Raw genomic sequence first — 72,089 nt, 5'->3', positions numbered from 1 at the left:
GTGTGATTGGGTTAAATTTTTTATAAACCGATTAAATTGGGTTGGGTCGTTTTTTACCTCCAACCCGACCGACCCAACCCGTGTTCACCCCTAATTCTGATATTATCCAAGGAAGAGAAATCTGATAGCACCGGACTTGAGCTCAAAAATCATGTCAGCTGTAATAATAAAGCGACAGCTCAAAAGAACAGTAGAGGCCTATTCTATATTACTGATTAGACACATTGACGCAATAAGTTCTGGGGTAACGTCTTTTCTGATTGAAATCATACGTACATCATCTATCGGATATCATATCACCATCAAACATCAATCTACCCTAATTTGTTAAATCTTTTGACCCTCTTAACTTCTTTCTAATGTCTACAGTCACTTACTGTATCAGCTTCTAGGGTTATTATTGTATTTTTGCGCATTGCTCATTTTTACTGTCGGTTATAATTGAAAGTGACTTGTTTGTGACCGGTGTTTTCTTTGTGCACTGTGTCCATATTTTCACAAGTGAGTTCCTTCTATTTATAATTTACATGGAAAGTCTTTGGAGTGATCTGGGTGAGGCCCGGTCACTGCAATAAAACCGGGTTTTTACGACGGATTTTTCGCACTACATATGTCTGTCAAAAATGGACGCAATTATGACCGGAAATATCCGTCAATTTTAAAGGCATCTTAATTCTTAAGTTCAATTTTGGTCGCCTGTACAATTTTCGTCATAAGTTTAACATTGCATCGTAAATTATTAGATGGTGGGCTCCATGTAAAATATTACGACATAAAAAATGACGTAATATAAAGGTGGGTCCCACTAAGCAATTTTTTTTTTTTTATCAACTTAAAACAGAAGATTTTCGTCATAAAATATGTATCTTGCGACAGAAAAAACGTCGTAATTTCCGGGTGGGTGTCAACTGTAACTTTTTTTGTGTCAACTTATGACAGAACCTTTTCGTCGTAAAATATATATCTTGCGATGGAAAAAACGTCGTAATTTAAGGGAGGGTCAACTTTATTTTTAAAACTTACGACGGAATGTGAACTTCGTAAGTAGTATATTACGACGGATTACATGTTGGATAATTCCGTCGTAAGTTTGGGATCCCTGATTTTTACACATGTTGTTTTTCCTAGTTTACGATCATCGTTTCTCCAAAATTACACACGGATATATACATATATACATATATATAAACATGCCCAGACATGCAATTAAACTTGTGAAATGCCAAAAATGCAAGCATATTCATAAACACGCAACGATATTCATACAGGAAAATGCGGAATAGTAAATTACTCAACTTACGACGAAATTCAAAAACATATCATTTTCATTTATTTTATGCTTTGAAATGCATATATTTATCTAAATTAATCAACTTACGACAAACTACTTACGACAGAAATCAAAAACATATTTTTCTTCATTTATTTTCCGCTCTGAAATACATATATTCAGTTAAAATATTTAACTTACGACGAAATAATTATGACGGAAAAACAAACATATTATTTTTCATTTATTTTCCGCTCGAAAAAGCATATATTTATCTCAATTACTCAACTTACAACGGAATACTTACGACGAAAATTAAAAACATATTATTTTTCATTTATTTTCCGCTCCGAAATGCATATATTAAATTAAAATATTCAACTTACGACGGAAAGCAAAAACAAAAAGAATTTAAGTATTTTTCATTTAATTAATAGCAATGTTGATAAAGTTTTTTAAATCAACGAAGTAATCTAGCGACCCTAAAATTAATGACTAAAACTATGATTAATGACCAGAAAATTAATGACTGATCTAAAACATTCAACTCTTGAAAGAGTTCATACATGGAAAATGCTTTTTACCATTGTCGAAGAATCATCACTCATTTACTGTTGCTGTAATTGTAACATGCATGCATGCCTTACATTTTAGTCTTTACACACCTATCCGGCACTGTTGATTTTTGTCTTATCTTGAAGCTTTTGTTTCTGTGAAAGCATGACAGACACAGACAAGCCCCGCGCGAAACCCGCGAGATCTTGAATTGTTTCTAACGTCCATGCACCATTTTCCTTACCTCATTCTTCGAACAGTACTCTCTGCTTTTCACCAGCGCCATCAAATCTCATTTACGTTACTCCTCTATTATTGTTTCTTCTCTCTTGCTCTCTCTCTCCTCTCAGCCCGTTCACACTCTCATAGTCCCGTTTACTCCTTCCGTCCCATTAGATTCTTTACGTTACTTTCTGACACGTATTTTAAGGCTCATATAAAGTATACTGGCATTATATATATATTTTTAAAAAAATTCCTCAAAAAAAGTTTGAAGTTTAAATTTTTATTCAAAAAAAGAAAAAAGAAAAAATACGTTATAGAACTATACTTTACGAGAGTCTCAAAATACGTGCAAACAGTTTACGTAAACTTCCTAGCGGGACGAAGGGAGTACCTATTCCGGAGTACATGACATTAATTTAAGTATTCCGAGAGAAAAACGAGGAACCGATCGAATCGAAACCGTAAATTTTTCATACTAAATTCTTCCCTAGTAATGAACTTTTAGCACCAGCTATATCCACAAGCAAATATGTCGAAAAAATATTCAGTCTTAAAAGGGATAAATGTTAGAAATGCTCTAGCATCAAGATCACACTCTTTATCCTAAATCTGTTTTTCCAAGAAAAAACATCTCTCTCTCCTAGAAAGAGGAAGGAGAAGTTATCAGGCTGTGCTTAGTGCTTGGTCAGTCTGTCACGCATAGTAACAGAAGCACTGGAAATATAGTAGAACACTGCATGCTTTAAGAAGGCCTGTACACACAAGAGCCTTGACTTTGTCACAGTCTCTAACTATTCACCATTCCTCTTCTGCTAACTGTTACACTCCGTTTGGTTGGGATGAATGAAATTTGCAAGGAATGGAATGAAATTGAGAATGGAATGGTGGGAGAATGGAAACAAGTTTGAATGGAATGATCGATTCAAGGTTCTTGTTTGGTTCATTTTTTTATGGTTGGAATGGAATGAACAATTCCATTCATTTGAGTTGTTTGGTTACTCAAAGGAATGGAATGGTAATTAAATATTTTTTTTAGCAAATATTTCCATGTAAAACTTTAACTTTCAGAATTTATATATTACATACACAAATTAATTAATTTTATATCAATAGCATACTTCCCATTTCATTACACAAATTATTAGCATAAAATCAACTATAATAAATATTACAAATTTACAAATAAAATCCAAACTTTGGCCACTATCAATTCTCCTTCATAACTTACAAATAAAATACAAAATTTGGGAAGTGAATATGAGAACACTGGAGAACCGCAACACGTGCAGGCATTATTCCATAATGTAGAGTTAAACAGACATCATCTTCCAGTGGTGGATGCAGGTCTAGTTATCTCTCTATCTGAGCATACATAAAATGGTAAGGGACAGGTTGAGGTTGAGGATATCCAGATAAAGAGTGACTTGATACATATACATAGCTACCTGGATATGATAGAAGATAGTGACTTGAATGGTGATTCCTCTCACAATGACAATACTAATAGCAGCAAGGGATGTGTTTTTTCCATCGAAATAAAGGTACCTGCACAATTTTATTAAGTAGCAGCAGCTTAGATTAGAATATACATCTACATGGCTTTTCCTGAGAATATGCGACCATAGAATGAGTAACAACCAGAGATATTGTGGCATAAAACTAACTATAGAGCACAAAACTAGCATAATTCTCTCCCTTCGACAAGAATTTCATAAAACTAACTACATGAAATATATGATTAAGAAACATTATTGGAGTTCGCAAAAATGTAAACCAAGTGGTTTAGATTCCAATCTTAAATAACAAGCCAAACAAATTCTAATGTTAAATTAGTGAGCAACAAAACAAAGTGCACAGAAGAGACACTACTGACTCATAATGAAGTGCATGGACCACAGTAGCGCAGGCCTGAAATCATACTATTTAACTTAATTACTGGCAAGATTCTAACAAGAAAAAGCCAGAATTATAATTTTACATCATAATTACAAGAGAAATACTGGCAAGTCTTAATTTTACATCATAATTACAAGAGAAACACAACAAGTCCTGTTTTAGAAGTCCTGTTAAGGCCTATGCTCTTAACCAAATATATCTTTTTAATTCTCAAAGATCCTTGCAATTCACAGCTAACAAAATTCTACATCTCACCTCTCTCCCTCTCTTAGGCCTCAAATTTGGTTCATTCTTGTCTTCATTTTGCTCTGTTCTAGCACTTGCTCTGCAGAATTTTAAGAAACATCAACAAGGGAACTAATAACAATACAAGAATTATGAGCTCCATGTTGCGGAAGGCTGGAACTACTTTCCTGCCTTCATTCTAGCCACCCGAAAATTCTAAAACTTTGACTCCACATCTCCACTTCTTAAACAGGATGAAATCTAACAAACTTTGGTCTGAAAATTCTAAACCTTTGACTCCACATCTCCTCTATTATAGACTTTTATTCATCGAAACGTGTCACAAAACTTGTAACTCAATCAAATTTGTACTCATAAAACCCCAGACACAGCTCAAATCTAAATCTAACATTTCCCCTCACTGCCATGACAAACCAAAATCTCCGATCCCTCGTTTCATTGTTTCTTGTACTCTCCTTAACAGCGTCGACTCATTCAACTTCTGTTACTACCTCTACTACAATTCTACAACAATTCAAACAAGCCCCGGAATTCTACAACTCTCCGGATTGCCCCTCCGTCCTAAAATTTGACGATATCCTGATCCATCATCAATTTATACAAGCAGGTGCTACTACTCCTACTCGTTTACACGACAACACAACACAACTTTTTTAGAGACTTTTTATCGAACACCTAATACACATTATTCGAACACAAACATATGACACGAAATCAAGTGCGAAAACATACTTTCGAAAACGCAACTGCCCGATAAACAGATACATTAACACATAAATCAGCTAGATTAACAAATAATCCATCTAAATCAATCTACAGATTACACAATTTAGCAAGTTTAATGAAACAAATTCAAATGGATCAAGTTCGAACCTGTATGCTTAGATTAATTTAGGTTTGAAAATCATTGCAAATGATAAAAGGAATCGTTGAGATGCGTGGTTTGAAGATTCTAGCTGCTTTCCAGATAAAGGATTAGCTGAAGAGAGGGGGAGAGGCAGAAAAGGAAGAGAGAGATGTGAGGAAGAGAGAGATGAGAGAGAGATGCGAGAAAGAGAGGCGAGAGGCGGAGAGAGAGGCGAGGGAGAGCTGCGTGAGAGAGGCGAGGGAGAGCTGCGTGATAGAGGTGGAGAGCTGCGTGAATGGAATGGGCTTAACCCGCGCTTTCAGAAATGAATCGATTGTCTGATTAGTCGATGGATTGGAATGAATAAAAGAATGGGTTATTCCATTCTTTGGGCCAACCAAACAGAAATTTTTATTTTTGGAATGGAATGGCCCATTCCATTCTGGGCTAAACTGATTCCATTCATGCCAACCAAACAGAGTGTTAATATTATATCTACACACTTTGTCAGAATTCTTGAAATAATAAAAGAAGGAATTGTGGCAGAATTCAATCAGCTACTCTATTCATTTTACTTCATCTGCCATCTCTCATTTTGCTATGCATATTGGAGGAATATATGTTAGCTTTGCAAACAAGAAAGACTGTTTTAGCATTATTTCACTTCTCATTTTGGTTTTCAATGTCATTCCACTGGTCCTAAAACATTTAGTGATTGAAAATGGATTAGTAGTGTATAATCGCATGGACAGGTTCACACTAATCCGTCAATTTGAATCCAATTCGAGGTTTTTCTTAGAAAAGAATAGAAATGAAATAACTTTAATCTGGGAGTACAACGTGGCATCTACAAAGTCCTCGAAAAGACTCTAGGAAACTACACATATTACGTTACGGGCACCGGATCTCGATTTATCTTGTTAGCAACAATTAATGAGAATTAGTAAGATGAAGACATTTAAAACCGGTCACGTGGCATGAAAATAAATGACAAACAAATCCTGATTGATCAATGAGTGATATTTCGGATAAAATATGGAATGACTTTGCTCTAAAGCAAGAGGCCCTGTATCATATATTAACTATTTGCAACATCACTAGAGCAGAATTATTAGAATTTAAGTGATCTATTTGGTTAATGTTTCGAAACCTATAGCATTTTTCCGAAAATGATCATTAGCATTATTTGCAAATATTTACTAAAACTAAAGTTACACTTACAAGCTTTCAAGTCATACATAGACTACAATACAGAGCACCAGAATAATAAACCAACTAATAGACAATACAGAGCATCTACACAAGCAAGAACATAGATAATGGCTTGGCAGTTGGGATTCTGAAGAATTTTCATTTTCAACTACAATCCCCCACTATTTCCTGGACCCCCGAGTGTAAGAACCACGCCTTGTAACTCACTGTTGGCCTCCAAATCTCGACCTAACATTAAAGAGCTTTCGCCAAATGAATTTTGTTTATTTCCATAAGCTTGTTGGAAGTTATAATTTGGTTTTGGTGGTTGTACTGTAGTAGACTGCTCAGAACGCCTAAGAGAACTCGAATTTACGTGACTGGAGTGTGGGTTCGGTTGCAATATATTTTTACCCGGTGTAACATCCCTCGAAGTAACTTGAGGCCCCTGATCGGCGAAAACAGCAATGTAAAAATTAGAATACACCAATGGTTACTGAATTGAGAAGTTTATGACTAAAAGGCTTACTGGTGAAAACAAGACTCCTCTAAATACTCTTCCATTAACAATTGCAGTCATTAATAACCCAGAGTCGAAAACTCCATCAACTTTACCATGAACATCAGTTCCAATCTGCAAGAGAAATGAAATGACTTCTTATATATCAGTAGAACTATAAGTTAATTCAAGCTGCATAACAATATAGTATGTACCTGGCTTTCCAGTTGTCCTGCCTCTGATGGATTTTGATCTGTAGCCGAGAATTGTGCGTCGTGTATAATATTGTGACCTTGATGAAAACTTTCTGGTTTTCTCTTAAATAAATTTTCTCCCAAAAAATGTACATTGTGTGGAGTTCTGTTGATTACATTTCTTTGGTCGAGTTGATTGCAATGAATTTCACTAGATAGGCTATTATTTGAAACTGAAGTATTCCGCTTAACCACAGGAAATAGTTGGGGAGTTTTTGCCAACCAGGTGACTTTGTTCGCAGGAGTTTGATCTTGATCAGAGTAGGAAGGAGATGAGTGTTGTGACAGTGAAAGAGAATGCTCCTCCGGGTCTGATTCTATCTCGTATATCATTGGATTGGATGTTCTTCTACGCTTTGGATGTACTGTATCTTAAAAATCAACAACAAACATAAAATTAGTCCATGTTTTTGCAATCTTGAAAGTTGCTTTTTTCTTTTTCTTGAGAACTAACCTGGACCTAATTGAAAAGCTAGTATTCTTTCTGTTTCATTATCTTCATTTGTTTCCAGCCCTACATTACCATCCATGTTTATAGTTTCCTTCACAAGAGTTGATGGAAAAAGTCATGAAAATGTTGATTACACATTTGAGACAGCAAATTTGAGTGATTTAGACATTAATTACCGGGAATAGACGTGCTTTTTTCGCAAATTCTGTCTTTCCTTGACTACCAAAACGACTGGACATGAGGTTATTCCTGCCATCAGGATGTTCAGCTCCAAGCTGCAAGATAAGTAACTCGTTTAAAGGTCTGTCATCCTCTCCGCACCTGAAAGTTTAAAGGTGTTATGATGAAACGTGGTTAAGTTTTATAATAATGTAAATATCAAATTAATTCCTATATGAATGGAATTCTTGAAGAAAAGAAGAAAACTTCTTCCAAGCATAAACTCGAAAAAACAAGAATGCTTCTTGCACTACACTTTGTTCTGCAGAGTATGACGACTCACCCTCCGTAGATGGCTATGTCTGTATCCGTAGCAACAGCTGTATGAGAAAACCTTCCTTGTGGTTTTTGGCCGCAAATCTCAAGCCTAGACCACAAACAAGTACTTGTATCAAGCAACCAAACATCATTGTAATATTTCTTGTCTCCAACCCCACCAATCACATAAACCTGCAAATCATTGCACAACTTATTTTCCTTTAAGAAAATGCATATTTCAAGTCCTAAAACTACTTTATGAACCTTTTGACTTGCCTTTGTATGATAACTCACTGCCACGTGACCTGCTCGAACACCAGGTGAAGGTCCATGAACGGCCATCTGTTAGTGATGATAATTCATGGTAGACCCAAGACATTGCAACAAAATAGAACTTGTTAGAGATATAAATTGATGTTTGATTAAACTTGATACTAATCTAAAATGTGCAATCAAACGAAGGTCATTAGGTCCGAATCTGATAACGACATTAATTATAGACTCCTAGTTGGGTGAAGATCATACCCTCGACCAAGTCATAGTATCCATATCAAGCACATCAACATCTCCTTGGTAACGAACTCCACAATCACCACCATATACAATGAGCTTATTCTCTACTGCAACCGCGCTATGACTGTCCCTCGGGACAGGTATATCCCCCTTAACTTGAGGCGAACTCCACGACATTGACTTCAGGTCCAAAACATGTACATCATTCAAATAGTTTGCACCACCTTCTCCGCTGCCACCAAACACCACTAATTTGCAGTTACCAAAGAGCGTAGCAGTGTGACTTTCACGCGGAGAAGGTGCAATCCCTTTACAATGAGGGCGAGACCATTCTCTCGACATAAGATCTAGTACATGAACATCATTAACTTTCTTAGTTCCATCAGTACCCCCAAAAATTATCATCTTTTGCTCAACCAAAACAGCAGTATGGCTATCTCTCGGGCCTGGATCTTGTCCTGTGGTCACCAGTTTGTCCCAAGCCATTGTCTCGAGATTTAGGACTAGCACATCCCTGAAATGCAAACCCCAACAGCAACCCTGAAACCAACACAATTTATATGACACTAGCCATTAGACTCTAACCAAGAGATAACTAAAAACACGAAATTCAACGAAAGCCTAGCACACGAGGAACTACATAAAGAGCCAGATGCAAACTGGTCTTAAAGTTCTGTTAGAGGATAATAACAAGGGGCTTGCATAATGATCTTGTAGACAACATATAAAATCAGACACACCAATACATTAGGTAATTATCAGTACATATGTTCTTGACACAGAAATTGGCTGGGCAGAAATGATGAAACAGAGGCTTACTTAAACAGTTCAAATGAATAGAATAAAATCACAATATCAAATTTCTAGAGATGCTCCATAGAAAACATACCTACTAGTATCAAGACAAACCTCAGAAAGAATAGAGTACATATATTCTCAGCCAAAGATAAGCATGCCACAAGAGAATGAAATAAAGATGTGTTCAAACTTTACCCAAAATAAAAAGTACATGATTATCACCTCACCTTAAGCATATACAAGTGTAGAAAAACATACCCCACAAACATAGAGAAAACCATTAGAATAGCAAGCTGTATGCCCCCATTTTTCAGGAGGATTAAACCCCATAATCTTAGGATAGAGCCACATTGCTTTGTTCATTGCTGCAACTTCACTTCCCACACAACTCATACTTCACAAAATATATGCATGTAAGTACTCTCAAGGTATATTTATACATCTATTCCACAAGATTCAAGCAAAGTGAGTGTGATGGGACACGTGTAGCCGGGGCTTATACTATGTTATCCCTGGGCGTTGACCCTCGTTTTCACTGTATTCATCGTTAATGTCATAAATATCATCAGGATCTGAAAAAATACCCAAAATATCATTTATTAACGCTATATCAGTTGACGTTTTAGATATTCATCAAAATCCTATATCGGCTACAAATTTTTTTCCCAATTGAAAACGTTAGATTATCCAACATTAATAACTGATATTTGAGGTGATTTTTTTTAACTTTATTATTTTGAACATTATTTTCAGATTTTGTGAAATCTGGGATCATCGTCCCCTCGAGATTTATTAGTTTAACAACTTTTTAAGAAACCAAAGCTGTTTGACAAACTATAAAGGGGCGGGCAAATCAACAATCAAGTCGAATTAATAAGACATGAATAGATAGGGGCTTTCATGTCCAAATCACTGTTGCACCTCACCACCAACAGACATTATTATATTTCATAATATCATTCTTAAATGGACAATGGTGTACATATGAATGCTTCGAGATTGACAAGAAAGATGATTGATTTGGAAACGATGTTTAATACTCCTATATCAGTAGTAGTAAAAACGTGACTGTTGCATGGAAGGGGAAGACTTATCTGCTGGGCCCACCTCTTGTGCATCAATAATAGGACCTTCTTTTTCTTACCGCGCACCATATGTTATGTAATTTTTATATGCGTTAAATTTCAAATTGGTCACTAAAATGAAACCCATATCTCACTTTAGTGACTCGACTTATCGGGGACTCACATGCATCACTATAGTAGCGGATTATCACAGAAACGTTAGTTTGATCAGTCACCTGAAACCGTCTTTATTCTAACGTATGTTTCTACTTTAAAATTTTGGCATATCCGTGCAGTCCAACTCAGCCGTTCCCCAGTTTATTACTGTAATACAAGTAATAGAAATGCTGTAATAATAGTAATAGAAACATAAGTTCGTATACGTACAAGTGCGGTCATGGTTAATTAAATCATTGTTAGTTAATTAAATTATTGTTAATTAATTAAATTATTTTTTTAACATTGTTAATGAATTTATAAATCATTGTCAATTAATTAAATAAATTAAATCATTGTTGATTAATTAAATTATTTTTTTACATATGTAAAAGTAATTAAATTATATACTTAATTATTAATATTATTAAACAAAATAACATGATTGTCGATTTCTTAGAAAAGATAAACAACTAATATTTCGAATTAATAAACAAAATATATTGATGCATACTAAATTTCCGAATAGTTACGGAAAATATTTTGATTATCTTGGAGAAAACAAAAATAATATGTTCGTTTAAATCAAAATTTATATTTATCGAACTGTTTCTAATCATTTTTCAATATTATAATTTTAATTTATGCATTTTACGTACTTTTATTTTATGCATGTAATGTACTCTTTTTTTAAAATTCCAATGAAATTTGCTTTCCTACTATTGTAAGTTTTTACTAAAACATTAATTTTATTAATTATTAATTATAAACTATTTTAATCAAATATTAATCATAGATTAATTTTAAGTCCGATAAATGAAAGATATAGAAATAACAAAATCATTATTTTATAATAAAGTAGGTGTCCCAAATTTGGATTTTTGGATCATGCTAAATTTGCCCTTACTGAGTGTGTCTAACTTTAGACCATGCCTACTCAATTTTCAGATCCAAGAATATAGGCAGAAAAATACTGATAAGACAAAATTATATTATGTTAATTGGTGTTTTCGGAAAAATGGTCAGCTGGAAAGAATAATTAAAGTGATTTTAGCGAGTGGTATAATTGGTTCAAAGTTAAAAACCTGGCTGATATATATACACACAGACAAGCTACGATGTTTGTTGCCACGTAAGACAATCAAATAGTCTAATCCTACCTGTACAAGCCATGTATGCCACGTTTTGGTTTCCGTCTGGGCAGTTAAAAAAGTTAATGTTTCTGTAATAATCCATTACTATAGTGGTGCATGTGAGTCCCCGACAAGTCGAGTCACTAAAGTGAGATATGACCTTCATTTTAGTGACCAATTTGACATTTAACCCGTCACATAACTAACAGAGTTAAGTAGTTCAAGTTAAATGGTCTCCGAGGCTAGAATGGAACCGTACATTATTATGTTTGCGCTCCATAAAAGTGTCATTTCTTGTTGATTTTGAGTAACTCTCGTGAGCTATACACATGCTGACATGCATGTATAACAATTAAGCTCTTACATGACTATTAACAACACCATACATGTATATTATATATATCAAGAAAGGCTACTAACCTTTGTACAGTAATTTTGCGATTTGTTATCAAACAAGGTAAAAAAATGGACGCTACAAGATCATATATCCATAATCTTTTCCATCTAAACTATCAAGTATAAGTGATAATAGTATATGAACTAAAAGTTTTGACCGCCTAGCTAAGAGAAATTAACATACCTGACAAAATCTTTTATTTTTTTCTAATTATAATTAGTAATATTAATAGAGTGAAAGAGGATAGAAGTGTAGAGTTGGTTGGAGATTTACCTTTGCGAAATATCGGAAGGATCAACTCAAGTTAATTTTGGTGAAGCTTATCGTATGGACACTCTATTTGAGTTAATCTCCGTAATGTATTTATACATATCCCATACCATTTTATTGGTTAATGTATTGAGTTCTTTTTTGCAGTTCTATTTTTGCATATTTAGTTGCAAAATAGTACTATGTTTTTTTTCTTACAAATAATTGGACGACTTCTGAAAGAATATAAAATTACAAAATTCTGTTTTACTAATGTGAAGAAATATATAATTCATTACAGTAGTTATATAATCTTTATAAAAAAAGTAACTAAGTAACATACATATATTGGGTTCTTAGAGAACCAAGGAGAGATCTCTTGACTTGTTACCTAAACTAACCTTTAACCCGTGCACGAGCCGTTATATAATTTGTAATTTAAATTTTAACATCATTTTATTAATATTTTAATATTAATGAATTGAACTTAATTACATTATATTAACCAACGGATTACATTTTCTCACGAAAATTTAGTTTTTACAATTTATTATCTATTTAAAATTTTTTTTTGTTATTAATATGGAATGCTTTATTATTTAATTATTTTTAAATTATATTTTTCATATTTCGTATATCTACATATGCAAAAAAGGTATTTGTCGTGTAACAGATTAGAGTTAGAAAATATTATGTAATTATTCGTGTTTGTATTGATATAGAACATGTTAGAATTCGAAAGAGTTATATGAAGGTTCTTGTTTAAAATAATATTCAAAATTATATATTTATAATTTTATTTTAATGTCATTATAATTTTTTAATGAAATAATAAGGCAAGCCGAAGGCTCGAAAGTTATATGTGGGTGGTAAGCCGAAGGCTCGAAAGTTATATGCGTGTGGTGTTTCTGATCGGTATAAGACTTGTATTTATTATGAGATAGATAGATTTTTAGTGTTGTAATATATTTAAAACTTGCACTTATAAGAGATAGATTTTTAGTCTTATAATTGTTTAAGACTTGTACCTATTAAGAAATAGATTTCTAGTGTGATTCTTTTTGTTTTTAGCAAAATAATAATAATAATATAAGAATGACTAAAAGAACATGACCTAACCAAAAAACATGAACAAAAAAACCCATGTTGGCTTATTATAGTATAGTAAAGATATCCTTACATTTCCTTTTATCAAATTAAACGATTTACTTGGGCGCTTGTTGGATTGAATTGATATAAATTTTATTTCTCAAAATGTTGCGATACTCGTTAAATGATTTTTGGGTTAAATGGCGTTTTGGTCACTCAACTGATCGGAAACTTGCAATTGGGTCATCCAACTCAAAAAGCTGTCAGTCACATCATTATACTCTTAAAAATTTTCATTCAGGTCACTGACCGTTACACTCCGTTAAATATTTGACGGAAAGCTGACCAAGCGTCATGACTTGGCTTAAAAAAATCCACCGTGGCATGTACAGTCAGCTGAAGTGGCGATTTCGTCACTCAACTGACTATAAACTTGCAATCGGGTCATCAAACTCAAAAAACTTTCATTTAGGTCACTTATCATCATATCCATTAAAAATTGAAAAAAAAATAATTAAAAGCTATCATGCAACACTTTTTTTTCTCTCTTGAAAATTTCGAAACTTATTAACAAATCTTGGTTTATCTCATCATTGTATATATCTTCAGGTCATCTTGAAAAAACTCGTTAAATTTTTTATGGACTTTTTCACGATGACCAAAAAATATTTTAAAGTGACAATAAATTTATAAGTATGAAGTTTTTTAAAAAATGGCCTTAAGATATATAAAACGATAAAACATAAATAAATATTAAGTTTTTGTGGGTGAAACTACTGATTTTATGTTTGTGTATTTGTTTCATTTGTTAATAAGTTTAAAAAATTTTAAGATGGAAAAAAGGTGTTGCATGATAGCTTTTAATTCTTTCTTTTTTCAATTTTTAATGGATATTATGATAAGTGACCTAAATGAAAATTTTTTGAGTTTGATGACCCAATTGCAAGTTTGTAGTCAGTTGAGTGACCAAAATGCCACTTCAGTTGACTGTACATGCCATGGTGGATTTATTTAAGCCCAGTCACGACGCTTAGTCAGCTTTCCGTCAAATATTTAACGGAGTGTAACGGCCAGTGACCTGAATGAAAATTTTTAAGAGTATAATGATGTGACTGACAGCTTTTTGAGTTGGATGACTCAATTGCAAGTTTCCGGTCAGTTGAGTGACCAAAACGCCATTTAACCCAATGATTTTTATATAAAATGATTGAATTCTATTTGCATGTGTTAAATTTTGCAAACAATAATATAAAAATTTCTGTTCAAAATAGACGAGCTCAACGGTGGCGAATCTACCTCCGAAAGTAAGGGAGGTCGTATATAATATTTTGTAACAAAGATTAATTGGAATAAACACATGAAAAAAAAATAATATTCATATTATATAATTTTTTTACCGTTGCACAACATAAATAACTCATGTCCATTTTGATTAAAATGGTGTATACCAAAATGATAACATATAAACAAAAAATTAAATCCATGATCTTTGTCAGTTTGGAGGAATCCACCTTTTTTTTCCATTATCTTCATCAAGTTACTAGGACCATCAAGCAAAAACTGCTTGGAAAGCTGAATAGCTTTGGCCCAGTAATCAACGATGATGATGTTGCCTCCGAACCGTGATCGCTTGATCTCCTCACGAACCCACAGACCGCCATTTATTTTCACTTTGATGGTGTCCTTCCACAAAATTGTCGTTTCCTTTTTCAAACTTTGTGGCAAATTGTCCAGCCTCTACCAACACAAAACGTAGAAAATAATAAATCACGTACATATATATACATGTTAGTTCTAAATCAAAATAATAGTTGTATACTCTAACCTTCTTAGTTTCTTCCATCTTTTCAGCAGTCACCTTGTTATTACTACCTTGAATGTGACAATGTCATCAACATCCATGTTCTTCCACCAACGAGCAGCAACCAAGTAGTAGAGATTGAAACCACTGATCTCTGACGATGCCTGAAAGCCAGAATTATTTCATGCCTCCTGCCTAAAAGAAAAAAGAGAAGAAGTTGTAACGATGATATATGCAAAAAACTATGTAGCAATATACATGCAAGTAAAATACTCACTGTGAGCAACAATAGGTTTGGCCTGAACAGGCCAAACTTTTCTTGCTATCATCATCACTCATGATTCTTGCATGCTATTACCTATCTTTATTTCGGTTTTTCCCAAGTAGTAGTGAATAGTGATAGATGAGTAAGACAAGAAAAGTTTTGCTGGTGTATATATAGGCCTCGTTGCATGCATGGTTGTTACATACATATTTTATTTTATTGGTCTATTTTTAAGTAAAGTTACCAAGGTTGAAAGTTAAATTCAAAATTGATTTTAAAATTTAGGAAAGTAGGGTATCTAAAGTTGAATTGATTTTTGATTCACAATATTGTCATTTAACTTTCTCATACGGTAATTATTCGTGTTAGAATTAACTCATTTTTATATTATACGAAGTTTTATACTTTGGATAGGTTATGTTCTAAAAGTCTGAGAAAAGGTTGGATGTGTCGTAAAATAGTAATCCCTCCGTCCCATGGTTGCCATCCCTGTTTGCATAGTTTCATAACCTTTTTTTAAAATTTTCTTTTTTTAATTAAACTTTAAACATCAAACTTTTATTCAAAAAAAAAAAATTTTAAAAATATATAATGGAACTATACTTTAAATGAGTGTAGAAAAATGTGTCCAAAAGTAACGTAAAGAAATGAGGGGGACATAGGGAGTAATGCCCAAAATAATACAGTTAGAAAAAAATGTTCAAAATATCATTTATTAACGTTAAATAATATAACATTTTGATTTTTAGATGAAAATATTAGATCTTGTTGCATTTTGATCTGAAAAAGTACTACAAAACATAAGATGATCCTGCGTTAGGGGAGTAAACGGGTTTAGGATTCAAAATACTAGATCGTGTAGCGTTAAGAAGGAAAAGAGGAACAAACATTAGAGTATATATAGTGTTTAGACCATATTCTTGGAACGCTAATAATCCGACTAATCTCCAATCAATTTAATTAATCACTGATTAATTTTTGTTCCGTAACTTCATCGATTACTAATAACATTACGAAGTCACTTTGCAACATACGTGTAGCCAGGGCTTATACATGTTCCTAGCAACATGTAATAGACGTTAACAAAAATTTAACGGAAGGACTATGATAGGAAAAATTCAAAAGTTCAATTACTTATCCATTTTTATTTATAGTTCACGGACCTAGAAAAAACAGTGCCAAATGTTCAGGAACGTTAGAATTAATTTTCCCCAAATCGGTATTATTTCAGACTCTTCGTCAAGATTAGAAAAATTTCTATTCTTGAACTACTTTTTTGGCTACATGAATTTTATTCTTAATGATAAGGAACTCTTTTTATAGGATCAGATCCGATAGAAAAATGCCACTCGACTTTCAAATAAGATGTTTGTTCTGTAGAACCGGAAAATGGTATAGGAATATATATAAAATGAACTTGCGTTCTAACTTTGACGATAAGCTTGAAAATATTATCTCCTAACATTTTCATCTATCTCATAAAAGTATGAATGTTAGAATCTTGATCACCAGCGTCCAGAGTCTCAACTATACATCAAAAAGACTAATGTTAAAAGAGTTATCAACGATCATTCTTATTTTAATTTAGTCGTGTTAAGATCATTGTATTATTTTCCTATGGTGTATTAAATTCCTTGAATATTGCCTCGCTTTTTTCTCTCCATTCAGGTGCTTTCTTTTAGATAACACATGCTAGAATAAAACATTAAGTTATTATAAATTTCAACATATATAATTCTCCTTGAAAGAAATTATAATAAAAATATTATTTCGTATTTTATTTTATATTATTATATGATTTGTTATTGATAAATATTTTTTCTTCATTCTAAATTCATTAAATATTAAAAATTGTAAAATAATTAAAAAGATCACGTGCATTGCACGTGTTATAACTTATAATGCACGTGCATTGCATGAGTATTGCACGTGTTATTAGCTGGTAACAATAACACTTAAATACACTTCACAACCTACACTTAAATACAAACTAGATACAGGTAGCCAAACTTATGTTGTATATCAGCAACAGAAGATCCAAACTCGTCATCTGCGACTTCAACAAAATATAGGCCAACAAAGGCCAAATAAAAACATGCTGAGTAAAAACAAAAACTGGCCCTCGACAAGAATTTTATTCTTAGCGACAAGTAAATATTTTTACTGTAACAGATCTGGTAAAAAACTGTCCCTCGACTTTCAAACGATATGTTTGCTCAGTGAAATTAGAAAATGATATAGGAATATGCATAAAATGAATTCTCGTTCTAACTTTGACAGTAAGCCCTAAATAATGCCGGTTAATTGCTTAAAAAATATTCTGCATAACTATCTAATCTAAAATTGGGATTATGGATGAAAAAATTGAAGTCAACAACTTTTTGTTGACGAGGTTGAAGGAACAAATGACGAATACTAGCTGAAAGGTATCCATTAAGACCAAAGTAAAGATCTATTGTCCCATCAAGCACATCCAAATTCAATTTAGAATTTGGATTGCAAAATAAATATGATAAACTCACATTAAGATGTTCACAGCTATCATTAGTTTTAAAACCGATGATATTTGCCGTGAAAGGATGCAAGACGAATTTTTGTAAGAAATATCTCATATAAGTATATGTTGATATGGAAAGAACAAAAAAAATAAGAAGACAAACATAGAAAATAAAAGTATTGACACTGAGATGATGATAATGATTACGAGGAGGAGGGATGATATTTCTCGGTGGGACATTAAATATGAGAGTTCTAATAGATATATCGGATGAAAAAGATGATAGATGTTCCCTAGGCATCTTCGTCTATCTCGTAAATGTACGAGTGTCCATCACATTAAACTCAAACAAAAATTTTAACGAAAAACGCGATCAAATTAAACTCAAACCAAAATTTTGAATTAATCTTGTTTATAATTTAGTTCAATTCAATTTATTGATGAAGAACGATCAAATTAAACTCAAACCAAAATTTTTAGTTATATTAATATAAAATCAACACACATTTAAATTGAAAAAAATCAAAATTTTAGAATATACAATTTTCTTTAATCTATTTTTTCGGTTTTGAGGCCCACACACCTCACCACCAGTATTCTGATTGTTATTATAATAACATCCATAAAATTGACATTTATATCAATCACAAAAAGGTAAAAAAATGAAAAAGTACTTTATTTTTATTTTATGATTTTCTTGACTTATATATCTAGCCCCTAATTTGTAAAGATTATGCGTTTAACTTGAACAAAAGCGAAACAACTATACTATTTGAACTTTATAGTAATTAATATTATTTTTTTCAGATAAAATGATCATAAATTATTTAAGTTAAATTATTTCTTTATTGACATTAATATGTTATTTGTAAATAATTAAAACTTACAGTAATGTGTTGCATTTTTTGTAGAAAAACTTACAGTACATGCGGTGGAAACTGAGTCATCTCAATTTTCTTTTTCGTGACACTCGTGCTAGCTTCATGATCATGATGGTTCATCTTTTTTCCTGTACGAAAACCGTACAAATGTGAATATAGGAGTTTAAAAAACTCATGCAATCAATAAACTCTATCTCTTTATCTGTTGGATGATTATAATTTGGATTTAAATTCAGAGAATTGGAGGACACTAGTCTTATATAGTTAGTGATCGGTGATTATTAACAACTGAATTTTGAGTTGTAATATAACTAACTCCTTCTCTTAAAAGTTTGGTATGTCTCTCTGTAAGTTTCTTGTAACTACACTCACACACTCGCTTATAGTTCTAGAATATGAAATGTGTAAATTGAGAAATATGCAAGGATCATAATCAGCATTGCTTCAACGGAGAAGACAATCAACAAGCTAAGTTAGCTCTTTTAATTTAGAATATCAGGTAGTACTAATCCTTATTCATGTGTCTGTAAAAATTCAACTATGCTAGTATGAATTATTGCTTGATTGATAGTCCCCAAATGCTGTAACCAATCTGGCAAAGTTAGAAATTGGACTTTCTGGTCAAATTTTCCTCCACGGAAAAGAATGATATTTTTTTGTTTCAAGGCATAACTTTCCTCTGACAAGGAATTGTTGGAAATGAAATATTTGAGCACACATGTGGCCATTGCTTCTCAACATTAGTTCTCTCTAAATTTTGTCGACTAGAACACAAAACGTGTACCTCAACTATCCTCATTCTGTAGTACTTTGTGTATCTAAAGTTCAGTAACTAGCAAAATGCATGTTAGACTAATTTGGTGACCTAATTTGTGACTAATTTGATTATTAACCCATTTTATAAATATTTTTGAAAAACAGTAAAATTACAAAAAATATTCAAATAAATAGTATTTTGAATAAGTACCCTTTTATGTATCCACTAATGTATTTTGGTATCCACTATCTTTTCCCAAAATTAATAAAATACGATAATATTCAAATGAGACTTTCATATCGTAAATACATCAAAACATATTATTGTATAGTTAAGATTTATATAGTTATTCTATTTCTTACAGTACTTATATAAAAACATAGTAATTTAAATGATAAATTTTCAAAACTTAAAATCATGGCAAAATTTGTGTTTTATACTTTAATCGACCCCAAACTCGAAACCAATTATATATATTTTGGATTTCGACATTGCTCCACACAATTGCACTGCCATTTGTATAACATACGTGGCTAATGTTGCAAGTCCCGGTCCCACCAAACATAATCCAAAACGTACCGTTATAACCACCTCCCCAGTCCCCGCCACAACCAAACAAACACACAACACACAGCACCCTCCCTCCCTCCTCAATGGCTCTCACACCACCATCTCTCTCTCTCCCTCCCTCGTCTCGTCTCTCTCGCTTCATCTCTCCCTCTCTCTCCAATCTCTCTCGCTTCATCTCTCCCTCTCTCTCCAATCTCTCTCGTCTCTCAACAACCTCGCTTTCCAGAACTCGATTTCGGAAGCGAGGAGCTCAATTAGCAGTAAAAGCGTGCGTTAAAGTCGAGGAAAAGATTGAGAGAGTGAATGAGAAGTGGGGGAAAGTGTCGGCGGTGTTGTTCGATATGGACGGAGTGCTGTGTAATAGCGAAGAGCCGTCGCGGTTGGCTGCTGTTGATCTGTTTGATGAAATGGGCGTGAAAGTTACTGTTGAGGATTTCATTCCGTTTATGGGCACTGGTATGCAAGTTTTGTGCGGTTGATATGTACCGTAAAATCTCGATAAATTAATATTCGATTGGTTAGTGACTTTGATTAAATAATACATTGCTGATCCTGATTATAATTGATACTTGATTGAGTAATGTGTTTGACAAAATTGGTCCTGAATATAATGCATTTATGTGTTTCTTACCTTGATTAATTAAGAAATAATAGTCTCCAGTAAAAGTTATTGGGTCTTTATAGTGTGTGCCCATGGGCACACGGTAACTATTTTTTTTTTTCACTCAGATTGAAGATTTTTATTAATGAAGATCCTTGTGCATGCAGGGGCCATCAATATTAATGAGATTGGAGCCAAAAGAAATTCACCAACTAAAAAATCAGTTTACATGCCGGTACACATATTTTATAATGAAATTAATGTTAAACAATCATATAATTTTAAAGACCTTCAATCTATAATATATTATTAAAACCGAAACATTAAATGTTCTGGTTGGTTGTTCGATATTTGGGCCGGTTTACGGGCCTTTTTAATTTATAACATATTATTATAACAAAAACACATCTAAGCATCCTCATTAAGACATATCTCTCTATGTCCTATTCATTAATAAGTTGGACTTAATTAATGGATTCTTATTTATATTTAAAAATTTAATTTAACTAAAAGACGCATGTATTCTAGCATGAATATATCTCCGAAGCAGAATTTGATACGAAGACATATGCAATAAAAGAACACATATTACAAGTGATTTGTGCATCACACGGGCTATAAGCTAGTATAATTAATATTTTTTGGCTCTAATTGTAATAGTTGTAATCATCATTACACATATTATCAGTAAAAAGGCGTGCTCATACGGGGGTGCTCATATAATTTTGATAAAATTCTAGTTTCCGTTAACTAAATAATGTGCATAACAATGTAAACTGATAAATAAATGATTTAACAGTTAAGTATATAGTCGCGTCACTCTATTATTGCCAACAAATGTTAATAAGATATTTTTCGAATATATATAATCAGTTGCACCTATAGAAAAGAGTTTCTCAATATATTAATAACTTCAATTATATTTTTTGTTGCTAAATTACTTAAATCATTTTTAAGGTCACCATTGAGAAGAATATTATCAGTGATTTTGCTTCAAATTTGTTAAAAAAAAGAAAAATTACAATTACTCAGGGCAGTTTTAATTAATTCCGCACAGCTCATCCAAATTTTCTAGACTGGTTCTGATGATAAGTTAAATAAATTTTAGATGTGTGTCCCTTTATAGTTGAAGGCATGTGGTTCTGTTACAGGTAATTATAATATGACTGTACAGTGATCAGTTGTAGATTTATAATTTTCCTATGCACCAGGTGAAGCTAATTTTCTTGGAGGCGTTGCTTCATTAAAGGGTGTGAAGGATTTTAATACCGAGCAAGCAAAGAAGCGATTTTTCGAGATCTATCTTGCTAAGGTGGTGAAGCGCATTTGTGGTATTGTATTCTATTTTTAAAGGGAATGCTATAAAACCGTTGTTTGTCTTCATGTAGTATGCAAAACCAAATTCTGGATTAGGATTCCCTGGTGCCCTGGAACTCATCACTCAGGTAACTAGGATGATTATGTGAACAAATTAGTATCTTTATTTTGACCAATAAGAGTTGCGATGATGTTTACAGATTTTCTTAAACAGTGTAAAAGCAGTGGTTTGAAAGTTGCCGTTGCATCTAGTGCTGACCGCGTAAAGGTTGAAGCAAATTTAGCAGCTTCTGGTTTGCAATTGTCTATGTAAGCTAGACTGATTGTTTTATGCTCCTTGATTCTTGCGTTATCTTATATATCCTAACTTTACAAGTTGATGCCACTAAACTCTGATATTTCTCTGAGCTTTATATGACATTTTCATGCTGAAACATTCTTGGATTTTCATTAGTTGACCTCTCATTTGATATCTGTAGCCAGGTCTTGATTGAATAATTAAGGTTCCAATTGGTTGTATGTTTGACTACTGCAGAAACAAGCTTTTGTCTACAAAATGGGTGGTTTCTGAACATTAATTTCCTTTGGAAACCAAAAAAACCATGTTGGAGATGGACCATCTGTTCAAATGTTATAAGAAAGTTTTTCAGTTTATAATTTTTGGTTGTTGGAAAAGTAAAATAGGGAAGACAAATTTTATAAGAAAGATAAGAGGGAGACTGTTCCATTAAATATTTGCGGCAGCCTATTACAACCTCAGGTGCAGTAGCCACCACAGAGTTACAAAACTAAGATTATGATTTTCTTCCTCATGCTGGTTGGTAGAGTAAATATAATAAAATAAAAAATTACTACTCAGTTGTATGCCTTTCTTGGCCCTATATTACCTCTATACTGGACGAGTGAAAAAAATATAGTTGTTCTCTAATTGAGTATGTTGTATCCCCATCTATGAACTATCGTGTTTAGACACATGGTCCGTTAAGGTTGGGCCCAGAAAATTGTCCCTTTTTTGCAAAGCATATGTGTTCTAAAAATTTGTTAGAAAACAAATTGTCATGTTGATAGAATTCCCTCATCCAGCATTTTTTGTTTCATTTGTATTAAAAATAGCAGGCAGCCAGTTGAAACACAAAAGAAGAGCACAACTTAATTAGAATTTTCATTTTTAAAATATAACTTAATCAAGTACATCTTTAAGTGTTAAACAGGCCAATATTCTGTCGACTGCTATTCTGAATATTTTAACCCAAATTGTACAAAGATGCCCTTTTCCTACCATTTAAATATATATATATATATATATATATATATATATATATATATTCGTGGATTTTTTAATATCCAGGAATTTTCTGTACTAATTTGAATATCCTTCTAGCACTTAAATATAAGCAGATTAGAGTATGGTAGATTAATCCAAGATATGATCGAAGGAATGGGTCGCTGTTAATATTCAAGTATAATCATATTTACTAGTCTCTTATAGCTGCGTGTAGTGTGACAGATTGCATAGAGAGGATTACATGCCATATCGGGTTTACCGTTTTTAATCTTCCAGCAGGCTAGTTGATGTTCTAGACAAGAATATGAGGTAATCTTTTTAAAACAAAAGTAAAGTTGGCTGGGAGTAGGGGTGTAAACGAGCCGAGCCGAGCCGAATACTATCAGGCTCGGCTCGAGCTCGATTGAAAAGTTCGGGGCTCGAGCTCGAGTTCGAGTTCGACCGAGCCTTTAATTTCAAGTTCGAAGCTCGGCTCGTAAATAGTTCGATAGGCTCGAGTTCGGCTCGAAAGCTCGAATCGAGTCACCAAATATTGACAAAAACTCGAAATATGATCGGTTCGACTCGAGTTCGATTCGATTAAATATATAAATTATAAATAAAATATTAAATATATTTGTAAAAATATATTTATAATAAAAAAATTAAAAAATAATAGAGGCTCGATAAGGCTCGCGAACCTTACGAGCCGAGTAATTTGAAGCTCGAGCTCGGCTCGGTAAAACATTCGAATAGTTCGAGCTCGAGTTCGGCTCGATTATTACCGAATCAAATTCGAATATTTTCCGAGCCGAACTCGAGTAGCTCACGAATAGTTTGGTTTGTTTACACCCCTAGCTGAGAGTCAGGTTTCCAGTATGGGATGGATAGATAATAGGAATCATGTGGGTCTGAAAACTACTCGTTTGGATCAGAAACAAGTTATCTCCTTCACTGGGGCGAACGGATGTGAATTTTTCTCACGTTGCAGCTACATGTTTGTAAGGAGATCATATATTTACAAATAAAAAATTCACTGACAATGGATGAGGTAGGATGCAGGAATTGACAAGTGGTAACAGAGAAGAAGTTTGAGTTGGGGGAAATTCTTACGAGTTTCTTTTGCTAGTCTCATGGTGTTCAATTTTTTGACGTACGGCTTCCACATCCAGTTTTTTGGACACATTATTAACGTGGAATCTAAATTTAATTATGGCTAATTACAATGTTAAGTCATTGCATCTCATATATATTTACCGTCTTCTCAAATTACTATCCGTCTTAAAAAGGTGTTTGGTAGTTAGATTCCTTGTTGATTAATTTCTAAAGTCTATGTTTGACTTTCCACTGGTCATCAACATCCCTTGCCTTTTTCACAAGTACATGGAAAGATAAGTTTAGCTCGAGTAGTGCGCATTCGTATACTATGCTCTGTGGGAAGACTTACCATGAACAAAGTGCACACAAGATTTAGACCAAAACCAAGTGAGTATTTGTGCTTAAGGTAACGTAAAATTTTGTTATAGTCATCAGTATCGACAATTGTTCTACAATAAGGATGTTATAAATCTTCATGTTTGCTTAAAGATGTGATGTGAGGCTTAGCATTTGTTCATGGGTTATATCTAGATGTGGTGATTAATGATGGTTTTAGAGTATAGCTTCTTAGCCCGTGTTCAGGATGCAGACAGTTATTTGTATGTGCAAACTCTTTTTCTATTTTCTGGGCTTCCTGTTAGTTTGCTATATAAACCCAATACTTTGACAATGCATGGTTGTTTTAATCAAATAAATGCTCCTCCTTGCCCACTCTTCTCTCAGTCCATGTGAGAGCCCTAAATGTTTTATTGGTTTTATGTCATTGTAATCCTCTTCCAGGTTTGATGCAATTGTATCAGCTGATGCTTTTGAAAACTTAAAGCCTGCTCCTGATATTTTTTTGGCAGCATCGAAGATTTTGGATGTGCCTACTGATGAGGTGTGCTGTCAGAGATTATTTAAGTTGATTATTAGTTGTATAAGTTTAGGTTTGATTTGCATGAAGGCTTTGAGAAGATTTAGAAGAATTGTCTTTGTATGGAAACCTACCAGTATTGGTTCAGTAGGTGGTGGGCCAAGGTTAAATTAATAGCAGTATCTGGATTCTCAGTCATATTCACATTTTTCTGGGGCATAAAATACGAATGACACCTTTGTTATTCTTCATATTTTTAAAGCTATATTAATACTTCATTTTTCTTTCTAGTGTATTGTCATTGAAGATGCCCTGGCTGGAGTACAAGCTGCTAAAGCAGCAGAAATGAGGTGTGGCTGCCAAACCTGTAATGTTTATGGTGTATATATCTGCATATAATGTTTGTTACCATATGGTTTGACTCAAGCTTTTAGCTGGTTATCTTTATGTGTGATTTTAGTTCTTCAGCTTCCACTTGAGGGTGATTTTGTTTGCTTATTGTTTGAGACATGATTATGGAGACCGCCCTTTTATATTTATTTTAAGGTATTTTGTCATTTGCAGATGCATAGCTGTGACAACAACTTTATCTGAAGATATTCTTAGTAGTGCTGATCCATCACTTGTCAGAGGGAATATAGGAAATATTTCACTTACTGACATCCTCAGTGGTTCCTCTTGTATGTAAATTTTAGATAGTACCAACTATAACTTATGTACGAACAATACAATTAAGTATTTAGCTACATTAGCAATTATTGAAGAAGCGCACGATCTATTTGTATGGTAAACATCAATATGTATATGATTATTTCCCACTCATTATATTTGCGTGCACCAGTAAATTGATTGTGTAAATCCTAGTTATATTTATTTTATTTGATGAAGAGAATAGCTGTTCTGTTGTTTCCCATGCGATGTTCTGCTGGTGTGTTATTATATAACTCTAGCCTCTTTTACTTTCCTTTTCTTTTTTGAGAAATGGGCGCTGATGATGACAAACTATTGCAGATCCAGAGGTGAAGGAACCTCAATCTGATAATACTCCTACAGATCCAGAGGTGAAGGAACCTCAATCTAATAATACTCCTACAGAAACCATACCAGAGCTACTAAATGATATAAGAGGGACTAGTTCTTCCCAGGATGCATATTCCACAAATGATGTAGCTTTGGGGGGGTAAGGATTAAGAAAGCTTCATATATAGATGGTCTCATACAGTTCAGGTTTAACATATTTATCTAATTTACTTTCTATAAGCACCATCCCTTTGTTCAGTTGGTTTCTAATAAAATTTAGTGCACCTTTAAATAAGCGTGATATACATATAACACACTCCTAACAAATTATGCTCCATTTTCTTAGGGATGGAATAAAAAATTGTGACCAATATTCAAAAGTAATCACGCAAGGAAGAGTTATGATATAGAGAGAGCTAAGGCTGCAAATTTCTATTATGAAGCTTGGGAATAAAATTGGAGGATTCGAGCTCTAGTTCAAATTGATAGGAATGGAATAGAGGAAAGAATGAAAATTTATAATAAAATATCCCACAAGGTAAAAATTTCATTCCAATTCGTTCAACCAAATAGAGGTTTATGGTTTCGGGAGAGATACTAATTTTAAAATTTATGTTTCATGATAAATATTTTATACACAGCTCATTTATATATTTAATGCTGTAAAATATATATATATATTTGTGTGTTCATAATAATAAGTCAAACTTAAATCTTATATTGTGAAATAAATTTTGCACAGGTTGCAGGGTACTCGACGCGATATCTTGAGATATGGTAGTTTGGGCATATCGTTAACATGTCTTGTTTTTGCCATTTCAAACTGGAAGGTATAAGTTGGAACATATAGGAAGCAGAGAATCAAAAGGATATATATTGTATAAAGCTGAATGTTTTGTGAATATGTTATCAAATATAAAAAATATGGAGAGGACATTATATTACTTTACCTTCTGTACTATTTGATCTCTGGAAGTTGCTCTACATTTTGCAGTCAATGCAATATGCATCTCCGAAAGCTGTATGGAACCTATTATTTGGAGTTGGTAGTCCTCCTTTCGAACAAAGCGAAGGTCTGATTATATTACTGGACCTTTAGTTATCTGATTAAAAAAGTATGCCTCAACAATCTTGTTCGCCATTTTAATACATATAATTGTTACAATGTACATTCTCTAGTAGGTGAAAAATATATTCGATGCTTTTAACATATAACATTATAGCAATAATGTTTATCAAATACACCTGTACATTGCCTTTCCTTCGTTAAAGACATAGAATATCATATATGTGTGGATTATACTCTTTTATGGATTATAATTTTGCAGAAGGATCTCGCACGAGAATTAAACAGTTTGTGAACTACATATCTGATCTTGAGAACAAGTAAGTGAGAGTTACCATCTATATGCACAAATATTGGGCTTGAGGTTGACCTTGAGAATTTGAAGTCATGTTATTAATACTGTATATTTATGCTTTGAGTCGATTAAATTATGTTGCTCTCCCGTCTTTTCATAATAAAAGGGTTTCCTCTAAACTAAAAAATAATTAAGAATAAGAAGCTCCTCATAAGAGTTCATATTTGAAAATATTTCATGTTTATAATAAAAAACAATAATTAAGAAAAAGAAGAACCATTCGTTGTTTCATTTTTTTCAATTAGCAAATATTTTAGAAGGAGAATAAAGTTTAAAATAAAGGGTTCTTCTTTCTGAATTAGGTCTTTAGTTAGCTGTAATAATTCTTTCAAACAGGATAAAGTTTCCAAAATAGGTTGTTCTCACATGCTTCATGTTTTCATAATATTGCTTTTTATTTATAATTAAGAAAATGTATATGGAATTGATCATAGAAAACTGGAAAAGATGGTAAATATATGTAAAAGGATGTACAAAATTATGGTGGCAGATGACTTGAGTTTAACTCCATTAGTAACTTGGTATAGTATATAAAATCTGACTCAAAAGTTAGGTTCATCTCTTTATGTATATAATGTATCTTAAAGTAGTTTTTGGATGAATAAATCTGCTACGTCACACGTTTGAACCCTTGGAAACAGCTCGTTCATGAACACAAAGAGTAAGACTGCTTACATGGGGACCTTCAGGGCCCAGATTCTGTAGGGGCCTTTAGACTTGTGTAATGTGTGTGTATATGCTTGTATGTATTTCTGTATGTAATATTCAAACATACAGAAGGTGGAAATTAATATGCGTCTGATATTAGTATCTTATCCTGTTGCATCTTCCTTTGCTCAAGGGGAAATGCACCTACTGTACCAGAGTTTCCACCAAAACTTGACTGGCTAAATACTGCTCCTCTTCAGCTGAGCCGGGTATATGATTTTTTAGTTATACATTCCTTGATGCGATGCTTGCCTGTTAAGATAGATTTAATCTTTTTGCTAAAGTTATTGACAATTTATTTGTTACCTTTTCTTACGTGCTACAAAATCTTAGTACATTATTGAATTTAGCATGAAAAATATTTTGTCTGACAATGCTATAAGGTCCCCTGCACTTTGCTTCTTCTCTCCCAATAGTTTACTAGAGCAGGTTTTTTATTTGTACAGGTCGATATTATTCTTGGGAATACTTTCACATTAGATGGTGAACTAGTTATATGGTCATATGTGAAAAAACATTGAATAAATTTTCCTTTGCATATAAATTAGTGTGTGACCCTCTGTTAATGATGCAAATGATTTTTAAACTTTTTTCACATATTAGTCATATTTTTGTAAGAACAATGTCCAGTTGCGGCACCATAACAATTAACGAAGGCATTTACTTCAAATTTGAACTTGTGAACAGGATTTGAAAGGAAAGGTGGTTCTGCTGGACTTTTGGACATATTGCTGTATAAATTGTATGCATGTCTTACCCGATCTAGAGTTTTTAGAGCGAAAGTACAAGGACATGCCAGTAAGATTATTTACAATTTTAGTCTGCTGTTGATTTCTATTATTTTTGTTGAATAATTGTATTATTCTACTCTTCTTATTATTTTCGCATCCAGAGAAATTCTTATTAAGCATTAAAGATCTTGTGTAATGTGGTGTTCCTATTATATATATATATATATATATAAGTCATATTCTTACCTTGCTACAATCATTTAATCCCGTCAGCATTACCAATCAATTTTTTAGATACACATTATACGTTACTGGTGGCTCCAGAGGCGGGCCCCTGTTAGACAACTAGTATTTGGATTGACATAAAGCCTGTGTACTTTTAGTATTTTAGTCCCATAACTATTGCACCCCTAACCACAAATTTTCCAACAATCTCCACAACCGCCACCTCTTGGGGTTTGTGGCCTAATTTTTCTATTCATATTAGTCCAATTTTAGCAGTATAAATTTAATTGATGACATTTTATCCTTGAGTTGATTTGTGAACATGTATTTTGCTAGTTTATTATTAATTTCAAGACAACCATAAGAATCCCTTCTATGGAATTTTTGGTCTGCAGCTGTTTGTTCACTAATTCTTGTATTATATGACTGTAATGTCACTTCTTAATGCTTATGGTATTCATTTTATGAGATAACATGGAATTATTACTTGAATTGCAATCTATATCTGTCTTTCCTTCTTGATTCTGGAATTGCGTATGATTTTGTGTGAAGTTATCATTCTTATTTTGCTAACATATAGCTTATTGAATAAATTATCGTCGAACTTGAACTGACTATATAACGAATACGTAGTATTTAGGAATTGTGGTTGACATAAGACATTGTAGATAACTGAACTTGGATACAGTTTGCTGATAATATATATACAATACCTACGTCAAATGGCACCACAAATAATGTTCAGGGTGGGTTAAAATAAATTAAAGTTGAACCTGTTCTTCAGTTTAGGTGTGATAATTATTTTAAGTCAAATAGAATGTTATCCGAATAACGAATAATACATACATAGTCTCTTTATTTCTAGAACTCAAATACGTGCAACTTTTAACAAGCCACTTGTATGGTTATAAGAAGTAACTTTCTCTACATGTTAGGTGTATGACAGCTTTTTTTGAGCATAATATAACAACCAAAACATAACAGAATTTAATAGAGCTGTTTAACGAACCGAGCTGTTCGCGAACAAGCTCGAGCTCGGCTCGTTAAGAGCTCGTTCGGCTCGGCTCGCTAAGTTAACGAGCTCGAGCTCGAACACAAAAAATTGTTCGTTAAGAAAACGAGCTCGAGCCGAGCTTTTAGTATGTTCGGCTCGAGCTCGGCTCGAACTCGTTCGGCTCGAGCTCGGCTCGTTAAAGCTCGAAAAAAAGCAATATTTTCATAATAATTTCGTAATATATATATGTTATTGAACGCCGAATTCAACATATAATATATCAAATCGATCATGAGAATATCAACTATAATATGGTACCATCAAAACATACTAAAAATTTTATTTGGCTTGCTATTTTAAGAGTAAAGTAGCGGTTTGGCCTTATTTTTCTCTGGCTCGGCTCGGCTCGGCTCGACTCGACTCGGCTCGTATTTGTTCGTGAACAAGCTCGTGTTCGGCTCGTTAGTTATCGAGCTCGAGCTCGAACACACTTTTTTGTTCGATAAAAAAGCTCGGCTCGGCTCGGTTCGATAGAAAAAAATTTAAAGCTCGGCTCGACTCGGTCAAAACTCGGCTCGGCTCGGTTCGTGAACAGCCCTAGAATTTAAACTTAAAGCAACTGTAGTGTAAGAACTACATGGAATGTTGGAGTTTTCCGTGTTTGAATATGTTTTATGTAGTGTTCTTAAAGCAATATTTAAGATAAACTTAACTTATATGGTGAACACGATTAGAATAATATTTATACACTGAGTAATGTAAATATTTTTAAATTTTATGTGATTAGTAGATAATTAAGACATTAAACAAAGACTGTAGTAATATAAAAATTTCTATACTAAGTCAGAGTTGGTCATAAACAAGAAGAATTGAATGCAATAACCCCTTTTCAATTGTAAATTGTTATTACGAAATTATATTATCGTAAGAATGGGTAATAGTTACATAACTGTGAACCACCGGCATAAGGTGACTCTGTCCCTGCCACCATTACCTGAAATGTATCATGCTATTATGTAATTTAAGTTTCTTATAGGATTGATATCTAGACTTCTCAAAAGTAAGTTGAGATAAATTTAGCTGGCTGGTCCATGAACTTATTTTTGACGTGGACTTTAATTGCATGACTTAGTCTAATAGCAATGATGGCTGTGCAGTTTACTGTTGTTGGAGTTCATTCTGCAAAGTTTGACAATGAGAAAGACCTGGAAGCTATTCGCAAGGCAGTACTACGTTATGGAATCACACACCCAGTATGCGAAAGTCCTTATTAACTTCATCTGGATCTCTTTTTTTCTTAATAACCTTATCAATATAGTCGTTAAAGTTATATAACTGTTTAGGAGATATTTAGCATGTGAGAATTTTTGGCTATTGCATAATACTTGAATAAATTAACAAGGCTGGCGACTCTACTCAAGGACGCTATATGCTATATTTTAATATGTGGACAATTGGTTTTTAGATCATATACTGTATTTAACACTCCCTTTCCCTTGTATTTATTCACCTTTATGAGACAAACAAACAAAATAGGCAAACAAACAATGAAAATAATTGGGGGTGGGAAGACCTGAAACCAAGATCCCTTCCGAAACCAACTCTGATACCATATTAAGTAATTAACCGTTTGAATACCCGAATGTTGTTTTTGGTTGCGATGAACGAATTCGGAAGGAATGGAATGACCGAATAAGATTTGGACTAAATCTATGTCAATGTTAAAAGATTTCATTGCTTACTCCATTCCATTCTATTCCATTACATTCCTAAGAGCAAGTACAATGCAATGCTATAGTTGGTGCTATTGTATTATAGCATCAATGCTAAAAGCTAAACTCCGAAGGGGTTCTATATTTGGATGCATCCTTCGTTCTATATTTGAAAACAAGAATGGATCCATCCTTCATTGCCACATCATCAACAATTACAAAATGTGGGTCAAATTTAAACAATTATTGTATGAGTTAAATGCATTGTGTGTACTTGAAGTATGCACTTGTGCATTTTGTGTACTTCATCTATCAATTACACAAATTCTGTACTCATACTATTCACAATGATGCAATATGTGTACTACCATTAGAATGACTTAACTTCCGTCAGTTACTTCGTATTTTAGTTATATAATAATCCTTCGTTTTATATTTTAATTATATAATGATACTTTGTTGGGTTTCTCTCCATAACTCTCTCCTTCTTCCCGCTATGTTCTAAAACGTTGCTCTAAGTATATAATGAAAATATTTTGTCCTTGTGAATTTTCCCATGATCATGGTTTTAATGCTGAGATAAAAAAACTCTTTGGAAGGATTAAACACAGGCACATTGTTAGGTTTTTGCTCAAAAATATGAATGATCTATGGGTGTTTTGAGTAAATGCCAAATAGTAGTCTATGAAAATGATTCATGGCGAGAAAGGAGGGCATTTGCACTATAATAATAGGTGAAAGATGTTTGCAATTGTAGCTAGCTGCAAAGGCCCTCTGCCATCTTTATCAGCTATCTTCATCATGATTATTCATCTCTAATTCTGCATTGTGATGTGAAATTAAACAGCGTCATTGGACTCCAACTTCAAAGCTCATGTAGCTGATTTTTGGCCTCACCATATTCTTGCATAATTTGGGTACCGCATAGTGCATGTCTGGCATTGCTAGTTCATATAAATACATGGTTCTTTCTGGTGTGTGCCCATGAGCACACAATAATCACCACTTTTTACTAGGTGACAGATTTTTATTGGTGGAGGGTCATCATCATTAATGAGATTCGTTGCCAATAAATACCTGACACCTAATTAAAAACTGGTTGTTATTGTGTGCCAACAGCCACACATGAATAGTAGATACGTCTATATTATAAATAAAAAATTGTCATTGCACAAGATTAATTTATAATTTTATATAAAATATTAATATAAGATATTATTAATAAATTTTATTCATTAAATAAATTTTATAATTTTTAGTACCATCCTCTAGTTAAAATATACATCAAACAATGTTGTATAACTTTTCATTTTCCATTATAACTTCGCGTATAATAAATTAAATATTGAGATTTAGGGAACTCATCTTTAATATTTTGAACTGGGCTCCTTAGTATATTAGACGGTTTTGAACTCATCCTAAAATAGATATTTAGATTTAGAGAACTCATCTTAATTATCTATTTATTTGTCATACTAATTGATCTTGATTAACCAGTTCTGGTTCTACTGCTACCAATTGGTTTATATTATAAATAAATAAAACTTTTCTTTAGACAAATTGATGGGTGAAGAGTAGTACTCAATGATCATACCAAAAACATCATTCGTTATTTTAATTGCATTTGATTTTTTATTTTTTTTTGGACTTCATTCACTTACTTTATAATATATCATTGAGACCTTAGAAAGGTCCCAAAGCCACTTAAACCGTTAACTACTAACGGCCGTTAACTCAAATCTGACTAATGACACATCGCACGATTTTGTAAAGCTTAGGTATACAATCTGTTTGATTGAGGTACACATATTGTACAAACTGCATACTTGAAATACACATGATGCACTTAACTCTTATTGTATTGTACATCAGTACATCACCGAATACCAAAAGCATATTGCATGGGCTAAGTGTTAAAAAGGATAGCTAAAATTTGAAACTAGCTAGGAAAGTAAACTAGTACTGAAATGCAACTTTTATTTTACACCAATAAATACTTTTTGATGCTATATTATAGCAATAGCAATAGTTATTTAGCATCTAGAGCTGACCTAGAGCTCAAATCCCCCATTTTGAGAAGGAATGCTCTATTCTCTCTCAATATTAATTTTCTTCCCAAGTCTTATCATAAAACTTTGCACTCAGTTTCTTTAAATCTTTCCTCCTATTGCTCTCCTATATTTTCATCCATTCTATTCCATTCCAATCTTCCCAACCAAACTCAACATAAGGTGTTAGAAGGGGGCCTTGATTGTATAATATACTATATTCAACAGTTCTCATGATAAAAGAATAAATTATAAAATGTTTCTGAAAATAATACAGGCACCCATATACAAAGATCCCAAACAGCAAAACCTTTTTAAGAGTTTATAATATTAAACCAAGCAGTAGTCAAGATTTAAGAAAGTGTAGAACTGAAGTTGCATATACTTACAAGCTTAGATGCTTAAATCTAGATGGCATGAGATGCCATTCGGCCAAAGGGAATATGTCTATGTGGTTGTGATCATAATTATCAGGTGATACAAAATGGACAATTCATATCTTCCATCTCTTAATTTAACAGGTTTTCTAGGGACTGGAATGAAGTATACCTAGTAATAGTATTGCATCTATATTAAGCCTAAAGATGTTTTTCTTTTCTCTTCACCAGAAATTATACTGATATGAACATTTTAGATAATTCGTTGGTATTATGGGTTCCAGAAAGCCTGGTTTTCATAATAACTAATCTTTCCGGCCATTGGTACTTTCTCAGTTCCTCTACTCAAAATTTACCACTATTTATTATTTTAGGTTGTCAATGATGGAGAAATGTACTTGTGGAGAGAATTGGGCATAAGTTCATGGCCCACTTTTGCTATTGTTAGTCCAAATGGTAAGCTCATTGCTCAAATATCAGGAGAAGGTCGTCGGAAGGTACTGATGTATTACCTTAACATGCCAGTTATTACCATTACAAACTGAATAGAAAGTATTGTTTTATTTAAAATATTGTTAATATTGTTTTATATTTTTGGTGACATTCAAATGAGCATCAACAGGAAATCAGTAAAGATTCATGAATCTTATGCAAGGCTGATATGACAAAAATAGAATAGGAGTAATTTTCATGCAGATGGTAGGAACACATATATATATCTTCATAGATAAGCTGAAAATCCTCAAAATATATTCGCACAGCCCTGCACCGGTTTCTTATCAAGCATGTACAACTATTGTGTTTATATAAATAGGCCAATAACTAACCTGCACCCTTTCTTACCCTTCAGCAACCAGTGGTTACACACCCCTTCATTTGAAAACCTGTGTTGTCATCATCCTCTCCCCTCTAAGTATTGCTAATGGTAAAGTGCTATGTCACTGTGTACGGCGACCAAAAAAGCAGATCGGAGTATGAATGATGTAGGTTGAAACATGGAGATCCAACATCTTCCATAGGGTAGAGTTGTGGTTTAAATGGTATCATGCTCTCCTAGTAAGCTACATTTATTTATTAAAGTAGATTGTGAAGTGTCATGTCTTGTTTAGATAGCTGGACCTGGTACTGATGAGTCCTACTAAGTTCCGTACAAATTTATATAGCTCTCACACATTTTTAGGCATCCCCATCTTGTAATTGGCATATACACACAAAAAGAAAATTCATGTTTTCAATATGCTTCAGTAAAGTTTCTTAGTAAAAATAATAGGTAGTAAATATGTTCAAGTGCGTTTCATGATTGCAAATGCCAACCTGAAATCCATGACGTTAATTTTAGGTATTGTTCGAAGATAGTAATTTCTTTCTTTTAGATTGTTGATACGAACTATTTTTTTTCCCGATAATTCTGCTTCTTGCGGTACCATTTAGGATCTCGACAGTTTGGTGGAGGCTGCACTTCTATATTATGGTAGAAAGAATATCTTGAGTAATACACAGATTCCTTTGAGATTGGAGAAGGATAATGATCCTCGCTTGTTGGCATCACCTTTGAAGTTCCCTGGTAAACTGGCAGTTGATGTATATAACAGCCGGCTGTTCATCTCAGACAGTAATCATAACAGAGTTGTGAGTTGTACCCTCTTCTCTCTCTCTCACACACACACACATCACCCTCTCAAGCCTGAATTATGCATTAAATGTGTGCACAACTTTATGGACACTGTTGTGCACACTTCATATATGATTATGCGTTTAAAGTGAACTACCTTAAACTCATGTAGCATGATTAATCCAACAATCACCCGGAATGTAATGTCCAACATTAAAATTTTGAGAAGACAAACATGAAGTGTCAATTACTAAAAACTAAGTCTGCTAATCGGATAGAAGAAATTTGATGTACTCATATCGTACTTCCTACAATTAATGGGAAGTGACTCCAAAAAGTTTTGTGTGTATACCAAATACTTCATGATTTTTACATTTAGAAGGTAATATCAAATATGTGCATTGTCTTCCAAGTACTTCTGACTGGAGATAATTGATGTGAATTAGGTGGTAACTGACCTAGACGGTAATTTTCTAGTCCAAATTGGGAGCACAGGAGAAGAGGGCCTTCGGGACGGCAATTTTAGCGAGGCAGCCTTTAATCGTCCACAGGTGCTGGTCCCTGTAAATTAGATATCTATCTGTGTGGCGTGGGCCTGTGAAATGTATATAGTTTCAGGCTAGTTGTTTTTGATTGCTATAGATGTTAAGTAGATTTCTTAAATTTGATTATTCTTGTTTGTCCAGGGCCTTGCTTACAACCCCAAGAAAAACCTCCTGTATGTTGCTGATACTGAAAACCATGCTTTAAGGTATCAATCTACACTTTGTAATAATTAAAAGTCTTGAGATTTCAAGCTTTCGGTTGCTGGAATTATTGTATTTAACTTGCACATATATATGCATTATCGTTAATTCTACAACATTGAAATGAAATTAAATTTGAACCCGTCTCAAACTTACGCAACACATGTAATTCATGTCTAAAATAGAAGAAATGACTCTAATTGTTGGCTGTTCTAAAATTGTAAATAAGCTAAAATAAAGCCATTTCTAAAACACAGCAGTGCATATATGCATGTTTTAATATGGCTGAGGGCTTTCCTGTATGGTAGAAGTATCTACAGGACTATGTTTCGTGATCACAGTTTTCTACTTGGCATAGATCATAAATTTAGGGAAATACTGACCTTGCATGTCTATCAATGTCAAAAGTAGCTGTTAGTATTAGCTGATCCTATCATATGTAAATATATTAGCTGTTATGAACAGATTCATGTAGGTAAATATTCACATTCGATAGTCGGGGTATAACAGCTGTTGTAAAAGCTGAAAATCTGTATATTAGCTGTATTTCAGGAAAGATTGCAGCTTGATGAAAATCTGTATATTAGCTGTATTTCAGTAAATATTTCTGTTTTTAATATTATTATATAATGAGAACTCTCCAGCAATGGGAGATACACGTTCCCCCACACTTATTCTATTATAATATTTTTGTCAATCAACACTGTGCTACTGCTTATTCCTTCTATCATATGTTGGCATGTATATTTATTGATAGTTAAACACACTCGCATACCCACCTTATCTTTGACAAGGATCGAATCCTCTACAACTTCTAAAGGGAGCCAAAGAGATACCATTGGACCAAGAGGCCGTTGGTGTTAGCATGTATATATGTTGAAGAGATAAGTTGTGATACCTGAGAATTTTCAGAGAAAATAATGATAATTAACAATGAAACCAAGAGGAATTTGTAGAGAATGAAACCTCTTGGTTATCAAGAAAATGTAAGTTGAAAATACATGCAGAGGTAAAGAGGAACTATTGATGTTTGTAAACATCTTATGATAAGTTTCGACATACCTGAAAGCTGATGTCTTTTTGGCTGCGTCCACTCCGCTCTTCCACAACTTCTACCATGTGCTCTATGAGGAATAAATTTTGGCAACCTTTTCACTTCTTCTGAAATTTCACCTCTCAATACCATGCTAGTAGTCCAAGCATCTATCAAATCCCAGGGCTGTGTAGGAAAAGTCACGAAAACAGTGGCTGTCTATGTTACATGTAGCATGCAGTTCATCACATTTGTTTGTTTAAATCACAAAAGATAAGCATGTAAATCAACCTTCTTTAAAGCTAATATCAACCATCCTATCGTGGAGCAGCCAGCTAAAGACAGATGAACACTAATCCTTTGCATACTACTGTAGAGAAGCTGTCGAGATTTTCTTTAATGTTGCAGGATGTTAAAATAGGGAAGTAGAAACTTTCGGGTGTAGTAACACAAAAAGAGGATTACACTCAAGTATTAACTAGCAGTTCCCTATCATATGTATTTTAGTCATAGTGTTCGAAGAGAGCTAATTTTTTAAACCACCCTACTCTACCATTCTAGTATATACTTGTTGACTGCACGAATGTCTGTCTGCTCAGACTTGCAGCTGAAGCCAGTAACTATCAGTTAAAATTGTGTTCTATTAGCTAAGCTTGAGTTCCAGCGGTTAAATATGAATAATATTCTTTGACTAGAGTAGTACCAGGTCATCAGAACTGGGTCCAAACTGATTATGCAATATTTACATGGCTTCCTCATCTGTATATTAATAGAATATATGATGAATAATTTATGTCATTAATGTGTTTAATACATGAGAAAATTAATTCCATAATAGAAATCTATTAAGAGAAGTGAACCTGGGAAATAAATTAAAGAAGATGCGGCAGCTATTAAGTACTTTCACATCAAATTATAGCTAATTTGGTTCCTAATTTCTCAAATCATCGTTATCTTGTTCTTACACTATTTGAAATATGGCGTCTATTTGAAATAGAAGGAGATCTTGTGTATATTCTTGATGATGACATGATTCCGGGTTTTTTATATTATTTAATAATTTATATCAGTTCTAATGTTTATATAAATTGTAATATTTATTTATTGTAATAATTGGATCTGTCCATTTTTTTCCGTTTGGTTCAACCTATAACTCGAAACAGCAATTGATTTGGTTTTTTATTAATGTACATTCTTGTTAAAATTATTTGAAATTATTGTACATCCTTATTAAAATTCAGTCGGTTCTTTTCTTCCCTTCAGGATGTATATTTTCTGTTTCGATTTTCCTAGCATAGAAGTTCTGAATTGAAATTTTATGAGATTAAATATATTTAATTCAGCATTTTATGACTGTAGGGTTATCAACTTTGTTGATGAGATGGTGCAAACTCTGGCTGGGAATGGGATCAAGGGTTCTGACTACAAAGGTGGGCAAAAAGGGAACTCTCAGGTAGGACATATCATCGTGACTTTTGCACAAACATGTTGAACACTTAAAAAGATGAGAATAGGGATATGTTAAAGAATGTCAAAGTGCTAGTGTAGTTTGGTTCATGGTCTGTATTTGCAGCTTTGTGTATGAGTGACTAACTGAACTTAAATTCCTTTTTAATTTGAAAGCTTCTCAACTCTCCTTGGGATGTCTGTTTTGAACCTGAGAATGAAATTGTTTACATCGCAATGGCTGGACAGCATCAGATATGGGAACATAATACGTTAGATGGAGTTACAAGAGCTTTTAGTGGTGATGGTTATGAACGGAACTTGAATGGTTCAAGGTAATAATATATGTAAAAGGGCCAATTATAAGACAGCAGAAAAAAGCATCAGCTAATGTCTTCTCAGTTTCTCTATAGATATGCAAACTAGATGCTTCAACTTACTGTATATAATAGTTCTGCAACATTCAATTTTTGAATTCGACTTTTGCCTGAATTTTTATTGATATTAATTCATCCTACATGCATGCAATTGATAATAATTTATAAAAAATTCATGCAATTGCAATTTAAGTGCACCACAGCTGCAAATATTATATCAGAGGTTGAATGAAGAACAAGTTGGTCAGTGAGTCTTCTCCATGAATAATCGGCACCTCCGTTACTGTAAGGTGCATAACAGAATTCGAATAATAGTAACAGGTGGCATTACTTTTATATCTTTTTATTATATCCTGATTTTTACCAACTTCTCAATTGTGTCGCATGATCTATGCTTGCGTAGCTTGAGTGTATTGTAAACTTGCTACTAAAAAAACAGTTGGTATCTTGCCATGTCTCCCTTCTGGTCAAAGCCTGTAATATTGCAAATGCTGTATTATTCTATTGATGTTACAGCTTGTTCCAGATGTTATGCTTCTGTTTATTTTATATTTAATGCTTTTGCTTACTCGTAGAAGAACTCAGTTGTACAGATATTTTGCTATAGAAAACCTAACAAAATTATATTCAATAATTTTTTACTGATTACATCTGTTTGTAACTGATGTCACATATCCTATGGCATATGTTAAGGACACCCGTCATAACTTTTTTATTTCTTTCTTCTGTTGGGACAGCTCTACAAACACATCATTTGCCCAGCCTTCTGGAATCTCATTGTCACCTGGTACTATATTCAGGATAGTAGTTATATCATATATTCAGCATGGTTTTGAAATTCTGAGAACTTAATCCACACACTGCTTCTATTCTTTGTACTTTTTTAGATTTCAAGGTGGCGTATATTGCTGATAGTGAGAGTAGCTCCATTCGATCAGTTGATCTGAAAACAGGAGGGTCAAAATTATTAGCTGGAGGTGATCCAGTTTTCTCGGATAATCTATTTCGGGTTTGTTTTCCACTCCAAACATCCTTCCGATGTCTGATGTAGTTTTGATTATATTTGTGTTTGATGTATTGTGAAACCATTTTTGTTTAAAATCGGCAGTTTGGGGATCATGACGGAACAGGTTCAGAAGTGCTTCTTCAACATCCACTGGGTGTTGTATGTGGAAAAAATGGTCAAATTTATTTTGCGGACTCTTATAATCACAAGGTACTTCCTGATATTATTTGTATAGATTGTAATGAGAGAGTTGCAGTACCATGCTTTCAAAACTACCTTCAACAATATTTATGTCAAATTTCCCTACACCAAGGCATATACCATCTGTTCTAGCCAACTTTCTGAAGGTTTTTCATCATGTTATCTTCAGTGGTTTTTATTTCTGGGTCGGGCCAAACATATATAATACAAGAATATTTTCTGAAACATAAAGTGCTCTCAAACGTTATCATGGAATTAGCTAAAAATGACAAACTGTGAATCTTGATGTTGCAAGTGGTAGTTTAGAAATTTAGTATGCAAATGGTATGTCGGCCACGTAATGCACCTTCTTCAGCAGTTATTAGCATGTCACTTTTTATTGCATTTCTTGCCGATATCTTCACGATATAAATTGTTAATTTTTTTCAGAGGCCCATATATGCCATATTACAGGCACTACTAACCTTCTTAATAAACATATTACATAACTTGTGAAGCTATGTAAGTAAAAGGAGTAATATTAATCACACCTTTGTGTCAAAGAATTTTATAGTCACATTTGGATTGGAGTTTAGGCTATTTTGATTTGTTCGTTTAGGTTCTACTCTACTATGATCTATTACCAGTTCATGTTATTCTTGAATATTACTAAATTGGGAAACCATCAATCATGATTAAAATATTAGAGCTATATTGATGAACTTTAAAATTTTTAGTATGCTTTATAGCACTTTTTTGCTTCAATTAGTAAAAACTAGTAATTTAATTTTCCAAAATTGCTAGTGTATATGATTCAAGTTCAAGTAGGCTCAGATCAGATATATGATCCTGAATATATAAATTTATATGTATGTATATATTTTATATATTGCATCTAAACATTGAGCGTTTATGTTTTAAGTTTGTAAGTTTTCTGTTCATTGAGAAGCAATGGGGTTGTTTCACATTTAATGGTATAGCCTAAGATGAATTATTTTTTAATCACTTGCATGGCATGGATGTAGGGCAAAGTAGGCTGTGGTTGCAATATGAGTTTCTAACATGCACAAATTTTAGGTAATTTTAGCCTCCAAAGCGCTTAAGCACTCCATGTCCTATAAACCAATGCACAATATGTATCAGATCAAAATTTAAAAAACCGGGGAAGGGAATATAATTTGAAAAGTATCATGAAACTACCCATCATTGTATATGTAGGCTTCACACTTTTTGTTAATGCAAATGAAATCTTTATGTTTGAGCCTTCCACAGATTTGATATAACAAATTAACAATGTATTACGACTGATAAATAATTGTTGAATTGACGTTGATATGCTAAAGTTTTTCCCATATACTCAGATTAAGAAGATAGATCCAGATACTAAAAGAGTAAGTACGTTAGCAGGTCTTGGCAAGGCTGGTTTCAAGGATGGAGCAGCATTAGAAGCTCAGGTAAAATTTATATCAGGTATCTGGTGCAAACAAGGGTCAGTAGAGGATTTGTAAATACTATTTTAAAAAAAATTCATACCAGGTTATGTAAAGTACTTATAATTGTAATTTAAAATTAATAGATAAGTAGTTGAACATGAACTTACTATATTGATTTCATAGTTGTATATCTAAATAATTTTATTATTGTATCGGGAAGTTGTAACGCTTCTACTAGCATTTAGCACATTATTCAGTTCCTCAAGATTGGAATCAATACCAATAGATAAAAAATAAGGAATTAATTTGAAAGGATACATACATACATACATACACATACATATATATATATATATATATATATATATATATATATATATATATATATATATATATGTATGTATGTATCTAAATACATATGTATATGTATGTATGTATGTATGTATGTATATATATGTATGTATGTATGTAAAATATTGATTAACAACTAATAACAATTTCAGAGCAAAACCATATAAAATGCTATAGTGAGATAAAAGGTTGCTTGCCTTATATTGAAGATGGCATATGAAATAAATTAATTTTCATTGTTAGAAATGGAACTTTGAACTATAAAAATTAATGCTATTCGAGTGGTCGTAATTGTCATGAATCAAATTTAAGATCCTCTAAAAGTGAACTTGGAATATAGAGGACAAATGAAAGATTTACATGTCATGCAATATGTTCTGCTAATATTTGCTTATGTTTCACAATATTTTATATGCAAAACATATTGCATGACATATATTTATTCAATTAATACTGCATATAAAATATTTTTATAATATTTTATATGCCGGACATGTTGGAGGACATATAGGCCTCTCATTAGTACTCTCTATAAGGTCCTTCATTGAACTTTTGCCTATATTATTTAATATATAATATTAAAAAGTAGTTGGTTCCCCATGGAGCCTGACCCTATAAAAGTATATACTAAATACATTATGCGAAGATTATTATTTACTAATGTAACTGTACAGAATTTATATTAAAAAGATATATATAGTTTTATATATCTATGGGTGAAGTGGCACTTATATGTAAGGAGTGAGAATAAGGAGTTTTTTGGGAAAGGTGCTTATATCTGTGTTCTAAATTAGAAGGAGCCGGATTTCAATTTAATTATGTTACTAGGACCTGGATGTTTATAGAAAATATTGTATTTAAGGAGGGGCTTAACTCATAAGGATGCCCTAAACACAGATACATATCTGTAGTAGACACTTCAGAACAATCATATATTTCAACTGTTGTAATGGTGGTGACATCCAAATTTGTTTTGCTAGTCTTCCATCATCCTTTGCCATGGGATCGGTTGAAGTACTTGCTTATGTCACTATATGATTAGTGGCCAAAGTGCAGCTACTATGATGCATTCTATATATTTTTCTTACTTCAAAATTTTATCTTTTTGTTCACTGATGTAGCCTGTAAATTAGAAATTGAGATTTCTGGAATTTGGTAGTAACTTTCCTGCTGATTTTCTAAACCTTCAACCAATCACATACACAGTTCTAAGTTGATCCCAAATCTTATGTTCATGAATCATAATTATGTGTAAGAGAAGTTTTAATCTTATATCAGATTATACATTTAAACACGATAATGAGGGACCTACTTATTAAAACTAGTATCAAGTATCACTAATAATCTTTACTCTTGGTATGCTTAATTTAGATGCTATCTCATACTTAAGTTGTCTATGCAGCTTTCAGAGCCATCAGGAATCGCTGAAGCTTCAAATGGTAACAAGCTTCTTTACTACTTTTCGCAAACTTATATTAGCCTGATCTTTTACCGGGCATTATGCAAGAGGCCTTGGTTTCCTAGAGGAATGGGAAGCTCATTAATTTGTAAAAGTTCTTGTTAAGGGCTTCTCCCAAGTCTGCAAAAAGTCTCAATTTGTTTCGTTAAATATGTAGAACATATTTCAAAAGTCTAGAATGGGAAGAATAAACAAATGCAAATGTGGCTTTAAAAGATCTTGAAAATTTGAGCATTCTCGTCATTAGAAGATATATTCTTTGTAAGTTTTCCTACTGATGCTCTATAAAAAATTTTGAAAACTTTACAGATATATCTTGTATTATTATTTCTTGCCCTCAAAATATATAGTGTTTCCCTTGTACTCCTTATATGATTTCTAAGACTGTTATCCTTCTCCAATCTGTTGCACCCTCAAACATATGATTATAGGTATTTTACGTAAGTGACAAACACATACAATTTACTGGAAATAGTCTTTCTTTAATCATTCCTGAGAATAGCCATTAAATATTAACGGAACTTCCAATTTGACACCATCAAAAGTTTCTGCTCACAATTAGATGGCGATGCCAATTTATATATTTGTGCTCGTAAATCACAGATAATTACTTATTTTGCACTGAAAACAAGTAACTCTTCTCAATTCGTTGATGTTATTTAGGAAGACTTTACATAGCCGATACAAACAACAGTTTGATTAGATATCTGGACCTGAGTAAACAAGAGGCTGAAATATCTACTCTAGAGTTGAAAGGAGTGGTGCCTCCTAGAACAGTATCCAGGTCATTGAAGCGCCTTAGAAGGCGATCAGGTGTGGGTACAGAAACCGTTAAAGTAGATGGTGTATCATCATCTGAGGGCATTTTGTCTCTCAAAATCTCAGTACCTGAAGGTTATCATTTTTCGAAGGTTCTCTCTGTCTCGCACTCCCCGCTCCCCTCTCCTCTCTCCTCTCTCATGATTTATAGGCTTTTTGTCTTAGCACAGATATTTATTAATATTAAGCTCTTCTTTCAAAGACTAATGTGATTTATAAGCAGGAAGCACGCAGTAAGTACACTGTGGATATTGAGCCAGAAGATGCAGCGACTATTGATCCCTTAGAAGGGGATCTCAGCTCAGAAGGAACAGCGATGCTGCATTATAATAGATCTTCCCCTTCTGCTTCCATGGGAAAAATTAACTGCAAGGTAAGCTTCTTGGTTGTGTTATATAGTTGTTTCTCCTTTTATTTTCTTGGAATAAGTGAAAAAAACAATTTATATCTCTCAGTGTAGTAAAGCCTAATTTCTACTGTCTTTTCGTGATAAAATTGTGAAAGTTTGTTGGAATTTTATGAATTAGCTTAATTTTGTCCTTGAAATTTAAGTAGCCACCAGTCTGTTTTGCTACTTGAACAAGTCCCTTGTCCAGTTAAATTGTTATATATATTTTGTCTGTTCTTCTGTTAACCACGTATTCATTATCTTTTTATATAAGTCAACAAGCCTAGCCAAAAGTCTGGTAAGACGAGTCACCTAATCCTTTAGGTACTTTATTAAGGAAATCATACATTTGCAAACAGAGTAAAATCTTTCATTCGTTTATCTGTTGGGGAGATAAAGTATTTAAGTTTATCCTTGGCTCCTTGTTGCGAAACCAAAACAGTTAAATCTGCCCTTCCTTTATCCATATGTTTTTTACTGGCTAAACTCGCTGACAATAATATCAGTTACATATTTCTCTCCATTTTCCATACAAAGGATTATTAAAGAAAGAAATACCTAACGAATATCTTAATACAAATTTCATTATATGAAAAACTCAGACGTGTAAATACCATATACTAGTATATTAATAGGCAAAATGCATAGATACATATAAAATTAGAGAAAGTGAATTACTTTTTTATATATAGTAACTGGCAAAGAATGCTTCTTTTAATATATTGATTAAGGTTAATGTTTTCTTATGCAATGCTATAACTATTCAGATCATATTATGCAATAATTGCTGAGCATTGTTGTCAATGTTAGACTTTGAGTCTAAGGTAATTTGCCCTTTATCCTCATAATATTATCCTTATTTCAAATCCTTAAAGGCAAAGCATGTAAATGGCCCTTCCCCCTCTCTACTTTTTGAAGGACATTTGTGCATCATGCACAAGTTCTGATAGGAACCTGCGCTTTAGATCGAGTTATGGGACCTTGTATATTGAAATCTCCTTCGATTCCTGCCCTTAAAGGGGTGTTCTTCTAATTCTTTCTACCTCTCCCTATTTTGTTAACTGGTTTTAAAATAAATAAGAAGTACTGAGAGCTCAATTAGAGAGAGCTCACTGATCTCATGTAAACATAGTTGAGGAAATAATTCTTGCCTTCTTATTTCTTATTCACACTTTAAATACAGAACTTTCAATCTAAGCATCAGGAATCAAGAGATAACAATTGCTAGAAATTTGCAACTAATAGCAATAATTCTGCTACTAATAACTAGCCTGAAAATCTGCACCAATTAGCAAGAAATCTGCCATAATAAATGAGCTAAAAACCTGCAATCAAACCACCATTATGTTCCCACAAAAATAGCTTTAAGCAGTTGTTCCTAACTGCTTGTTTTGACTGCGCCTCTTGTAATAATGAGGAAAAGGAATCACCTGAGACTTATTATTTATAACAAGTTCCTACCTGTAGTTTAATGTGACATTCTTCTAGGCTGTGTTTCTCAAGGTCCTAGACAGACTGTTGGACTGTTTATTGTTTTATGTTAGAATTAAATTTTAAGCTACCCCATGAACTGAAGTTTACTGTTTTTGTGTTAACTTTCTGCTGATTAGTGTTACCTTTGATATATATTTCATGTAAATAGTAAACAATAACCAGATTATAGTCTTTGTATATAGACATTTCAGGCAATGACCAATATCTCATTTGTTTTCGGTAAGGTATACCATTCTGTTAAAAAAGGGCTTATTACCAGTAAAAGATTCTGACATCAGTGTTTGAGAGGAAAATTTGCATGTCAAAAGATAATCTGTTCCAGTATGTCGGTGATTGCAGAATGCAGGCGTAAAGTTGTTTATTTGTTTACATTTAGCCACTTTAGAAGATATTACTTGTCAGTTGGTGATGCAATAAAGATCTATATCACTGATTAGTCCAGTAATTAATTTAAAATCTTGGTCTGCTTGGAAAGGTGTACTACTGCAAAGAAGATGAGGTGTGTTTATACCAGTCTCTGACTTTTGAAGTACCATTTCAAGAGGTTACATCGAACTCTATTCCGACGGAGGTTAGACTTTCATATGTTGTGAAACCCAAAACTTCTCCAGACAGCATGCAACTTCCAATTCCCTGAGGCCTGAGGCCTGAGACCCCGACTTGAAGCATTTGAAGAGAATGTAAGCCACCCAATCTTAATATCCAAATTCTGTACGCAAATAACATGAGCTAACTTGCATCGGGTCATCCAGTTCAGAATTATTTTAGAAAAGGGTAAAGAAGACAAGTTAAAATTTTTTGTTTAGTTGTCTAAATACTGTTCCTTGTATATCTGTTATTTTTGAACAGCTAGCCTGCCTTCTGTTTCTGGAACTGAGAATTGTATATATGAACATGAGAAACACTGACCTAAATTACATTATTAATTTGAATCATCCCAATCCTAATGCCAGCTTTTTATAACCTCTATCATTCTTTGCGTCAACACAAATTGAATCAGACAAAACAAATAAAAGAATATATGTTTCTTCAAGGGCCATTTAGTTGTCAAAATTGCTTAATCAGCAATCCTGAAATATATTGCTGGTAGGTATGAATTTAAGCTTCTTCGTGTTAATCCTCATTCCGCATAAAGAAGCATTAAGAGTGTGTTCTAAGCACTAAGCAATGCTTTACTGAGTTTACAGGGATATCTATGGTGCTCTTGAAGTAGCACTAGTTTTTGTCTCATAATTATCATGATCATCATTATTTCGTCTTAAGCAAGGTTTAATTTAGAGTTAATTACAAAATGCATCCATTTGGATCAACTGCACTTTATTTCTTAAATTTTAGGTAATTGCACAGTGCATATGTATATTTTAGTGTTACATGTTGAACTCTTTTGGCCCATTTTTCATCTATATTGACATATCGTCGTGTTAAATTAAAAAAGTAAAATGGACTTAAGAACTATAGCATGTCATGTTAGTTAATTCTTAAGTTTATATCACTCTTTTAATTTACAATGTGATAAGTTAAAATAGATAGAAATGAGCTGAAGGGTTTAAAATGCGGCTTCAAAACTTGTCAAGGGATGCATTGTGCGATTATTCAAAATTTAGATAATGAAGTGCTATTGGTCCCGAAATAATGGAATGCATTTTACAATTAACTCTTAAATCTATATACAGGGATATTTTTTATTTTGTTTTTGCTAAGTCTATACAGGGATATTCTTGTGCACTTCTCATTCGTATATAACTTGTGATGGGGAAGGGTAAATATTCGTATATTTTTAATAATCCCGGGTGAAAATTATAAATTATTCAGGATTAGAAATAGTATATTATTTTTACTTCGTCGAGAGTAAAGAAAGTTTGTTTATCGATCTATCTTCTTATTTATAAAAATTATACTCTAATAATATTTCATTCATGATTATACACTTTATTTACTCAATCACGGGTCTCATTTTGATTAAAATTTTTATTTAATATATTCACCAACTTGCTTATCGACGCTAAATTTCCAAGATCTTTCCATGATTTTCATGTTCTATAACTGGCCATACCTGATAAAGATTCTGTGGTGTTTGTGCGACAGAGAGAAACACATGCAATGTGTCTTGGGAGGAAGTTTCTGTCTGTGCGGGCGTGCTGCTGTGGTAGATTTCTATCTGTAGCAAATCTCCGATTTTAGACTGGGATAACTTTGAATAATTACAACTAGCTAGAAGAGCAACTGCAAAACAGATCAGGTTCCTGTCTAAATTTTGAGTCCTTGTCAAAAATCTGTCGTTCCAATTTTATACATGTTCAGAACACTCATGTGAAGATGATAATTTAAGTGATCCGGATGCCTAACCGGTCTGCAATCCTGAAAAAAATTACTCCTTCTATCCCATCCCATTTTTTACATTGAGTTTGGGCAGGCGGGTAAAGAAATATGATAGAGTAGTGAAAAAGAGAAAAAAAGTGGGTGAAGTGATGGGACCCACTGATTTTTAATATATAAAAGAGAGATAGTGGAATATAAGTGGTGTGAAAAGAGATGAAAAGTGAGAAAGTTGTGAAAGCCGTTAACTATTTTAGAAAAATTTTGTAATATAAAAAAATGTGTGGAACATTCAAAAAAGAAAACCGTAAACAATTTGGTTGGACAGAGGGAGGAAATAAATCTTAATTGGTTGATATGTAAGCAGTGTTACAGAAATCGATGATTGGACCTAATCAATTGAATTACCGATTCAGGATTAATCAGGTCGGTCCACATTTGAGCATAGTTATTAGTCTTCCCGCCGACCGATTCAATCACATATATTAGGAAATGCGTCAACTAATTGATGTCCATTACAAGCAAACATAAACTAATAGGCACAACCCGTCACTCGATCGTGCATACACAGGGAATAAATGTATGTGTTTGCTTGCTTGTCTTTTGAAGGAGGCAGAAAAATATGGGTGTCAATCATGAAGAGTCGAAGACGCCTTTAAAATAACATGTCATCTCACAGCTTTATTTTTCGGTGGTCTAAGTTAGTGGGAGAAGATCACTCATTTATTGATATTTTTTAGAAAATAATTCTGATCTTGACGCATGTCTCACACAAGGAGGCAGACTGCAGTTGCCCTCATTGCACTGAATGCACTAAGGACAAATCATCTGTGCTAGATTCATTTTTCTTTATTTGAGTATCTTTATATTATTATAATCATTTAATTTTTTTAATTATCATTTAAATTTAAATGCACTGAATGCAAACTTGTTTTAATTTGTTAGCAGGAAAATTAATGTTATCCCCTCCGGCCGATTTTTAGTCCACATTTTCTTTTTTGTTTTGTTACAAAAAAATTATTCATATTGTAAATATATTAAGTATTTTCAATTTTCTTAAATATTTATATAAATTTTTAACAGTATATAATTTGTTTATTACTCCCTCCGTCTCAATGAATAATATACATTGGGATTGAATATAGTGACCAAGAAAAATTGTCAGAAATGAATAAAGTTAGATGGAAAGTGGATAAAGTGGTGGGTAAAGAAGCTAATTTTGTTAGTTGCTAATTTTGTTAGTTGGAACGATAATGGCTAATTTAAGTTCCCCAAGTCAATCCAAAGATTCATAAACAACACATATAAAGCAAGTAGAGAATAAAAGTTAAAGAAAAGAATGGAATAAAAACATAATTAGCGGTGGGGTATGATGCAAAAGTACAAATGATAATTGGGGGCATAGCATGAAAGCAAAGGCACATGCAATTTCCCATAAAAAATGGGGCAGACAGACAAAGGACAGAAGGAAATTGACAAAAGTAATGGTACAACAAATATTCAAATGGAATAGAATATTAATAAACTAGCAGTTGTATCAACAAGAAAAGTGAGTGCTTGCACGTAATTTATGTGGATCGAGCCTCGCCACACCTCTTCCGACTCATGTCGGTCCAAAAACTCTCCATATGTAACTAATTTTAGATGTAATAACTAATAAGTGATAAATTTGGGAAAATTTGAAAAACTAATTAATATAATAATATATCATTATTTATATTATTATAAATATAATATATCAAGATCTTATATATAATATATGATATGACATGGAACTACAAATTCCTAAAGTTTGAGCAAATAGGAGTTGGCTAAAAATTTAAAAAGACTTGCTGGACTGTATAATATTTTTATAAAATTCTTACAATTTTTAGTAACATTTTAAGTATATTTATAATTAGACGTTCTTCAGTGCTCTTATAAATGCATTTTTTAATTTAAATTTAAATATTTTATAGACCTTAAAGTTTTTAATTATATGCAAGACTTTATCCCATGAGTACAACATAAATTGTAGTCAACTTAACAAATTTCATATATATAGATTTTTTTTAAGTAAAACATATTGCCACAACAGTATGTATTTGTAGCGTCTCTCATAACTGTCAATGTAATAAAAGTATGCTTCGAAGAAGTTCACTAAACTGTTCATGCCCCAAATGCACATCTGAATGACAGCAAGAAGAATGAAAGATTACTACTGTCAGATGGTTGACAACAGTACGACAAATGACAGACAGTTGCAGGCCACGACAAATAGTTTTAATCTGACATCAACATTGAATGAAACTCCGCAGACAGTAAATTTCCGCACGCCTGACAGCATGACTTGAGTTCCAAATAGAAGCGTACTCAGGAAGAAACTGTCATTCCAATCATGTTTGAGCAAGTTCTAGTGTTTCTCTATCACTGTCATCGGAGATATGGGATTAGATTTGATTCCATATCAAGTCAATCATGTGGCATCGACATCCACTAATTCAGAACTTAATTTGAAAATCATATTTTGACCCGGACATTTTTGGGATGTCGATAATAACCAATGAATGACAAGTGATTTTCCTCGTGTGGATCATATTTAATAAAACCTTGAAGAGTCGAACTACGAATACGTCTCGTACTTATTTGAGTTATAACACAATCAGATTCCCCGGTATCATGCGAAGAATAGCTAGGATTTCCCGAATAAGATGTCATTCATTTGATGAGAAATAAAAAGTAATATCGAAAATTTGAGTGGTTGAAATTGAAGCGGCTATTTTCAAAATAACAGAAAGAAAAACAACGACCTGGGTGGAGAGTTAGAGTCGAAAAAACGATTATTCCCTTTTTTCTCTCATTCAAAACCGTATGTGAGACTTTAGTCTCATACGACCTCTAAGTGATTACAAAAGAAAGAAAAGGTGAGTTATTAGTAATAATATTTTTTATTTTATATATCATGAATATTCCGTACTTTCTAACTTACAAATGTAGAAATAGTTGGATTTATAACAATAATTAGGACAAAAAATATAAGAAATATTTTATTTATCACAGCTATGGGCAATTGTAATTATTTCTTAATTTATAATTTAAAGTTTAAGACATATATTTGTATAGCAGTATCCCTGAAAATAGTGCATTGACTCTATTACTCCAACTAATTGGTCGACCAGCACTAAGAAGTTATCCAATATCCTGAACCATAAACTGATTTGGTACACTAATATACAAAGTACATATAGATTTGTGTCTGGCTATACTATATTATATATTACAGTACTTGGTTTTATTGGCCAGCATTGAGCCCACGTATGAAGATTAAAAGCTCCACGCATAAATTGCCAACATATCCTCTGACCCTATATTGAGTTGTCTTTTCAATTATTATTCTTTAATTTAATTAAACTAGAAAAAGAATAAAAATTCTACAACTTCATCTAGATGTGATTTGTAGTCCCCTAGGTTAAATGGTAGAAACTAATTTAATTGAAATTATATTACCACATAAATATTCATTGATAATTAATTATTTATTTATTTAATTATTTGTGTGAACTGTGAGTAAGTGATAATATCCGAAAAGCGATAGCTAGCTAGTATTTGAAAAGGGATCATTTCACTATCACAATAAAGGAGAATCACATGTTTTGTTTCTAGAACATTTGAATTTATAATTTGTAGCGTGGAGTTTGATTGAGAAAACAGAATTGAATACAATGCTTCTATTTATCTGATTGCTTAATCTAAAACATATACTGTATGAGCTAATATAATTGTCACAGAACTACTATGAGTTTTTTTTTACTAAATACAGCACTACTATGATTTGCTGTGGTCGAAATTTCCGGTTGAAAATAGCCGCGCTTTTCTTGTAGTGCTGGTATGAATAAGTAATTTATGACAAACTTAAATTTCTTTCTGATATATCTAAAATTTAACAAATTAAAAATCAAATACAAGTGAATATATCATTACACGTATACATATATAATTACTTAACTCAGTCTCGAGTTAAGTATAGCAATCTTACATTTCACAATTTTCAAGACAAATTCGAAACTTTATATATATATATATATATATATAGATATAGTAGCAATTCTTTTATATTTGAAAAATAAATACCATGTTTTTGGATTGGTTTATATGAAAATCATTTTTGTTAAAAACTTCCAAGACTATGGGGCCGTTTGGGTGAGTTTAAAATAAGTGCTTCTTGCTTAAAATAAAAAAGTGGAGTAGAAGTTAGAAGCAAATCAAGACTTGCAAGTGATCAAAGTGTTTGGGAAATAAGCAGAAATCCTGAAACAAAATCTAGCATTCTTAGCTTTTTATAAGTGCTTCTTGACTTTTTACACAAACGGCACAGATAAGTGTATCTAACTTATAAACCAGAAGCCCGGCCTTTAAGCCGGAAACAAACACCCCCTATATATGTTCCATAGGTAAAATACAATAAAGTATATCATTATATATGATTTTAAAATGTATAATAAAATAATAGTAAGTATACAAGTTACTAGGTTTTTCCTCATTTAATTTGAAAAACATTATTACACGTATAGTCTCCGAAATTTGTATTAGATTAAAAGTGTCCTTTACTACAAACAGAGACATTTAAGACGGATAACTTATAACGGATAACAGGTCCGTCGTAAAGTTGAATATTTAAATATTTTCCTCTGATTTAAAAAAAATCAAAAAATACCTTATTTATTTTAAAATACTAAGCACCCATTTTGTTAGAGAACTACACACATTTCCCTCGCTTGCCCCTTTAAAAGCCTCTCCCATCCCGTCCAATTAACTCATTACATCTCTTCCATTCTTCAAACTCCTCTCATAACACATTCCCTTTGTATAAGCGTTACCTTCTGTTCAATCTTACCGATACTCTATCTCCCATCTTTCGATCCTATACCTCGAAACCTCTAAATCTGCCCGTATTTTCTAGATATCGATCAATCCATACTCAATATATTCAACACTCGTCTTACTCTATGGCTTCGTCATCTGTCACCTCTTCGACTCCAACCGAATCAAATTGCAAGAAGAGAAGAAAAATCGACAACAACGTTACCATAAAGAACAATCAATCTCATGATCAAGAAAACAAATCCCAATGGAAATCCGCATCGCAGCACAAGATCTACGCCACCAAACTAGTAGACGCTCTCCGTCGACGAACCTCCAATTCTACGGTCCGCGAAACAGCGGACCGAGTCCTCGCGCTTTCGGGAAAAGGCCGAACGCGGTGGAGCCGAGCCATTCTCACGAATCGGCTTAAGATACAAATGAGGATGATCAAGCAGAGGAACAAAACGAAGAATACGAAGGCCGCTTTTACTAAGCGGCCGAGAAAATTGATTAGAGCACCTGTGAAGAAGAGATCATTACTGGCTGTAGAAGAGAAAGCTCGTGATCTGAGCCGATTAGTCCCCGGTTGCCGGAAAATTACGTTGCCGAATCTTCTAGAAGAAGTCGGTGATTATATTGCTGCTTTGGAGATGCAAGTACGAGCGATGACGGCTCTTACCGGCCTTCTAACCGGCTCGACTCGATCTGTTTAATTCTTGAATGTGTATGGTTTGGTCATGGACTACATGCATGTGTAGATTTCTTCGTTTTGATAAATATTTGCCTTCTTTCGTCCTTAATTAGTTGTCATTCGTCTTTCTGTCAATTTCCTTACCATCTCATTCATTATTAGTACGGCTCGAAGCAAATATTATTTTCAATACTAGTAGTTGAAAATGGAATTATAGCAATTAAGTAAAACATCAGATTAAAGCAACACACTAAAGCACTGGACTATAAAAATTTTCATCTTTATTAGTCATGTAACCGAATCGGATAAGTGAGACTCCATATGATAATAAAAACAAGAAGAAAACAGCAGATCAACTTTATTTTCTATCTGGCATGAGTTGTTTTACCGACTGATCAGATGTTCAAATATGAGTGTCTTGTGTCCATACATATAGTATTGATATAGAGTATATACTGTATGATATGCTGTAAACATAATCATTCAGGATGGATGAGATCGAATGCAAAACAGTACCTGCAGTACTCTCGGCTGGTTTCCCACATTGGTCCGACATTGCCATTGGGGAGTCCCTATCGTTTTGTCTCAGGCCATGAGCAAGTTAACAGTATGTGTCTATCATAAGACCTTAAGTTTAGGATTATATAAACAATCAACCTTAAATCTTTAACACTAATAGCCTAACAACCAAATTTTTTCCGAACATCCACAAATACTAGGGTCATGTTTAGAAATGATCACTAAAATCTGCTAATATTAGTGTTTGGTAGTTAGCGGATTGAAGTAGAGTTTGGATCCAAAAGGTTAATTTTGAAAAAACTATGCTCATGAACTTTTTGGGTTAGAGGTTTTGGTTTGTGTCAGAAAAAGCTACGTGAGAAGTTTTTTGGGTTAGAGGTTTTAGTTTGTGTCAGAATAACCTAATCATTTAGCTATTTATCAAACAATTTTACAAGAAAAACTGTTAGTTCAATCTCCTAGTCAAATTATCTACTTCAATCAGCTAGTCAAAACATCTAATTCAATCCGCAATCCGCTAACAACTAACCGTTAATTCCCAAGTAGCCTAGATATTTCTCATGAATTTATCTAGCTAGCTAGAAATACACTCTAAAGTAGCCAGCGAATGCTCCAAATTTGGCACGTACAGGAAAAAACAACATGGAACCCTTTGCATGTGCTAAATTTCCAAGTGCATCTATACATATAGTTCCATTAAGCACACATGTGATTTACATTGATCCACATATATCAGCAACATGTAGAGCTTAGGGTTTGCACTGTATTACTATTACACTACTTGTCATTGTCCTCGACTCCAAAATAATCGGGGTCCTCTCCGGCCCCGCCATCAGCATTAATAGTATAAACCAGTTTTTATTCTCGAAAGACTAGTCTCCACCAAAGTCCCACTATTTTCAGACGACATGACGATTGTCAAGTCTCTATCAGTTTAATCTCTTGTTCATTTCTACTGCTCCGGACGCGCAACGTGTCCGGTTTCGATTAATAAAATACGAATCTCCTCCGCCACCTCCACCGCCACCGATTACCGGCTTGCTTAAAGCTTAAAAGGTCTTATCGTATAGTGGTATATAGAGGACCACTTCTTGGTGTCCTTTTACAGGCTCATGATCTGTAAAATGTTTGAACACTACAGTTTTGTCACATGCATGCATGTGATTTTAGTCCAGAAATACCCCATTTTGAGTGCTCATGAACTCAACGTTTCTTTTAGCATGCATGAATTAACATACTCTTGACTCCTTAGAACGGAAAAAATAATTAACTAAATTCGACGTACCAGGTTCGAACTCGTGACATCCTGATAGTGCATCTTAGAATCATTAAAGTAGGTGTTAATTAGATCGGTTAGAGTTTTGAACTCATGTACATAATGATAAAATGTTTGTTCTACATTTATATGCCAAAAGGCTACTCAAGAAGATACACATATTATTGAAAAAACAGGATGATAAAGCTTTGGGGTAAAATTTGCCACGTGCATAACTTAAACAGTGAGGATTAAAGAGGGCTGCCAATCAGTCATATTCGAAAGAGATAAGACATGGGTGGTCCCATTTTGGGCCCAGAATGGATGGAAGTTAGTGAGCCACTGAGCCCAAGTGAAGAATTGAAAAGTAGAGTCTTGAAAGCAAGTGTCCACATGGTTTGTTTTGGCCCACTTTGCTGGCTATTAATAAATGCCAAGGGTCCATTTTGTGTTTTTTTTTTTTTTCGAATTCTTGTTTTGTACGGCCTCATCTTGGTCCTAGTTTAGCAACATGACAAAATAGATATAAATATTGGTGCACAATTATGTTGCCAATGCACGTGGTTGGTAGACACAGATTTTCTATAGATTTTTGTTGTTGGAATCGTCTATAAATTGCTATACCATTTTTTTCACTTAAAAATGTTACCTAATGTATACAAATTATTGTTCAGTAATCTGGTATAAACATTTTCAGGAAGATATTATTTGAAATGACACTGAAATACAACATGATTTGAAATTATCAAAAAGATTCTAGCCGAATTTTCAGAAAATAATGATCAGTTTTTGGATTGAGCTCGTAAAATAAATCGGTATTCGTTATTATACTAATTAAGTAATACAGGATGATGATATTAGTACTCGAATTTAGTTGCTCTCATCAAAGAATGTGTATGACCCCTCACAAATTGTCTAGATATCTGTTTACAAAAATCAGGTTGTTATATTATTTTTATTCTCTTACTAATGACAATCCACATGCATAATGACCCTTATCTACTAATTAATACGCATTATCTTCAACAAAAAACGCCTCATAAACAGACACACATGTACCATTTGTTTCTTTTAATTATCATTTTCTCATTTGTAATTTCATTTTTAAGTCATCTAACTAAACAGATATACCCGTTCTTTAAATGTAGGAGAATGTAATCTCAAAAAAGTAATTCGTATGTCTGCTTGGAAGTATAAATTTGAGCTAATGATGTTAAAAATCCATCTATATATTTAGCAAAAAAAAAAAAAAATCCATCTATATTAGCAAAAAAAAAAATCCATCTACTAGTATACTCTAGGGGTGAACACGGGTTGGGTTGGCCGGGTTAGGGGCAAAAATTCAACCTAACCCAATTTAATCGGGTTATAAAAATTTGAACCCGTTAACCCTCATATATATTTCCAACCCAACCCTCTTATTCATACGTCGGGTTGGGTTGGGTAGGGTCGGGTTTATCGGGTTTTATCCCGTCAAAATTAAAAAACACACAAACACAATCTGTATGTAGCTTACTAATTTAAATAGACTACACTTGCAGAAACACATTGCAGCATTTCAAAAATCTGGACTCAATCTCAGTCCCAGAGACATAGATGTACTAGTAGTAAATTACAGCATTTGCTTTTCAACTCCATCACTCTCTGCTATGGTGATTAACAAGTACAAAATAGATAAACAGATTTAAACTACTAAGCTACATACAGAATGTGGTTAAATAGACAAACACCTTGCATTTGCATAATAATCTAAGGATGGTTACGAACTATTATTAATAAATTTATCAATATTTATAGAGAAATTAACATAATAACAAGCTATGAACTAGAAGCATAGAGAAAGGATTTAGGTCAGATGCTAATGGGCTAGGGTGCAATACTTTGATGAACTGTTATAATTTTAATAGTGGACTACTAGACTATGTTATTTTAAACGGGTTGGGTCGGGTTGGGTGGGGTTTAAAAAATTAAAAACCCTGACCCAACCCAATCTATTCGGGTTAATAAAAAATGAACCCAATTACTTCTCGGTTTGGAACGGTTCGGTTTGATCGGCCGAAATAAGGTGCGGGTTGGGTCGGTTTTGCGGGTTAAACGGTTTTTTGTTCACCCCTAGTATACTCCTCGGAACAGTGTAATTTAGAAAATATGCTACCAATATTCCCATAAGTCGCATGCATATATGTATATTTGATGAGGGCAACTAAATAAGAAGTGTTTCTTCACTCTATGCTAGAGGTTTTATCACTTTTTTCTTTAGTTTAGTCATTTCAATATATGATAATCAAGAGCCTTTAGTTGTCCGGTTAAAGTATAAGATTCATAAAGTGGGCCTCCTCTAAAACCTTAAGATGGGTTAAAGTATAAGATTCATAAAGGGGCCTCCTCTAACATCTTAAAGTTTTAGAGGAGGGAATGGTTCTCTACATGGTATCAGAGCTCTAGTTTGGCGCTTATAAAAAAAAAAGAGCTCTGGTTTGGCAGGAGGTCTTGGGTTCGAGCCCCTGCCACCCCAAATATTCTCACAATTTAAGATGGACACGAAGGCAAGTTATACCCTCATCTTCACTCTTCAAACCCAAATAATGGGATTTCGAGTGAGGGGGAGTGTTAAAGTATAAGATCCATAAAGGGATCTCCTCTAACACCTTTAAGGTTTCAGAGAAAATGGTTCTCTACAGTCCAGACTTGTGCTTTGTAGTTAGGATTTGATCTAAGCTAATTAGATTGTATTTTTCATTCATTATATATGATATAATGTACATATTATCCCCGTTAATTAGTCTCAATTCTAAGATTGTGTTCACTTCACGGAATGGAATGAGGGAAGAATGGAATGAAATTTGTATTATAAATTGTGAGTGATTAGTGAAATTGTTTATAATTTTCATTACTTCGATCATTCCATTCTAACTATTTTAACTAAGAATCTAACCCACACGTTTTGAACAGTATGTTGATTCCATTTGTTCATAATCTTTTCCTATCATCTTTTTCATGAAATTTTTTAACTCACTCATATTTAATCATTATTCACTCATACTTTCTCCAATCTCCATAAAACTTGTTCGTATAATTTATTTCATTCTCTGCTCATTTTATTCGATAAAGTGAACCCAACGTAAGAGTTTGAACTTCGTGATCATTATGTGGCACCCCAACTACACCAAAACTATGCTACCAATATTCCCATGAACCGCATGCTTATGTATCTATACTATACTATAATAAGTCAATATGGTTATAATTTGTAGTCGTACAAGATTTTGGTTTGGTCATCTCGGTTTGGTGATTCACATTATAACTAAAACTCTGTTGCACGTAGAGTTTTCATAGTTTTACATCTCTAAACAGTTTGATATACTACAACATAAAAATTCCACCATTATTCTCTTAAATATAATTTATAATTATTTAATAAATAAAAAAAGTAAATTTACTATCATTAATATATATTAAATTTAAATTATATATAATAAATTTAAATTATATAACCGCCCGTGCTTTGCACGGGTTTAAGGCTAGTATAAATAATACCAAGATACTATAACACAAACATGCCCACAAGTTAGAACGCTACCCGGTTATAGTATGAAAAATTATAATATAAACTATTACGTAAATTACAACATCTCTACGTTATTATCGTAACTTAAAGGAAGAATAACAAATATAAATAAAATAAAATCTTGAATTTTATTACAACACTAAATTCATATTTATTCATTACAACTAATCTACCTCCACTAGTTCAAAATGGACCAAAACAATCACTCACTATATGAGCGTGTAATTAATTAGAATCGAAGCACGACCGTCTTGGCGGTGCAACTCTCTTATGCGTTGTCATGAGCAATCGTACATCTTATTTCCTAATTGAAAGGTTAGATATATAATAACACGAAAAAAAAAAACAAGTTATCGATCATGCTCGTCAGCAAGCCCTTGGACAGAAGTTGAGTTATGTCAAAACAAGGAGAAATCCTTCTTATAACAAATAATCAATATTAAATCTTTGAAACAATGTCGTACGACTTATGCAAAGTCACGGAACTTATAAAATCTTCTCTATTTAACAAAGTCTTTCATATAAGTTGAACTGGAATTTCAATAGGATGCCAAGTGCTATATCCATGGAATAGCACCGAATCATGATACTCATGATTGTTACTACTATTGGGTCCATTAAGCACAAAATATTGGCCTTTTAACAAAAATGCAGTTAAGTACAAAATCACTACTACATTCCATATAAAGAAACTTGTACTGGGGTCAAATTCAGCTTCTTTCGGGAAATCAATCTATGCAATGCGTTTGCTGTTGTTACTCCTAAAACATGCAGATGAGAATAACGCTTCTATAAAACAAAATTAGGAAAATAGAAATTTTATTCGAAATAATAAACTTAAAAGCATAGCAGAGATATACAAGCACTCACACAAACAGTCTTGTTACATTCAAAGCCAATAAAAAAAAAACACAAACAAACACAACTCATCACTCGTCCTCCAGGTCTCTCAAGCGTAGCAACAAATGTCAATGCTAAACCTGCTGAGTGGGATTATTCAAATGCAAACTTCACGACAATCATATCATGGATATAAGATTCGGGAAGAGGCCGTTGGTGAGGGCAATCTCACTTAACGGCCTCCCGAAGTGACCAAGCTTTCGATGGCCTTGACAGCCACAAAGATCTGCTCAAGTAGGAAACCAAGAGGTCCCTTGATCGGGCCAAGGGGGTCAGCAGCGATCTCTTTCTTCTCATCTTCCTCGACTGTGGGCACGGGCTTAGTCGGATCCTTTATAAACGTCTTAGCCTGTTCCTGGTACGCGTCCATACGCGGCGTGGAAAACAAGCGCAGCTTCTCAATGTCACCTCTCGCAGCAAAACGCTGACGATCGTGAGACAGCTCCGAAGACAATGCGAAAGAACGGCCATGCTTAATGTACAAGTCTGGCTTCTGCAAATACTCCAAGAGCTGACCCACCTCCCGCTTCAGCATCTCGAGCAAGCGGGTATCATCAACTTGGACATTATCAAGCATGTTCTGGGCGTTGTCCAGCACTTTTTTAGCATCATCCATTTTCTTATTGTCAGCCAACTCTCTCGCGTCTTTCATCATCTTTGCAGTCTCCACACGGGTGCCTTCGACTACCACCTCGTCCTCCTCGCCGTCCTCGTCGTCCTTGAAATCAGCAGTACGTTTTACTCTCGCTGATAAAGGAGGGTATCTGAGTTCTCTTCCAGATGCATTCCTGCAATAGATGTTACAGATATTGCGTAAATTACCTAAAAATACACAAAATAACAACTGATCGATGCATTTAACTACTCCCCTGTCCCAATTTATTTGTCTTATTTGATATTTTATGGTCAAATTGACCAAATTTTGACTGAAATTTACATATATTAAATAATTAGAAAAAATTATGAAAATAATATTACTAGAATTTACATCTATTCTATTTTAAAATATATTTTTTCAATTTTCAAAATCATATAAGAATAATTATTAATTATCAGTCAAAATTTGGTCAATTTGAACACAAAAAGTAAGCTATTGAACGCACCTGTACTTATAAGTAACCCTGAGCACTTGTAAGGATATGTCCTCTGTAACCTTGGGGAGAGCAAGGTCGACAATGACCTTACGTGTCTCTTTGTCATAGAGAGTACCAAATTTAACAGTTATGGGGGATAAAACATCATTTTCCTTGTCCCTGGATTGCGGGTAGTCTCCTGCACTCACACTCTGGACTATTGAGTTGCTTTCAGGTGAAAAAGTCAGCCTCAAATCCTCCACAGCCACTGTGAGAAGCCCTCCCAAACAGCTAGCAAATGCAAGACCTAAGTCATCTGTCTTCTGTACATCTGAGTACGTTCCTTCTCCGCTGTTCTTAGCAATGGCGGTCAGCAGCTGAAAGAAGTAACCAATTGTCTAGGAATCAATAATTAATAACTAATATATACAACAAGAAAAATACTTGGTGTACATAATTGTGTACAAATTTTGTACATAATGACATGTAGTGGGTTTTAATTGGAATAAGCCCCTTGTATTTACATCAACAACCCAAATTAAAACCCACCACATCAACTGCTATGTCATTATGTACAAATTTTCTGTACACAATTTTGTGCATCTAGCACTACTCATATAACAATCACTTTATATTGAAAGCATACTGTCTGGTTTGTAGTTAGATGATCCAGGAATGTCCGTACTTACATTAGCCATTTTCTCAGGATCCTGGCTTCCGGTTCCAAACCCGAAAGTATAAACAGGCACACCGGACACCTGAACAAGGGCAGCATCTCCACCCGTGTTCTGCTCGCCATCTGACATAAGCATAATGCCTACGGAACGCCCATCCTTAAATTGACGGTCATTCAGCACCTTTAAGCCCATCTGAAGGCCGTCAGTAATATTCGTCGCACCATCAGCAGCAATTTTGTTGATCAGCTTTATAACGTCCACTTTCGAACTCTCATTCATCTGGCGTAAAGGGCACAACCGGTTCGCGACTAGAGAGAATGTGACGACGGACAAACGATCAACGGGGCTAAGTTTCTTGACGACGAATTCCATTGCTTTTTTCAGCTTCTCTATCCTATCTCCCTGCATGCTGCCGCTGACATCCAACACGGTGACTAGATCCAGCCCGGCTCTATGGTTAAGATTTGCTTGGCCTGTCAGCTCCAGCAGCACCCTGAAATTGCATTCTTTCAGTGGTGCCGTGGGCGCATTCATGATTCTTCGCTTTGCATTTCCCCCTTTAAATTCATCGGCGAGATCTCCTGCCATTCCCAAAAACGAACATTAGTATTTAATTTGTATTCGAACAAACTAGACATGCAGAAGGCAAATTAGTTAGCTACAAAAAGCCAGATAACTAACTAAACTACAGTTAGCAAATTACATGTTATTGAAAGGAAGCGAATGAAATGGATGATAATTAAGTGTAATTTATGGGTTTCACATTTAAAACTAAAGAACTTAATGTAGAACCTGCTGCGGGATTTTCGGTGGAAACAATTTGCTCATCATCGTTGAACGACATCTTTGGAAAGGAAGGTAATGCACCAACTGAAATCACTCAATCGCTTGGAAACATATGCTGCATTCGGGGTGACCGAACACTATATATATAGGCAGTACGACGACACACACTGTAGATTAATATTATCATTTCAGGGGCTAATTTGTAATTTGCAACCCTTATTTTTTATCTCGATAAAAAATATAGTTTGTGCTAAACTATGTTTAATTCCTTAACTATTAATACAAGTTACCTTATTTTAATACATTAATAATACTTGAATTTTCTTTTTTTTTTTGAGTAAGGCTTGAATTTTTTTTTTTTAATATATAGTAGTGAAATTAATGCATGCTTATATATGATACATAAATTAATGTTAGTAATATTGTACTCCCTCCGTCCCCTTTTACATGTCTATTTTGTTTTTCAAGAAGTTAAATTGATTAATTTTTGACTAAACATTATAAATTATCTGTTCAATATTTCTAAAATTTAAAAGTTGCATATTAATATAGACAAAATATACTTTCTAATGATATAATTTTTATTATTTTTCTATATTATCTCATACATGTAAATCCCAGTCAAATTATAGTCAATTTGACTGGTCAAAAGTAAAAATGAACATGTAAAAGGGGACGGAAGGAGTAATATGAAGCATTCTGCTATGTCTTAAATATGCTAAGAGCAACTCCAGCAGCCTCCCTATTTGGAGTCTTAAACCAAAATATGAGGAATATGGGAAAATAATCTACTCCAACAGTATCTTAGTGATTCCCTAAATCACTAAGATCCACTAGCCATGCCATATCTTTAGGTAACCTCTCTCCTCTCCTAAATCTTATTTTATAATAAATTTTGAATACGAACATGTTCTCTCTCTTCACCTATTGCAATAATGGTAACTTTTAATAATAAAATAGTATATAAGGAATGAATATAAGGAATATTGTTGGAGGTGAGAATAGCTATTATTATCTTAAGTCACTAGGATCTAATATTTTATATTATATTTAAGGAATGGGCTAAGATGCTGCTGGAGATGCTCTAAGTGACCAAGTTTTTTAGAATTTGAAGGTGTTGAAATTGTCAAATCATATTTAGGAGAGCTCATTTATAAGTTGAGAGTGAATGAGGGTGTTAGGAGGAGGGTTTGAGTTTACAGTGAATGAGGGCGTCAAGAAGAGGGTTTAAGATGGATCATTCATATATATATATATATATATATATATATATATATATATATATATATATATATATATATATATATATATATATATATATATATATATTATTTAACATTTATTTTATATTTTCAGAATCTAACCTCATAATATTTTACAAGCTTATTCTAGTCCAAGATAAAGAAAACAATAATTCCGCGTCAACCAATTATTTATCTTTTTTTTTAGATGTTAATCTCAATTATTTAAATTTTAAAACTTTCTAAAATATAATAAATTATTATAATATAACAACGAGTAATTTACACTTTGCACCCCAGAAGTTTATACGCTTTCGATTTGGTCTCAAACAATATTTTTTTCAATACGCACACGCATGTTTAAAAAGCACTTCGATAAGCACCCTTTGACCATCTGCCGTCTGGTTGACCGTTAAGTCAACTGGACAGTGGTTTATGACAATATATATGTGTGATTGTATATATGTGTCTATATATGAACCGTTTAGGTTGCTTTGAATTGGTCGATGACTATGCAGGTTGCGGGAGGCGGTGGCTCGATCAGCCACCAGGTTCGAGGTGATCGGAGGTTGTGTTATTGAGCGGAGGAGAAGTGAAGTGTGGTGGCAGTCGGACAGGTAAGGCTGTGTAGAGTGATAATGGAGGTGGTCGATGTTGATTATTGAAGGAGGCTGGCAAACGAGAGTTGGAAAGCAGAGGACGGAGGATAAGAGGCCTCGGGGTCGGATAGAAAGAAAAAGGGAGGCCGGAATTTGAACTAGCAGAAGGGCGGCAATTGTGAGCTCTGACGACGATGACGGTTGTAAAAATAGGGGGTCGTGACGGTGTTTGCAGTGTTGGGGTTTTAGGAGATGGGTGGAAAGGGAGACTTGGTATAAGTTGAGTTGGGGCCGGGGTGGTCAACACTGTGGTTGTTGGCTGAAGATGGCAATGTTGTCGGGGGAGGGGGGGGATCAACCGAAGGAGCAGTTCGTTGGCGATTGGTTTGTTTGGCACTAGCTAAGGCGAGGATCTCTTGTGTGTGGGTCGGAAGTGATGTGCAAGAGGGATGGAGATTGTGTTATTTTTATTAGGTTAATCACTGTTTTAACTCCCGTTCTGTTAATTTTAACGGTCAACCAAACGGCAGATGATCAACATGGTTTATATCAAAGCGCTTTATAAATATTCGGGTGCCTGGTTGGTTTTTATACAACAAAACCCTAAGTAAACATGTCATAAACCCGACCAGCACGTTTAAACCGACCACCAGCGGTCGGTTTTATTATGCTCCAAAATTTGACCATTTTCGGTCAAAACTTTTAACCGACTAAGCGACGATCGGTTTTAATACAACAAAACCCATCTTCTCCTATCCTAAACCCGACCGGTATTATTGATTGACCACGGATAGTCAGTTTTATTATTTACAGAAAACCTCTAACCATTTTTGGTCAAACATTTTAACCGACTGACAATGGTCGTTTATTTACACACGTGGCACTTGCGTCCACATTGCACCAGCTGGAAATGTAGGGTCCGGATCATCAATTACTTGTAAGTTGTAAGTGAAAAAACCGACCACTAGGGGAGAGCACGGTGCGGATCGGTGTGGTTTTAGGGTAAAACCGCAACCGAAACCGAGAGTGTTCGATTTTTTAAATTGAAAACCACAACCGCAACCAAACCGCCGGATCGGTTTCGGTTTCAAAAAACATCGGTTCGGTTTCAAACGGTTCTGTTTCGGTTTTAAAACCGCAATAAATAAAAATAAGAAACATACTTCCAAATTAAAATAGTAGATAACTTATGTTGATTCGATATATACTTCAAATTTAATAATGAACCACATGATTATATTATCGGATTTAAACAAGATTAGATTGCAAATGAAACTTATATATTATGTGGGGGTCATGATGGAAGTAGATTAGTGACTCAATTGTAGTGATACTAAAATAAAGTGCTCGGTGGAAGAACTCGTCCGGATAAAACAATTTTAACAAAACAATCTCAGCACTAGGGGTGTAATTGAGCCGAGCCGAGCCGAGTCGAACACTGTTAGGCTCGGCTCGAGCTTGACTGAAAAGTTCGGGGCTCGAGTTCGAGTTCGATTGAACCTATAATTTCAAGTTCGAAACTCGGCTCGTAAACAGTTCGATAGGCTCGAGTTCGGCTCGAAAGCTCGAATCAAGTCACCAAATATTGACAAAAACTCTAAATATGATCGGTTCGACTTGAGTTCGATTCGATTAAATATATAAATTATAAATAAAATATTAAATATATTTGTAAAAATATATTTATAATAAAAAATTAAAAAATAATAGAGGCTCGATAAGGCTCGCGAACCTTACGAGCCGAGTAATGTGAAGCTCGAGCTCGGTTCGGTAAAACATCCAAATAGCTCGAGTTCGAGCTCGGCTCGATTATTACCGAATCAAATTCGAATATTTTCCAAGCCGAGCTCGAGTAGCTCACGAACAGTTTGGTTTGTTTACACCCCTACTCAGCACATTTCACCCCACTTCCTAGTAACCTCCCTTGTCTCCATTTTACTTTGTTCATTACATTTACATATTATATGTAAATATTTATATAAATTATGTGTAACATACATACATATATATATATATATATATATATATATATATATAAATAATATTTATTTTAATAACCGGTTCGGTTCGGGTTTTTGCGATTCTGTTTTGGCCTAAAACCGGAATCGCAACCGTTATAATCGGTTCGGTTTTTAAATTTCCGGTTTCGGATCGGTTCAGTTTTAAGTGGTTCGGTCTTTATCGGTTTTCACCGATTTCGGTTACGGTTTCGGTTTCAATTCGGTTTCTTGCTCACCCCTACCGACCACCTTTGTGGTTGGTTTTAGACGTTTAATACGATCAATTTATCAAAACCGACCAGGTTAAAACTGATCATCGTTGTTTGGCACTAGCTAAGATGAGAATCTCCTGTGTGTGGGGGCGGAAGTGATGTTCAAGAGGGATGGAGATTGTGTTATTTTTATTAGGTTAATCACTGTTTTAACTCCCGTTCTTTTAACTTCAACGGTCAACCAAACGGCAGATGGTCAACAGGGTTTATATCGAAGCGCTTTCTAAATATTCGGGTGCCTGGTTGGTTTTTATACAACAATACCCTAAGTAATCCTGTCATAAACCCGACCGGCATGTTTAAACCGACCACCAGCGGTCGGTTTTATTATGCTCCAAAATTTGACCATTTTCGGTCAGAACTTTTAACCGACTAAGCGACGATCGGTTTTAATACAACAAAACCCATCTTCTCTTGTCCTAAACCCGACCGACAGTATTGATTGACCACGGATAGTCGGTTTTATTATTTACAGAAAACTTCTTACCATATTTGGTCAAACATTTTGACCGACCGACAGTGGTCGGTTATATTTACACACGTGGCACTTGCGTCCACGTTGCACCAGCTAAAAATGTAGGGCCCGGATCATCAATTACTTGTAAGTGAGAAAACCGACCACCTTTGTTGTTGGTTTTAGACGTTAAATACGACCAATATATCAAAACCGACCAGGTTAAAATTGATCATCAATGTTGGTCGTTTCTAGGTCTAAAACTGACCGTTATTGAATGTAACCGGTCATATTTGACGGTCGGTTTTGTCCTTTTTTTTGTAGTGCCCAGAGATTTGTTTTTAGGTTCTCGTTCGAGGTTGTAGGTGATAGTTGGGGACCTCAGGTGACAATGGATGAAAAAGTATCATCTCTTAAATTTTAAGAACAGGGAAATCAGTTTTTCACATGAACTCCAAAGAGATAAATATATATGATATATAATAATTTATGATATATAATAATATATGTCATGACATGTACATAGACATCTTAAGATATATCAAGAGGCGAACTCATGATGTCCTACAGACTATAACACTAATAGAATCTTCATCAGTTACCAAGTATAATTAAATAACTAGAATCAGTAACGGATGATGATAAACATGTGAAAGCAGGTCCGTTCTTCATCAATTTAAGTGTTCACACAACTCTGTCGATGGCTACTAAGCATAATATATATGTATATTCATACAATAATTTTGATACTCATAATATAAGCTAATATTAAATTTAGATATCTGTTTCTCATTCTAATTACCTCTAATAAAATAAAAACAACTCCCTTGTTCGTGCCATCCAAAAAGTTAAAAACATAAGTAAACTAATACATGAAAATATAAATAAGGTGAGGAGAGTGATGGGACTGTTTCATATTTAAGGTAATAAGTATAGTGGATGAAACCTAATACTGCAAAGTGCAAACCCTAATTAAGATTCGACCTAAGGGAAGTCTTACTCATAACTAAAGTTGATGATGATATAATATCTCGATTCGGTAAAAAAGTAAAAGAGAATCTTATCCAGATAAAGAGAGGCAAGCAGCTATTTTAAGAATTGATTTAAAAAAAAGATTATTCCCCGCAGAACAACACGTAGAGCTAAGTGAACTGATAGAAAAAGAATCATGGAAGCATGTGTATCGCATTTGTCGTTAAAATATAGTCCAGTTACTATTGTCCTATTTGAGAAGAAATAGTTTCTCATATGCATGTGTCCGGGATCATATTATCTTTAGCTTGTTCATATATGGGTCCGGGATCATTTCATTGGAATATAAATCGATCTAGAGTATTTGAGATCCGGATGTGAATCGAATATGATCCAGTATTTTCAATTTTTTAACCGGGTAGTTTATGATCTATCGAATATGAGCTGCATATGATCGACTAACATTAAGTATCATTATTATTTAAATTATTCCAATAATTATCATTTAGTCTAAATAAACATAAGATTATAAAATGTAACAAGTTTAAATTAAAACTTACAATTATATTTAGGTATAAATAATTTATTAAATATATACGAAGATAATAATTAGCATTATCACATTTAACAAATCATATTATATGAAGATTTATATATATGTATGAGTTCGAACGAATATGAACCATGGATCATATTCGGGCATACGGATAGGATCATATTACGAAAAATTATATGAGACCTAATCTGAGCCGGGTAGAGGAGTGCTTATATCCGGGATGATATATTATCTGAGCCTAATTTTTCCGCGAGATTTGGATCGGTTTCAAAAAGGGATATATGAGACATGTATCATATTTTCGAGCCGGATATATGGCGAGACACCGGATAGTCCGTATCGATTTACAACCCTGATCACTAATATTGAATTCATTTTATTTGCTAAATCTAAACAATAATTTCGGAGAAGAAATATAAAAGTATAAGGAAATGTGGGTGACAGGGCGGGGAGACTTTCATATTTTTTGAAATTATATATATTTGTTTACATGCTCAAATCTGGTTGTTATAAAGATATAGTAAAGCTCTGGTTAAATAAGTGTTTCATATATAAATGATGTCACAAATGAATAACTTTCTATCATCCCAATTTTGTAAATGGCTAAATAATTAATCTCGAATATATTTTGTTGGAAAATAGTTTTCCGAGATGATGACAAAAATTGAGGACACAATGATTAGTAAAGAATGTCATTTTCATTCAAATTAACTATATCTATAAATAAACTCACATCTGAAAAATATAATAAAATCTTGCTAAATAGATCTTCTATAAATAAATAATAACATAGATGGATGATTTTCTTTTAGATGGGCTGGATGAGAAACCTCAAATACATCTTCTAATCACTCAAAATTTAAATATAAATAGATATACAACACAAAATATACTGCATTAAATATTATTTTTTAGGTGTGTGGATTGTGTGATAGAACCGCTACACGAAAAGCAACCAATTTCGACCGGCTTTTTATGATTAGAAGCTATTTTTGATCATAAACGATCGAAAATAAATTCGATCGAAATTAACTGGTCGAAAATTATAAAATAATAAAATAGATATTTTAATAAAAAGATTTAGAAAAAATATTTTTAAAATCTTCCTATTAGTAAATTTTTTACGCACATGAAAAAAAATCTTCCTATTAGTAGATAATTTTCTACGCACATTTTAAAAAAAAAAATCTTCCTATCAGTAAAGTTCTTACAAATATATATATTTTAAATTCTATTTCTCATTTATGCTTATGATTGTGTGCGATTATATATTTAAAGTTATTATTTCCCACTTATTCGTATGTATTTTCTACTATAATTTTAAATTATTTTTTATTCATTTGACAATTTTAACTACTTTGGTTGCGGGATTGGGATAATGGGATCAATACCAATTCTTTTTTTCTTTTTCTTTTCTTGCTCTTTGAATAAATCTTGATAAAGAAGGTATGATATGATATAATATAATATAATTTATTTGTCCAATCACAAAAAATAAATACTTTGATTTCAAGCTACTCAAGGTACCAGTTATGTTTTGCTCCTTTATTTTCCAGTCACCGGGTCAGCTTCTTTGGGGTGATTATCATTTGTCATCATCGCCTCACTAAATCTTGAGAGAACCATCTCTTTAGTGAACAGAACCATACAATGATCTGATGGTGACATCCGTTATGAATATACACGTTGGTGGAACCACGAAAAAAGATTTATGAGCGTGGACGTGGTGCATTGCTATATATGCCTTCATGATATGTTTTTATATATTTAGCAAATTGTAATTTATAGTGATTAACTGAATTTAATATAATAAATCTATTTTTACGGCCATAGTTTATTGAATAGCTAATAGGTTTTATGTTTTCTATTCTGCAGATTCAATTATTTTTAATAAATATAGTTTATAAGGGAACATATATAAATATAGTTTAATAAATTATTTTTAAGATTAAATTTATTTTATTTCTATTTTATTTTATTTCTATCTTTAAATACATACAAAAAATAATTAAGACAAGTAAACGAGAGTTAATGAAATAATGAAATTGATAAGGGAAGGACGCTCAGAATGAAATGGAAAAAAATATTAGGACTGCCACTGTGAACCCTACTACATTTCTCCTATAGCAGATACGTTGAGTAGGGTAAGAACTTGAATTAGCGTTTCAACGTCTCAAACTTAATTTAGAAAAGAAAAACACTTTGGAATAAAGGATATGCCTTGTTGGAATTTTTATTTTTTTTGACCTAGAAAGGAGTAGTGCCTTAAAACTTTAAACTTTGCTTGTTATAGATGGTTAAACAAATGCTCTGGGATAAGAAAATGAATATTTTCAAGAAAGAAGGAACATGCTTGGTTATATACAGTATTAGGATGAACACGGTCTCCCAATCAAAAAACGAAAGTAGAATTATGTTTTCAGCAGAAATGCGTTCCTTTGAGTTTGGTTTGGGAAAACATAAGCGAATAAAATGAAACAAGTAAAAACAAAGATTAACATAATTAGAAGACTTCAGAGAAAAACAATTGATGGTGCATGACATGATTAAAGCTTTTATATAATACATAAA

The 72,089-nt window shown here is 33.4% G+C and overlaps 4 protein-coding genes and 1 long non-coding RNA gene across 11 annotated transcripts; 2 read left to right on the top strand and 3 right to left on the bottom strand.

Moving 5' to 3' along the window:
- Positions 1–3,133: 3,133 nt before the first annotated feature.
- On the bottom strand, positions 3,134–5,504 carry LOC108200830 (uncharacterized). Its single transcript, XR_001802843.2, has 3 exons — positions 5,066–5,504; positions 3,496–3,595; positions 3,134–3,412 (listed from the first exon to the last, which is right to left on the bottom strand). It is a non-coding gene; the product is annotated as an uncharacterized LOC108200830 (long non-coding RNA).
- Positions 5,505–6,147: 643 nt separating this feature from the next.
- LOC108201128 (uncharacterized) lies at positions 6,148–9,744 on the bottom strand. Of its 3 annotated transcripts, none has more exons than XM_064084036.1 (9): positions 9,481–9,744; positions 8,437–8,964; positions 8,188–8,253; positions 7,937–8,103; positions 7,611–7,755; positions 7,438–7,525; positions 6,945–7,348; positions 6,760–6,864; positions 6,148–6,678 (listed from the first exon to the last, which is right to left on the bottom strand). In XM_064084036.1, the coding sequence occupies exons 1-9, from the start codon at positions 9,613–9,615 to the stop codon at positions 6,400–6,402; spliced, it is 1,917 nt and encodes a 638-aa protein (XP_063940106.1). In that variant the 5' UTR covers positions 9,616–9,744; the 3' UTR covers positions 6,148–6,399. The 3 variants fall into 3 exon arrangements, with proteins under 3 accessions (XP_063940106.1, XP_017224920.2, XP_063940107.1); XM_017369431.2 differs by having other exon boundaries at positions 6,945–7,354; positions 9,481–9,741; XM_064084037.1 differs by lacking the exon at positions 9,481–9,744 and adding an exon at positions 9,314–9,417 and having other exon boundaries at positions 6,945–7,354.
- Positions 9,745–20,065: 10,321 nt separating this feature from the next.
- Positions 20,066–49,182, top strand: LOC108202521 (protein SUPPRESSOR OF QUENCHING 1, chloroplastic). 5 transcript variants are annotated; one of them, XM_064083985.1, is made up of 29 exons: positions 20,067–20,250; positions 20,284–20,537; positions 21,894–21,994; positions 22,071–22,127; positions 22,214–22,308; positions 25,142–25,241; positions 25,509–25,567; positions 25,782–25,897; positions 26,229–26,397; positions 26,980–27,067; positions 27,232–27,310; positions 27,566–27,623; positions 28,500–28,575; positions 29,054–29,164; positions 31,474–31,569; positions 34,828–34,950; positions 35,885–36,082; positions 36,512–36,616; positions 36,752–36,816; positions 39,204–39,297; positions 39,468–39,625; positions 40,405–40,454; positions 40,555–40,676; positions 40,776–40,883; positions 42,215–42,307; positions 44,040–44,076; positions 44,760–45,007; positions 45,139–45,288; positions 47,273–47,766. In XM_064083985.1, the coding sequence occupies exons 1-29, from the start codon at positions 20,165–20,167 to the stop codon at positions 47,432–47,434; spliced, it is 3,258 nt and encodes a 1,085-aa protein (XP_063940055.1). In that variant the 5' UTR covers positions 20,067–20,164; the 3' UTR covers positions 47,435–47,766. The 5 variants fall into 5 exon arrangements, with proteins under 5 accessions (XP_017226451.1, XP_063940055.1, XP_017226450.1 ...); XM_017370961.2 differs by adding an exon at positions 48,883–49,182 and having other exon boundaries at positions 20,068–20,537; positions 47,273–47,477; XM_064083986.1 differs by having other exon boundaries at positions 20,068–20,537; positions 26,271–26,397.
- A 4,916-nt stretch (positions 49,183–54,098) lies between these two features.
- LOC108201918 (transcription factor bHLH149) lies at positions 54,099–54,668 on the top strand. Its single transcript, XM_017370260.2, has one exon. The coding sequence runs from the start codon at positions 54,099–54,101 to the stop codon at positions 54,666–54,668; it is 570 nt and encodes a 189-aa protein (XP_017225749.1).
- A 6,122-nt stretch (positions 54,669–60,790) lies between these two features.
- Positions 60,791–63,551, bottom strand: LOC108200516 (E3 ubiquitin-protein ligase WAV3). The gene is made up of 4 exons (XM_017368694.2): positions 63,431–63,551; positions 62,651–63,219; positions 61,992–62,338; positions 60,791–61,676 (listed from the first exon to the last, which is right to left on the bottom strand). The coding sequence occupies exons 1-4, from the start codon at positions 63,480–63,482 to the stop codon at positions 61,061–61,063; spliced, it is 1,584 nt and encodes a 527-aa protein (XP_017224183.1). The 5' UTR covers positions 63,483–63,551; the 3' UTR covers positions 60,791–61,060.
- Between the last annotated feature and the right edge of the window lie 8,538 nt (positions 63,552–72,089).

Source organism: Daucus carota, chromosome 9 (assembly GCF_001625215.2).
Source record: "Daucus carota subsp. sativus chromosome 9, DH1 v3.0, whole genome shotgun sequence".
Classification (NCBI taxonomy): Eukaryota; Viridiplantae; Streptophyta; class Magnoliopsida; order Apiales; family Apiaceae; genus Daucus; species Daucus carota.
Note: the sequence above shows the minus strand (reverse complement) of the source record. Positions and strands in the feature narration are given on the sequence as shown.

What these genes read in the sequence shown, in the direction of transcription:
- LOC108201128 (XM_017369431.2), bottom strand. Translation starts at nt 9,615, where the DNA reads ATGAGTTGTGTGGGAAGTGAAGTTGCAGCAATGAACAAAGCAATGTGG. An exon ending in GTTTTCTCTATGTTTGTGGG is followed by an intron (nt 8,965 to 9,480) that starts GTATGTTTTTCT and finishes TGTTGGTTTCAG; the next exon opens with GGTTGCTGTTGGGGTTTGCA. An exon ending in GAGGAGTCTTGTTTTCACCA is followed by an intron (nt 6,679 to 6,759) that starts GTAAGCCTTTTA and finishes TTCGCCGATCAG; the next exon opens with GGGCCTCAAGTTACTTCGAG.
- LOC108202521 (XM_017370961.2), top strand. Translation starts at nt 20,165, where the DNA reads ATGGCTCTCACACCACCATCTCTCTCTCTCCCTCCCTCGTCTCGTCTC. An exon ending in CGGAACTTGAATGGTTCAAG is followed by an intron (nt 39,626 to 40,404) that starts GTAATAATATAT and finishes CTGTTGGGACAG; the next exon opens with CTCTACAAACACATCATTTG. An exon ending in TGGAATCTCATTGTCACCTG is followed by an intron (nt 40,455 to 40,554) that starts GTACTATATTCA and finishes GTACTTTTTTAG; the next exon opens with ATTTCAAGGTGGCGTATATT.
- LOC108201918 (XM_017370260.2), top strand. Translation starts at nt 54,099, where the DNA reads ATGGCTTCGTCATCTGTCACCTCTTCGACTCCAACCGAATCAAATTGC.
- LOC108200516 (XM_017368694.2), bottom strand. Translation starts at nt 63,482, where the DNA reads ATGTCGTTCAACGATGATGAGCAAATTGTTTCCACCGAAAATCCCGCA. An exon ending in CACCGAAAATCCCGCAGCAG is followed by an intron (nt 63,220 to 63,430) that starts GTTCTACATTAA and finishes TGGGAATGGCAG; the next exon opens with GAGATCTCGCCGATGAATTT. An exon ending in ATCCTGAGAAAATGGCTAAT is followed by an intron (nt 62,339 to 62,650) that starts GTAAGTACGGAC and finishes TACTTCTTTCAG; the next exon opens with CTGCTGACCGCCATTGCTAA.